Here is a 55,000-nt window from a genome sequence, read left to right as displayed (position 1 = left end):
TCGAATTTATAATTACATCTGTCTCGGCTCTCATTGTAACCGGGGGCTTTGGTTTAGATGCAACAGTAAACATTCGATTTTGACTACTCTGTTTTGAGAGAGTTGGGCAATGGTAAGAAAACTAAGCTTTCAGCTGTGAACACAGGCCCTATTAATCGCATAGTCAGTGGGGTTTTGATATATATGGATGATATATATATATATATATATATATATATATATATATATATATATATATATATATATATATATATACATAATATATGTATGTATATAGATACACACACACACACATATATATATATATATATATATATATATATATATATATATATATATATATATATGAATGTTAAAGTAAATTATTATTGAGTGAGATAATTAACTGATATTATTTATGACATCAATTGCAAGACATAATGATTCAGCCTCTCAGCCAACCTCCATAAGAACAAAAGTACTATTTATTTACCTTCACAATACAGAGACTGGGAGGCTTTTCCTCACAGGTTTTATGTATTAACGTCACAGCTTCGATGACGAAAAGCTAAGAGTAAAAAATCCTTTTTACTAGTGATTAAATGATGAGAAATATAGAAATACTGTAATGCATTATAAGGTCACCGACCTGTAAAATGATTCACCAGTGTATTAAGGTGGTCTGGACATGCGTCGAGAATGGAAGAATCTGGAAGAAGAAAGCAAAGAATCTATTTGAAGGTAATTGGTTATTGGTTATGTTCGCCAAAGAATTATACACGTGGGTTGGATCAAGGTGGCAGGGTAAACCTAGTTCAGTTAAGGTCTTTTCTGCTTATGTGGAGACATATAGCCAGTGTTCTTCAATCTTTGGTCATGAAATGGTCTCCAGCAGTCTGTGGTTAAATATCCTTTGCCCCCGTAGGGGGATAGTGCCGTCAGTGCGCCTCATGCTGTGCACTGTAGGCATTACTTAAGGTTCTTTTCAGCGTCCCCTGGGAACCTAGCTGCAGCCCATTTCATTCCTTTTACTGTACCTACGTTCATATTCTCTTTCTTCCATCTTACTTTCCACCCTCTCCTAACAATTGATCCATAGTGCAACTGCGAGGTTTTCCTCCTATTACACCTCTTACACTTTTTACTGTCAATATCCGTTTCAGCGCTGAATGACCTCATAGATCTCAGTGCTTGGCCTTTGGCCTAAATTCTATATTTTATTCTCAATACCCTTTGCTTCATGGTATGATGAAAGGTACTTAATTGCCCTTATTTTGGCTTTTCAGTTTTGCTTGCTCTTTGTCCATTTGATGTTTGCTATTATTTGTATTCTCTTTTGCTTGTTTGTTATTTCCACTGGTTTAGTGGTTGCAGAATACTAAGGAAATTAAAATATAAAGAAGTTGGGCAGACCCATTTTATGATGTCTGTCATCAATGAGGTTCCCTTTTCAAGCTGAGGATTATTATTATTATTATTATTATTATTGTTATTATTATTATTATTATTATTTTATTATTATTATTATTATGAGGTTTCCTTTTCCAGCTTAGATAGGATTGGTCTCTGAAGATCATTATAATTATCACTATAATTGGTATGGAAAATTTACTGAGGCATTTATTTCTCGCAAAAACGAATCTGTTCTTAAATGCCATATAGTTAAAGAGGTTGGACAGCTAACTGACGGCCAGAAGGACATTGCAAAGACTTAGGTAATGTCTACAGTGAACTGTAAAAGGATCACTGTAGGCTTGTCTGGCAGTGTCCTTGAAGAATTAACTAAAACTTCCTTTTTACAGTCAGTTTTTCTTTCTTTGATTTTGTTTGTTTGTATATTTGCAATAAAAGCTGTGTGTGGCTTAGCAAACAAATAACCAAGAGGTGTTTATGTTTTGGGATGGGTAGGAATACAACTTTTTGTGAAGCTAGAATGTTCAATCGTCCTTGACTTAAGATACCGTAATCGTACGCATTGTGACCGTAGATTTTAGCCACCAAATCTGACAGTTTCTGCAAGGGAATTCGTAACTTTTAAGATTTCGTTTGGATCTTGACAGTTTTTCTTTTCCTCTCTCTCTCTCTCTCTCTCTCTCTCTCTCTCTCTCTCTCTCTCTCTCTCTCTCTCTCTTTAAAAAAACCCTTTTCAGTCACTTTTACCTACAACTTTTCCAGCCAACGTTATAGCTGCATTGTTTACCTATGAGCGACGTAAATCAGATCCTTTGTCTATGATACGTATCTGTTTCACTTATACTTAGTTATAAAACCCTTCTAATTACAAAATATTGAGAACATTTTGACACTATTAATCTCGCATAATATTTCGGAACGCCGATAAAGGAGTGGGAGGAGCAACGTTAGATGATGAAAGGAAGGGGGTAGCGGAGGTGGGGGAGCCGGTATAAGGAAGGGGCGTTACCATGGCAACCATCCTTCCTAAGTGTTTTCTTTCCTCCTGTGTTTTTCCTATTTGCTCGTGTTGATTGAATCCATTGTTCTGGAAAGTAATATTTCGATGCTTTTTTTTTTTGCCCTTAAGTGTTTGTGTTTACTTGTTATGTGTGTTTTCGCGCGCAAAGGGAGTAAATGCGTGCGTGTCTTTTCTTCCTCTTCTTTTTCTTTTTTTTTGGCGGGAGTGCATCATTCTTGCATTAAGCTCGAGCAACGACATGCTGATGAAATTTGGACTTGGGAGGCGAAAGAGAGAAGCTAAAAAGAGAGAGAGAGAGAGAGAGAGAGAGAGAGAGAGAGAGAGAGAGAGAGAGAGAGAGGCATCGACCATGGCTGCGCTGCACCAAATATATACTAACTCGCACCTCAGTTTGGCTCCTGCCGTTGGGGGAAGAAGAGTCGGTTCGCTCGTTGCTAGACCTATCTCCGTAGTTGAGCCGTGACTGCATCCGCTCGTTCCGGAAAACTCGTGTGTGTTTTTTTTAATGGAAAAACTCACGGTTGCTCTCCCGTAATCTCCGCCGCTTAGGAAAATCCCCCTCCGTCATTCCATCCATCTTTACCGCCCACTTTAAAGGTATAAATACCCGGCTGAGTTGAATTTAGCTTTAGTCTCACTGACTTGTATCTTCATTTGCGACCTTCTTTCGCGAATGTTTATTATTATTAAGGCTATTTTTGTATGACCTATTTAGCCTAATGTCCCGTGATAGGTGACTGACCTTCATATCTCCTCGTAAATTTTACGACCATCTGAGTGGGCCAGGTTCGTGTCCCGGGTGCATGACATAGGTTAATTATGATGTAACTGACGTTTTCCGTTAATTCAGTCTCTCATCCGCTTTTATTCGTTGTGGTGCTAATGTTTTAATGCATGTTATATATATATATAATATATAAATATATATATATATATATATATATATATATATATATATATATATATATGTGTGTGTGTATATATATATATATATATATATATATATATATATATATATATATATATATATATATATATATATAATATTGTTTTTATAATTTTAGATATTCATCTGTAAATGGAATTTTCATAGTTCACGCTGATGAGAGATAAATTGTTAAAACTTTGCACTAAAGTTTATAGTATGGCAGCCCAATGTCCCTAGATAGCCCAAGCTTGAAGGAAAGTAATAGACCCGCCTCTTGAAAAAAGTGAGACTATGACAGTTATTGAAAACTGAAGCGGAGAGAAAATTCCAAATTTAAGATTAAAAGATCTATTTTATTTTTCTTTCTTTTGTCTGTATACTTATGTAAACTCTCTCTCTCTCTCTCTCTCTCTCTCTCTCTCCATGCAGAGAAAGAGAGAGAGAGAGTGTTGACCATCAGATATTTTCCTTATTTGTGAACTTATTTACAGTATATTAGTTTTGTTAATTATTTTTGTTTATGTTTTAATATGTATCTAAAAAGTAAAGGGAAGCAAATATCTCTCTATATATTGACAGCATGTATAAGTGTATAATGTAAGGTTTGCTATAACACATACACGCACAGACACACACACAACACCCTCACACACACACAGACACACACACACACACACATATATATATATATAGATATGATGATAATTTTTCCACCTTTGATGTGTTTTTCCACCTTTATATACTATATATATATATATATATATATATATATATATATATATATATATAATATATATATATACTGTATATATATATATATGTATATACATACATACATACATACACACATAATTATATAAACATATGTATTTATATACATATACATATACAAACACTCATACATACATGCATAGAAGTAAAACGCTAAATCACTAGGCAGTATAACGGAGATTTGTTCCAGGAACGTTTGATTTGTATCTAAAACATAAACAAGGTCCGAGATTTATGAAGTCGGAAGTTTAGAAGATAAGTGGTATCGCGTGTCAACTGCTGGGAGTAAAATCTTGAATTATGATTCTCTCTCTCTCTCTCTCTCTCTCTCTCTCTCTCTCTCTCTCTCTCTCCGGATAACTTAACTGCGGTTGTTATTAGCATCTTGGGTGACAAATATCCCTTCGGATTCAAACCATAAGTTGCCATTTAGCACTTTTTTCCTGACTTAACGGCTTCATAGTTGCCGGTTAGCGTATTTGTTTTTTTAAATGTGGGTTTCGTTAGTCAATTTGACCGATTGATTTATTCGATATACTGGCGTTGCAGAGATGTTCGAATAACATTTTATGATTTTATATAAATACGAGTTTTGTTTATTATGATTACCATTATGATTATAATAAGTTGAATTTATTTTGAATATAATGAATTATAGAAAGTGTCAGATATGATTAGACACCAAGCTTCACTGATATCTGCCGTTGGCAAATCATCTCATTTGTTTTTTTTCTGTTTAGCTATCCAACTTCTTTAACTTTTTCTTTACTCCAATTTTCTCTTATTATTATTATTATTATTATTATTATTATTATTATTATTATTATTATTATTATTATTATTATTTGTGATGTTATGGAACAAATGTTCTTTTTGCTTGTCTGGGATATTGAAAATGTTCTTATATGCATTCAGTGTATTTTTTCATATAAAATACTAAGTTTCGTACAGAATTTTTTTTGCATGATGTACAGTAGTTTTATGATATTTATGTAAAGTCTACAGCATTCTATTTTGTATACAGTTTAGTATTCAAACCCTTCAACCCTTCGTATAAAGGAGGCCCTCGTAGCGGGGTAATGCCATCAGAGCCCCTTACAGGTGCACTGTAGGCATTACTAAAGGTTCTTTGCAGCGTGCCTTCGGCCCCTAGCTGTATCCCCTTCATTCCTTTTACTGTACCTCCGTTTATTTCCTCTTTCTTCCATCTTACTTTCCACCCTCTCCTAACAACTGTTTCATGGTGCAACTGCGAGGCTTTCCTCCTGTTACGCCTTTCAAACCTTTTACTCTCAATTTCCTTCCCAGCGCTGAATGACCTCATAGGTCCCAGCGCTTGGCCTTGGCCTTAAATCATATATTCTGTTCTATTCTGTTCTATAAAGGAGGCTGATTGACTGGCTTAAATCAATCTGCCAATCACCCCCTCTGTACCATAACGTAGTATATCAGCGCTGAATGACCTCATAGGTCCCAGCGGTTGGCCTTTGACCTAAATTTTGTATTCCAGTTATAAATCAGTCTCTTGTCGGCTTTTATTCGTTGTGGTGCTAATGTTTTAATGCATGTTTTCTACACACACACACACACACACACACACACACACACACACACACACACACACACACACACATATATATATATATGTGCATATATATTATTGTTTTTATAATTTTAGATATTCATCTGTATATAGAATTTTCACACACACCCACGTACACACACACATATATGTATATATATACACTGTATATATATATATATATATATATATATATATATATATATATATATATATATATATATATCACCAGTAATATAATATCACCAGTCTTTGGGTAATTGATAATTCATGAAGATTTTGACTGAGGTGCAATTAAATTGGTCTCCTCTCAGTAGGGATATGGTTCATGTCGCACGTTAATCAGAAGGCATATAAACGGCTCATGAATTTAGTTCTGATTGGTTATTCAGAAAGAGTGTTAGTGAAAAGAACTGACGACTTGAAATTCCAACGGATATTTCTTTTTCTTTTTTTATCGAATATTCTTTATTGGAAACGAGATATTTAAATTGAGAATACTGTACTCTTTACGAAGAGATGTTTAAATCACGATTCGAGGTGCTTACTCCAAAGACTGCGTAATTTGCTGATTCCTATATTTAATATTCATGAATCATGATCCGAAAGGACTTTCACTGAAAATACACTTAATGTAGTTCGATTTTTTTTTTTAATAATTTTCCACGAATCATGATTTGTAATGGCTGTTACAAAATATTCACTCCACGCAGTCATTGTTATTCGAGGAATACTCGCAAATCATGATTCAGTTTGGCTACTGCCGAATAATACACAGCATGTAGTCCCATTTATGCTATAAATACTAGCGAATCGTGATTTGTAATGGCTGTTACCAAAAATACACTAAATGTACTCCGATTCATTAGCGGGTCCAGGGGTGGGGGGCCGGTGGCACCTGGGCACGTTCCCCCCCATGAAAAATAATGTCAAAATAATAACATTGAAGATTTTTAGATAATAATAATATAAATGAGAAACATAATAATGGAAAAAAAATCTATTATATATATACATATATATACATATATATATATATATATATATATATATATATATATATATATATATATATATATATATGTATGTATGTATGTATGTGTAATTTGAAAATTGGTGCCCCCATGAAATTTTCTGATCCGCTAGTGCTCCGATTTATTCAGTAAATACTCACGAATCATGATTCGAAACGTCTATTACAAAAAAAAAAAAAAATACGTATCTGGAAGCCCCATTCATTTAAGAAATATTCACGAAATATAAATATGAAACGACTTTTTGGAGAGACGAAAAAAAAAAACACTAACATGCAACTTTTATGTAGATAAATCATTCCCCAATCACGACTCGAAATGCTCATGACGTCATCGCCCCCAGTAACCGGGAGCGATTTTGGGAGGAAAAGGTTGCAGAGTCCGCTGCGTTAGTGTTTAAAAATAAATTCCGAAAGAGAGAGAGAGAGAGAGATGAAAGGTCATTTGAATGTTTTATTGGGTCATCCTGAGGCAATACCGGCTTGCCATCTGTGAACTTGCGGCACTATATATGTATCTAACATTGAACAGAAGATCTTTTATTATTATTATTATTTTTATTATTATTATTATTATTATTATTATTATTATTATATTATTACTATAGAAGTTCATTGTCAGGAGGAACAAGCCAAAAATAGCCACGAAATAAAACAACCTCTTATAAACCTGAAAAAAAGGGAATATTTAAAAAGGAGACTCGGAAAAGACGAGCGCATATAAATTAGCATAAATTCACAGCAGTTAATTAAGACTTTATTCAAATGGAGAAATGGGGATGGAACTGTTGCCCCTGAGACTCCTAAGATTTGGGTTCATTAGGGTTCATGATTTGTGAAAATTTAAATTATTATATATATAATATATATATAATATGTATATAAATATATTTTATATATATATATATATAATATATTATATATATATATATATATATATATATATATATATATATATATATATATATATATATATATATAGATACAAATAGGGTGAGTCTCAATTCAGGATACAATCTCGAAGGGAAAGGGCACCATTGTTACAATTAGTTTACTATGCCGACGTTTCACGACAATTGCTATAGTCGCATTTTCAAGGCTGCAATGATTAAAAAACCTTCTTACAAAAAGTCCCATTAAAACATCGATATATACATATAAATTATAAGACAAATAAAAACGGCGGGAAGAGGCACAGGACGTACATAAACCGTAGTAGTAACAAGACTAAAACATAAGTTTTCTCAAAAACACAGGAAGAGCAAGAAAGGACGAGAGAAGAAAAACATAAACAAAAGGTTAAGCAATGAACAATTGTACAGAGCTTGTTTGAGTATTTAGTGTTGGGGCCGTCTTCTTTGTGATAATAGATTCTAATATATTGAGGTCATTTTCATTTTGGGCTTGCCCTATTATAGAAAAATCTTTATAATTAATATCAGTTTTGCACATCTTTACATGATTTCTTATTGTGAGTGGTCTGGATTAGACAGTTTACATCCAGTTCTGTAGCTTACACCTTTATGGGAATCTATGCGAATCTGTAGTAGCCTCCTTGTGCATCCGACCTAAGTCCCACAATCGCATCCTGGGCAAACATATTTATAAACATATTTGTAACAATGGTGCCCTTTCCTTCGCCTTCGAGATTATATATATATATATATATATATATATATATATATATATATATATATATATATATATATATATATATATATATATATATATATATATGTGTGTGTGTGTGTGTGTGTGTGTGTGTATACATATATGTACATATATATAGTTCCACACGTGATTGTGTGTTGATTATTTCTATCTTTTATATATATGTATGTATATGTATATATGTATATATATATATATATATATATATATATATATATATATATATATATATATATATATATATATATATATATATATATATATATATATATACAGGAATCCCACAGAAAATGACAGGCAGAAGTTCAGTACTTTGTAACCTTTATATCTGTGTCTCATTCGTTCCCTGACGATGCGTTGATAAACGTGAAAGCGCTTGGTACTGAACTTCTGCCTGTCATTTTCCTGTGGATTCGCTTATACACCGAAATCACGTGCATCTACTGTGATTTTTTAAGGATATATATATATATATATATATATATATATATATATATATATATATATATATATATATATATAGATAGATAGATAGATAGATAGATAGATAGATATATATATTTCGACCCCACCCACACAAACACTGTATGTTATATAGTATCATGTCACTTCCCCTTATTGGGACGACTCTGGAGCTTTACTCCCTCTTTCTGATGCCCCATTGTCGACTAACCACCAGGTACATCATTCGCTGCTTAAGTCAATCGAGGAATTTTTCGGGCAATAGACCTAGAGATGGATATGTGTGTGTGTGCTTATAAACGGGCCATATAACTTGAGATAATAGGCTTCGCAACCCTCAAATATATGGTGATTTGCTTCTGTGAGACCTCAGTTGTCAAGTCAGTGCCTTGAAGTAATTAGCAAACCCTGTAATGCAACTAATCGCTTCTTTTTAATATTTCAAAACTCCGATTTCCACCAGAAGGCTTCGTTCATTAACCATGGGTAGCGACAACGACCTGGCCTGGGACTACAACTTGACCGACGCAGACGTAGTGAACGGCACCGAAGACGACATAGAACCTCTGTCCCTCAACAACTCGACCTTTTTAGGTGAGTGGTGGACGTTTTTGTTACGTACATTCATCTCATTTGCGACAGAAGTTAGGTCTTTATATTCATAGTTTTTATTTGACTTGAAATAGAACCTGACATGGCTGAACAAGGAGCTAAAGTTAGATCTTTATATTTAGAGTTTTGACCAGATTCGAAATCTTGAAATGGCTGAACAAGGAGAATGAAGTTCAGTGCATGGCCATGGAGTTTATGTCAGTTAAGGCATCGTATTTTTCAGAGTCCTTGTTTTCTTGACTGATATTATGTATTTACTTCCATGAATTTATTTTGTAATGGAGATAGATGATGAGATGGCAGATAATGAGATGGCTGAACAAGGAGAATGCAGTTCAGAGCATGTATAGACCAAGGTCATGCCAGATCTTAAAGAGTCCTAGATATCTGAATCTTTACTTTATCAGAGCTCTTGTTTTAGAGTGTTAATTTTCATGTACTATTTATAATGAGAATTATGTTTGCTCTTTTTATTTTCTTTTGTAATCGCAAGATATGCATAGTTTTTACCAGGTCGAATAAGCAAACTATAAATTCATTTTCCCATGGGCTTTGTTTAAAACCCCGGATGATTTGATTTCATTTACTTCATCATTTCAAAAATCAAATGTTTGTTGGACTGAATTATTTAAAATCTAACAAAAATATATATTACTTTATTTAAAGGGAAGTAAATTTTGATTTATTTATTTCTACTGAACAATTAATTGATAAGTTGATGACTTAAAGAATATTATAGGCAAGAAAAAAATAGACTTGAGTAATTTGATCACATGTATTATACTTTATTTTAAAATGCAAAGATTAAAGGAATTGAGGGTAATGTTGAATAGGGGAAATGAATTAGGCCTTTAACAAACTGTCAAAGTCCATCAGGGTGGCCGAGTGGGGAATCCTGTGGAATATTGGGGAATCCTGGGGTATCTAGGGGAATCTTGTGGAATCCTGGGGAATCTTGGGGGAATCCTAGGGTATCTCAGGGAATCTTGTGGAATCCTGGGGAATCTTGGGGGAATCCTAGGGTATCTCAGGGAATCTTGTGGAATCCTGGGGGATCCTGGTGAATCTTGTGGAATCCTGGGGAATCTTGGGGGATCCTGGGGAATCTTGTGGAATCCTGGGGGATCCTGGGGTATCTCGGGGAATCTTGGGGGATCCTGGGGGATCCTTGGGAATCTTGGGGAATCCTGGGGTATCTCGGGGAGTCTTGTGGAATCTTGGGAAATCTTGTGGAGTCCTGGGAAATCTTGTCGAAACCTTGGGAATACTGGGGATCTTGGGAAATCCTGGGGATCCTGGAGAATGTTGGGGAATCCTTGGAAATCTTGGGAAATCCTCGGGATCCTGGGGAATTCTGAGGGAATCTTGGAGAATCCTGGGGATCATGGGGAATCCTTTGTAATCTTGGGAAATCATGGGAATTCTGAGGGAATCTTGGAGAATCCTGGGAATCTTGGAGAATCCTGGGGAATCCTTGGGAATCTTGGGGAATCCACGAAAGCCACCTTGATGGGACGTGGTCTGGATTCCACGCCAGCCGACAGGAACCGAATGACATATAAAGCATTAAAACACAGATGTCTCTCTTGTTTTCTTTGGCGAGCACCTCTTATGTATCCCGGGTAAGAGACTCAGGTGTGATGTGTCTTTTGCATTTCGTGAGATAATTCATTATATTATACATATATATATCTAGTTATGTTGACGTAACTCCTGCATTCCGTGAAACATTTAGTCGTGTTGACTTGATCAGTTTTGAATTCCCACCTCCCCCTACTTTTGCAACCCGCCCAGTAAGACTTTTTCCTTTTTTTTTTATTCTCTCTTTTTCTTTTTCTCTTAGACATCCTTGAGTACTGTAGCATGTTGAAGTTGGGGTGGGTTCAAAGTGAATTTGTTTTAGTAAATACTTATTATTTTTTTTAAGTGCCCGATCCACTTTGGGTGTCGGTGCAAGTAGATTTTGAAGGTTACGCTGTGTGCTAGTTTTTGGCTAATTTTAGTGTAAGTTTTTCTTGCCTAAAGAAAATAATAGGCGTTATAGGAAGTTCGTGGACCTTACCAGAAACAGTTGCAATGAATACGAATACAGTTCAGATGCTAGATACCCCACAAAGAAGCAAAGTCAAGAGTTCTTACAAAATTCGTCAGTTTCCTCTGTAATTTCTTTCTGTAAGTCAGGGTCAAACCTGTGGACAAGAAACATTCAAGTTAGTGAGTATTCAGTGAACACATACATGAATAACTTTTGTATGATACGAAACCTCGAGAGCCACCAACGTTCTTTTTTATGATGAAGTGGCGGTATGCCAGCACGGGCTCTTGTTCACAGAGCAGCCCGTAACCACCTACCAAAGTTGTCTTACAGGAAACGTCAGAAATATAAGCGCATTAATTTTGACATGAAAACACGAAAACATCCTGTTGAAAGCTTAGCGTGCAGCTCACAGACACGAATATCCATAAAAAGTCTTGAAGAAGAAGAAGCAGCCTGTTTACTATTCATTTAGTTTTTCGTGTTTCTTATTTAAACGTGATTGCTTACATGCAAGTAGAGTTCTTGACATGGAGGACTGCCCCGCAATAAAATAGCTGGTGTTTCCCCCCTCCCATTCACTTTTGCATAGAGTTGCTTTTTAACAAAAGGACTTGCCTTTATATCTTTTTCATAGAAGAGTCATGAACCCAATTTTTTTTTAAAGTTTAGTGTATGTTTTATAGTTGAGCATATATAGATGACTATTGTTGACCATGATGATTTAGTAATGTTGATGAATTAGTTTGATTGCTTTATAGATCCCCTTTGGGGAGTATGATTGATATAACTGTATTGGCAAGGAAGTACTGTTTTTTCATTCTGACCTTTAATTTATTCATATCTGTAAATACTATATTTATTTATCAATGACTCATACTGCTTCAGAGAGCTATTTGATGAAAAGTATCTTTTCTATGTAAGAGTATCACAAACGTTCTTGACTTCGGTGAGAGTTTATTTCAGTCTTAAACTCACTATTCTTAAAATTTCCATTTTTTTCACCAAAGAACGCAGCCAGACTCCGCGTTCATTTCCATCTTTATTTACTTCTGCCTTATGTTTCATCTCCCACCTGCCAGGAACGCTGCTGTCGTGTGAGAAGTGGTCTTTGCCGCAGCATCTTCTCTTCCAGCTGGCCAATGGCCTCTTCTTCGTCAGTTACCTTGCCCCTTCACAGATGAAGGGCCTGCTGTTCATGCATTCGATCCTCATACTTGGTGAGTTTCAGATTCATTACAAGCTGAGTCACAAGCCACGCCCATTCTCTGCTTTGGTTGCCATGTAGCACTTTTATCTTAAACTGAGCCATAAACTTGCTCCTTTCATGCATGTAAACACAGGCCACACCCCTTTCATGGCATGGCTGCAAGTCATTTCCAGACAGCTGGATTAGTAGCTTTATTTTTAGTTGGAGCCACGTCCTTGTCTTTACATTGCTCCCAAATGATTCCAGATTACTGCTGATTAATTTCAGTCAATGTTTAGGCAAAGGCCACACCCCTTCTTGGCATGGTTGCCAACTAGTTTCAGAATGCTGTGCATTAATTGAATTTGATGCTAAAGCTCAATCCACGCCCATTTAATGATATTGTAGCTTAATATTTCCGGACTGTTGATAGCATTTTAAAGGTTATATAACAGGAATGAATTTTATGCTGCCTAGGTTTTGTGTGTTCTTTATACAGCAGTAACTCAAATCAGAGCTTCTGTGTCGTGATGGGTAAAAAGTTTAGATGTTTCAGATGTTGTAATGTCTGCTATGTAATGTGTGTTAAATAAAAGACTAAATAACATTAATGATTGTATTTTTGTTACTTTGCTTATGTATTTATCAAAAAGCCACTGCATTTATGTAAAACTCATTTTATATGTCTGCAAAAAGTTTCCAAATTTTGAGCTGCTAATCAAGATATTGTTACCTATATTTCCTTACTTGCTAACATGAGAAGCGCTTGACTGACACCCAGTTTATGGCTGCTAAGTGGAAAGTGAATCTGAGTAAGTAATTGGAAAGGCGAACGCAAGTGACTGTCAAACGGCACTGAGACAAACTCGTAACCACTTTGGAGGACAAAGTGTGGAACTCTCAAAAATCAGTTATCAGGAACTTGCAACAAGAGAAGCTGAAATAATCAGTATTTCTAGATTAAAAATTCATCTCTACCTTTACCCTTCCTCCTCTTCCTTTCCCACTTAACCTGGGACTCATCCATACCCTCGTTCTGTTTCCAGGATTCCTTCTGTACTCAACGTGGGCCTGGAACATCATCTGTGCGCCGGACGTCTTTTCCTGGAACTTCACCTTCATGCTTCTCAATATGGGCCAGACGCTGTACATCATCTATCAGATGAGACCCGTTAAAGTCAACAAGGAACTGGAAGCCATGTACGAAGCTCTGTTCCAGCCTCTAAATGTGAGTCCCTTTCCCAGTATTATTATTATTATTATTATTATTATTATTATTATTATTATTATTATTATTATTATTATTATTATTATTATTATTTAATGGAAGTTAGTGTATTATTATTATTATTATTATTATTATTATTATTATTATTATTATTATTATTATTATTATTATTATTATTTAATGGTAGTCAGTATCTAGGTCGCTGTGTAAAGGTAAACAGTGATTGAAAACACATTGGTATCTAACCTAAACTCGCCTTATGTGACGGAGGATAGGAGGAAGGGGATTGGGTTGGGAGTGGGAGAAGGTACCTCATGAGCATAATTATCAACTTCAGTCAATCATTGCAACAAGTGAATTGACGAACTATCATTTCAATAATTATCAACTTCAATCAGTCATTGCCACAAAGGAATTGATGAACCATCATTTCAGTGCAGAAAATATTTCCAAAGTTTCGCTCCGTTAGAGGTATGTTTCAAGTACGACCTTGTAGAATACAAGTCTGTTTCACATATGACCTCTGAGAGTGAAATCGCCGCTATATAGGTCACTGGTGCGTGACCTTGATTGCGGCGCGTCACGGAGGGCCATTCCTCACCGGGTCTTCCTGGCCTTGAGGAAGGAAGACTTCGCCCTCGAGGGACTTCGCAACGAGTATGACCTTGAGCTTATAACAAAGGGATAAAGAGGATTAGCGTAGAAATGAGAATCAAAGGGTAATTGTGATGGAATGGTACAGCTCTAGAATTAGAGGTGTTTTAGATTTTATGATTAATGTCAGTCAGTCATGCATAGAGTTATATATATATATATATATATATATATATATATATATAATATATATATATATATATATATATATATATATATATATATATATATATATATATATATATATATATATATATATATATATATAAATATAATGCATGTATAATATAACACACTCATACACACCTACGTATGTACCACAAGGATAAAGGTAACAAATCAGAAACCAATACTCGTAGCTGGCCCCAGTCTAACACGACCTCATCTTCTTGGATTCCAGGTTCCCAGGCTTCTGTTCAAGAGGCTGGTGTCCCTGGAGTACGCCCAGGTGATGTCATTACACGCCGGCGAGGCCTACGCTATGCAGAACCTCACCAGGACGGATCGCTTGGGGTTGCTCCTGTCGGGGAAGGTAAGGAAAGAGAGAGAGAGAGAGAGAGAGAGAGAGAGAGAGAGAGAGAGAGAGAGAGAGTAAACGTATCCAGCACAAAAACAGAGGCGTGAATTGTATTGGTCGCTGTTCTCAAGCAGAGAGAGAGAGAGAGAGAGAGAGAGAGAGAGAGAGAGAGAGAGAGAGAGAGAGAGAGAGAGAGAGAAGGTGGGTTTCAATAATTCGTTATTATCAAGAAAGAAAGAAATGAAACAGATAGAGACAGAGAGAAAGAATGAGGAGAAGAAGAGCGGGGGAAAGGTTGCATTATGTTACTATTTTCAAGAAAGTTGGGGAGCGAACGATAGAGCGACCTCGAAGTTGTATTCTTTTGGGAGAGCAAAAAGTACGAGAATCAGACAGATGTGACGACGTTCTGTATCTGTTTGTCATCCTGAAGAAAACTGGAGAGACAGAGAAGACAGACAAACTGTCTGCTAATTCCTCACAAGACATTATAAATATACCACGAGAAGAAGAAAAAGTCCCACTTTCGTGAGCGGGCAAAATAGCATCATGCAATTCTTCATAACATACTGTGGCCACGCATGCTAACACGCTGGGATTACGTTTGAGCACGGCACGAGAGAGAGAGAGAGAGAGAGAGAGAGAGAGAGAGAGAGAGAGAGAGAGAGAGAGAGAGAGAGAGAGAGTGTGGAAACCTCCCCCGCGTGATCTATTGGTTGCATGACTCCTTTGCATTCTTACGGTCAGCGAGTTAAGGATTGAAGGTCCGTGTTGAAATCTCTCCCAAACCTCTTTCATTCCTTTCACTGTACCTCTGTTCATATTCTCTTTCTTCCATCTTGCCTTCCACCCTCTCCTAACATTTGTTTCATAGTGGAGCTGCGAGGTGTTCCTCCTGTTACACATTTTAAGACTCCTTTACTCTAAATTTTCCTTTCACCGCTGAATGACCTCATAGGTCCCAGTGCTCGGCCTTTGGCCTTAACCTTGTATTCAAAGTTCTTAGTCCAGGATTACTGGATTCTGGAATCTCGTTGGGAGCTTAGTTGGTTTTGTGGGCGTTAGTACAGAATATTCTTTATATATATTATATATATATATATATATATATATATATATATATATATATATATATATATATATATATATATATATATATGTGTGTGTGTGTGTGTGTGTATTTATATATATGTACGTATGTATGTATATTTGTATTGTGGAGTGAAGGGACATAGAGTGGTATACACGACAACCATATATACATTAACTCATTTATGTGTATGACTAGAAAAGATACCAACATGTATAAGTATAGGCATACAGTCCGTATGTGTATATGCATATATATATGTATGAATGTGTATATATATATATATATATATATATATATATATATATATATATATATATATATATATATATATATATATATATATATATATATATATATATATATATATATATATATATATATATATATATATATATATATATATATATATGAAATGAATGTAATGGTTAATGATTGAATGAGAGGAGAGCCGATGTGAGTCACAGAATAAGCAGAGGAAGAAAGTCAGCGGGACGTGTACAAAAGATTGCAAAGAGGTCTGAATTGTCTATAGAAGCCAGATTGGGAATTTATGAAGGCACTGTTGAGCCAACTCTCCTTCATGGAAGAGAAGTGTGGATGATAAATGCAGATGAAAGAAAAATGCTGGAGCTGTTGAGATGAAATGTTTGGGTAATATATTCAGCCCAAGAAAAATTAAGAGGTTTAGAAGATATGTACAAGTGGTCAAAAAAAGGTTAGCATAGGTGAAAGGAGGCGTTATAGTATTTTCAGAATGTTCAGTCATGTGGAAAGAATGGACGATGCTCGGTTGGTGTGAGGGAGGGCCTTACTATCCAGAATTCGTGAATATCTTTGCATAATATGGGTAACTGGTGCATTATGTGTCTGGTGGTTCGATGCATAGCTTTTGAGCCTTCTGCACAGGGAGGAAGCGGCTAATATTATAGAAGTTTTCACTTGTGTGCGTATATTTTAATTATCTAATGAACAAGGACGCGTACGTTTTAATTATCTAATGAACAAGGACGCGGGATTACGTGAAGAGTTTACATTTTTAATAGAATTTGATAAATGCACAAAGTGCGTGTGTGCGTGTTGCATTCGCGTGGTAGTTGACAGATTTATCCAAATCTGGGAACTATTACCATGTGGCTTGTATTCCAGTAACACTGTTGTATATGTCAAGGCAAAATGGTCTGTTTTGAAGGGTGCCATAAGGTATATTCTCCCGTTCATTAGTTTGTAGGATAGAGAGGGGGAAAAATTATACTGTTTAATATGTTTATCTTCTGGGTGCTGTGTGTTTGTGTGTGTGTTTTTATTGAATCTTCAAAAAATATATAACTCCACTTGACCTTGAGAGCCATATAAATTATCGTCTTGTGGCAACAGGTGACACGTTATTGGGCGCTGATTTATTGCCGTTTCTCCTGCTTCTTATTTTCGTGCTCTTTCTTGTCTCAATATTTTTTAAAAAGTTTTTGTTCTTATTAACTATTCCTTCCACCTGCTTTATTTTATCTTTCTTGTTACGTATTGTTTTTATTCTCTCGTTTACCTCGTCGTTTTCTTCTTCTTTTTGTTCTTGTTTTTTTTTTAATGTTGTTTCTTGAGTTGAAGTACATTCATTGTCATTTTCTGATCCTTCCTTATACTGATATTACTGATAAGAATACTAATATAATTCTTCTGTAATATTCTGGCAGTATTAGTAGTAGTATTATTAGTAGGTTATAAAACTATCTATAAGACACTAACTACTATTATCTCCATTATCATCATTAATCCTCATTGTCATCAGTTAATCAATATTAATATTTTTAGATGCCAAACTTGTAAATCATCAAGGCTTCTTATTCAAAGCCATCATCATTTTGATAATATTATTTATTTTCATGTGACGAAGCTATCACCAAATCATCACATTTATCGTCATTTGCTTTTCTTTTCATTATTATTATTATGATTATTATTATTATTACGAAAGGAACTGCGCATGCGCACAGTACAGACACGGAAGCTTTGGTTATTTATACGTCATAATGTCGCTGTGACGCAGGAGAGATAATTTAGCTCACGCAATGGTGTCTTTTGTTTGGCCCTTTTTTTGTTCTTTGGACTTTTGTTCTTTTGCTCTTTGGACTTTTCTTTTGTTCTTTGGACTTTTTTTTATGTTTTTTGGACTTTTTCCTTTAGTCCTTTGGATTTTTTCTGTTGTTCTTTGGATTTTTTCCTTTTGTTCTTTGGACTTTTTCTTATGGGTTTTGGACTTTTTCCTTTTGTCCTTTAGATTTTTTCTTTTGTTCTTTGGACTTTGTTCTTATGTTTTTTGGACTTTTTCCTTTTGTCCTTTGGATTTTCTCTTTTGTTCTTTGGACTTTTTTCTTTTGTTCTTTGGATTTTTTCTTATGTTTTTTGGGCTTTTTCCTTTAGTCCTTTGGATTTTTCTTATGTTCTATGGACTTTTTCTTATTTTTTTTGGACTTTTTCCTTTTGTCCTTTGGATTTTTCCTTTTCTTCTTTGGAATTTTTTCTTTTGTTCTCTGGACGCTTTCATTTTATTCTTTGGACGTTTTTCTGTTGTTTTTTGGATCTTTTTTCTTTTGTTCTTTGGACTTTTTTCCTTTGTTCTTTGGACTTTTTGTTCTTTGGACTTTTTCATTATGTTCTTTGGACTTTTTCCTTTGTTCTTTGGACTTTTTGTTTTTTACTTTTTTTTGTTCTTTGGATGCTCTTTTTTTATTTTGTTCTTTGAATCTTTTTCTTTTGTTCTTTTGACTTTTCTTTTGTTCTTTGAACTTTTTGTTCTTTTGGATTTTTATTTGTTCTTTGGGTTTTTTATTTTGTTCTTTGGACGTTTTTTCTTTTGTTCTTTGGATCTTTTTACTTTTGTTCTTTGAACTTTTTTCTTTTGCTCTTTGAACTTTTGTTCTTTGGACTTTTATTTGTTCTATGGACTTTTTTTTATTTTGTTCTTTGGATCTTTTTCTTTTGCTCTTTGAACTTTTTCTTTTGTTCTTTGGATTTTTTCTTTTGTATGGTATATGCATTAAACCCTTTTACGCACATTATCCATACGTCTGTGAACTTGTATGAGACTGTGAATGCGGTATGTAATGGTATGAGTATTGTGTGTGTATATATAGATATATATATATATATATATATATATATATATATATATATATATATATATATATATATATATATATATATATATATATATATATGTATATATATATGTGTTTGTGTGTGTGTGTGTATGTGTGCGTGTGTGCATGTGTATTCTTTAACTACTCGTAAAAATGTCATTTACTAAAGTATCCTTTGTGTTTCTCAATTTCTAGGTCAACGTCATGGCAGACAACCAGTTTCTCCACTCCATCACCAGCATGCAATTCCTGGACTCGCCCGAGTTCGAATCCTCGAGGGCATCTCTCGACGATAAGTTTAAGGTAAGATATCAAACTCTCTCTCTCTCTCTCTCTCTCTCTCTCTCTCTCTCTCTCTCTCTCTCTCTCTCTCTCTCTCTCTCTCTCTCAGTTTATATTTTTCTTAGGAGAGATTGAAAACAAAACAAAAAGGCAATTTTTAAAAATTATAGTCATTACTACGTTGTAAACGTTACATGTCAGATGTGTGTATATATATATATATATATATATATATATATATATATATATATATATATATATATATATATATATATATATATATATATATATATATATATATATATATATATATATATATATATATATATATATATATACAGTATGTATGTATGTATAATAGTGTCTCTTGAGCTTGAGTGTAGTAATAATTACTTTTTGTTTTTAAATCTTCATCCTAATTTAGAGATAATTATTTGATAAGATAGTGGTAATTATCTCAGTGATAGTTAATGATATAAAATGATAATAATAGAAGTAACAAATTTGTGATTATAATGACAAACTGCTTATCAAAAATTAACCATTCTAGTTTTCTGTAAAAGAAAACTATTGTGTCGGCTTTGTCTGTTCGTCGGCACTTTCTTCTGTCCGCCCTCAGATCTTAAAAACTACTGAGGCTAGAGGGCTGCAAATTGGTATGTTGATCATCCACCCTCCAGTCATCAAACATACCAAATTGCAGCCCTCTAGCCTCAGTAGTTTTTTTTTATTTTATTTAAGGTTAAAGTTAGCCATAATCGTGCTTCTGGCAACGATATAGGATACGCCAACACCGGGCCGTGGTTGAAGTTTCGTTGGCGGTGGCTCACACAGCATTACGCCGAGACCACCGAAAGATAGATCTATTTTCGGTGGTTTTGATTGTACGCTGTAGCGTACTCGATTGCTGCATTTTCTACTTGTTTAACTAAATAATTGATATCAATCGGAGCAATTATATCAGTCATAATTGAAAATATGTTGTATAAATGTGGCCTTGTGTGCAACAAAAAAGGACCACTTTAAAAAAAAAAATCAGTATCAATCACCACAATTCATAAATCTGGTCATTAACAAGCACAAAGAAAATCAGCTACGTTTATGACTTAGTTACGTGTTTGTTCGTGTGACGAGGTATCGTGGAGGATCTGAGAAAGAAGTTTAGTATCATTTATTGCGTCATTCATAATATATAGATCGATTGGTGCGCTGGTACATGACATCTTCAGTTTTTTTTTTTTTGGAGGGGATCATTTTGGGCTGGGGCAGGTTGTGGTGGGGGGGAGGGTAGGGGGAGTTAAGTGGGGGATGGCAGGCTAAAGAATGGGTGTTATTTATGTCTTGGTGATTTGGGGAAAGGTCTATGGTTTGAGGTATGTGTTCTCTCTCTCTCTCTCTCTCTCTCTCTCTCTCTCTCTCTCTCTCTCTCTCTCTTGTGTAGGCCTATAAAAGTAAAGATTCTTGTAATTCCTTTACTTTGTATTTTTCAGTAACACTGTGTAGGGAAGTCTCTCTCTCTCTCTCTCTCTCTCTCTCTCTCTCTCTCTCTCTCTCTCTCTCTTCTTCAAATTATATTTAGAAGTGTATTCCTTTCTTAATGTGACCAATTTCTTTCTGCATGTAAAACCTAAGGATAAATAGTAAGTATTTGAAATGAAAACGAGAGAGCAAGACCGAGAAATACCGGAATATGAATCTAGAAAGACTATAAGGTTATAAGTGACTGATTATAAGTCACTTTATTCATGCATAGAGTATATACCAGCCATTTTATGGAAGTACTTTTCTTCTCACGCATAAAGGCACCCACACACACTTACACACACATATATATGCGTGAATATATATATATATATATATATATATATATATATATATATAATATTATATATATATATATATATATATTTGTATATACTGTATATATGCATATATATACAGATATATACATATATGTGTATGTAGAAACTACTGGTCATTTTTTACCAGATACATATGTAATTGTAATAGCCACAATGCTCTCTTAACTTCTCGAATTCTTCGCGCTTTTGTTGAATACCTTGTCACTACAAAGTCTCAAGATCCCAGTGCAAGAAATATGGAGAAATTATGATGTCCGGTAGCGGGAAACGAACCCGCGCTACCATAATCACGACGAGGGTTCGTTTCCCTCTACCGGACACCATAATTTCTTCATATTTCTTGCACTTGGATCTTAAGGCTTTGTAGTGACAAGCGTATCAAAAAAAAAACGCGAAGAATTCGAGAAGAGGGTATTGTGGCTATTACAATTACATATATATATATATATATATATATATATATATATATATATATATATATATATATATATATATATATGTGTGTGTGTGTGCGTGTTTTTGTGTGTGCTTATATATTTGTTTTTTCCGTTCCTATTCTTTATATTTTATGATTACTTTGACACACCTAGAGGATATTTCCATGAAAAAGGAGAAACTGATTATTTCTTTCCATGGGACATGCCCCTTGTCTCACAACCTTCACGTTGGTATATTATTGAATTTCTGAAACTTTTTGATAAACTGATTTTTTGATTTTTGCAAATATCTTTAGAAATACTATTATTATCAACAAGATATAAGTTTTATGAGTCCATAAGTACACACACACACACACACACACACACAAACAGAGGGAACAGAGATTCAGTCTTCCTTGAACAGGACAGTTTAAAGATTCCGATTCCTTCTATCATTTCAGTTATGATGATGGAAATTTCCCTTATTAGATACTTAAGTACATTTTATTACAAACAGAAATGCAGAGATCCCTGTTTTCTGCTTTCCCTTTTGTTCAGACAGAACAGACAGAGATTCCTCCTTTCTGTCATTTTTACTGTCTGTTGGCACAGAACATGTTCTGCTTTTTCCTTCATTTCATAGAGACAGAGCAACAGACATCTGTCTGTATGTGTTTTTACCCTCAAACAGAGCAGTCCTGTCCTTTTTCTGTCTGTCTACGGACAGGCGAGACTTTAACTCGTATGTTTCTTTATAATGTACCAAACGAAAAAATGTATACTTCAATACATATAAAAAAACATGAATAAGACTTGAATACACATCCTCTCACGCTTTCGGACACATTGTTTACACAGTCTTATGATTCAACAACAACATAGAGTTTCGGCTCCTAAATTCCCCTTTGACTCTCATTGTTTACATCTTCACTCGTTCGGATAACGGACGTGACGTCGACTTCCTATTCTTGTTGTTGATGGCGTTTTGTGTTTATTGTGGCCTGACATTGTAGCTGTTTTCGGACTTGGGTACAAGAGGTTTCCTTACATATTTTATGTTTTATGTAAATGAGTCTGAAAGAATAAGGATGTGTATCTCTTAAGAATGTGACGTATATTTTTGGTAATACGCTATTTTGTTTTTCAAACATGCGCAAGTATGCACATTTTTTCATTTTTTTATTATATATACGCAAGGCTGTCTGACTGGATTGAGATTTATATTTCTTAATGGTTGTAGAGTATATTTTCCAAAGTTTGAATATTTGTAATAAACGAGAGGATTCAAGTTTCTCTTTCGTTTGTAATGATACTTTGTTTACTTATGTTTGATAATCAATTGATATGTTAATTAATTCTCAAATTAAATTATACATTTCTTTATTGACGTGCATACATACACGCTCTCTCTCTCTCTCTCTCGCGCGGAACTGACAGAAATAAATACAATACTCTTCCAGTGAAGGTATTACAAGAGATTCACTTAGAGCCTCCCCCCTCTCTCTCTCTCTCTCTCTCTCTCTCTCTCTCTCTCTCTCTCTCTCTCTCTCTCTCTCTCTCTCTCTCTCTCTCTCGCGGAACTGACAGAAATAAATACAATACTCTTCCAGTGAAGGTATTACAAGAGATTCACTTAGGAGCCTCCCCCCTCTCTCTCTCTCTCTCTCTCTCTCTCTCTCTCTCTCTCTCTCTCAAGGTGCCACCGCAGTGCGGCCTCTTTTTATGAATATTTTCCCTACTTGGAAAGCAGGACAAATTCAAGAAAACACTATTTTTTTCCCCTGGAATTCCATAACCTCTGAGGCACTGACCTAATAATCTGAGTGGTAGTAAAGGAGCCGTGGGAATATTGTCCTATTATTATTTTTTAAAGTTTATTTTACTTTTTGTTGCTTTTGTTATGGCTGCTTTTATTACTTATGTTGCTGTCGTGTTTATGTATTGCGGTTGGTTTTAACAGTTATTATTATTATTATTATTATTATTATTATTATTATTATTATTATTATTATTATTATTATTATTATTATTATTATTATTATTATTACTATATTTTAGTTTATTATTATTAGTATTATTTTTATTATATTTTAATTTATCATTATTATTATTATTAATTTTGCTTTTGTTATAATTAACCATGTGTTTGTATCTCTTTACTGTTATCATTTCTAATTACTCACATTGTACTATCATCACAATCATCATCATTATTAATATCATCATCTTCCTTGCCTCTCCCAAGGTGTCCATCATTGCTGCCACACCCTGCCGCTACGTCTTCTGGCAACGCAGTGGCCTGGAATACCTGTTCGTGAAGGAGTCGTATCTGGCAACGGTGCTCTCCACCATCATTGCCAGAGACATCACCACGAAGCTCTACAACATGAACCAAAAGGTGCGTGGATGGTTGGTTTTACGTGACGATTCTGTCATTCAGTAGTTGTAAGATGACCTGGAGAAAGTAGATGAAAGGTCGGCTAGATGGCAGATGCCGTTTTAACTTAGAGAAGTGCTAAGTCATTCCCGTAGGTGGTAGAAACATGTGAATGGCAAGTATGGGTTACTTTAGCAAGGCGGTAAAAAGTTGGCATCAAGAGCGTGATCTAAGGTTCATTAGTAGTGATATACAGCCTTCTAAACGATGTATGGATATTGAAATGAGAGCCCAGAAAATTCAAAGATACATTAAATTGCGATATGGAAGAGAAGACAATAATCTCAGATACTGCGCTGTTTGCACCCCACGTCGTAGAGAATGCAGCCCAGGATGCCATCCCAGAGTAAGAACAAAGAAAGATTAGAAGCTGTGCAAGCAAGAACAACCAGACTAATACCATCAGTCAGACACCTTGGGTATCTACGGGGGCTAGAACCCCCCAATTTGTGCACTTAGAAAAAGTTAAAGAGGTCAGTTGACAGAAACATCCAAGATACTCAGATTAACTACAGACCTCTATTAACCTTAGGTAGCAAAAAACTAGATCTAACTAGTGGAAAATGGAACTAAAACGTTTAACACCTGCCACTGTGAGAAATTATTCACAGTTCTTCTCATAACAGACAGCCTCATTTCAGAACAGGCTACCAGCTAAGATTGTGAACAGTACCATTACTTACCAGTTCAGGAATAGACTATAAAAGGTGATTTGTTCTTATTATTTTCAAGGTGTCACCACTGATGGACTATTATGTCCTTTAGTCCCCTGTATATGTATTACTTTATGTAGCTTCCCATGGTGCTCGCACAACTAGGCCACCTCAGGAGGAGCGATTGGTTGTTATTGTTCTTCTTTCAAATCAACGGCCACCACTCTGAAGTCTTTGGGATTTTCACTGGTTGTAAAACTTTGCTCAAGGGTGACCTGGAGGTAACTGCTGTCAAGGTAGTGTGATTCTATCCTTTAGATTAAGCTTTGCAACAGAAATAGATTAGTCTCATGTCCGGGATTGCAAGTGAACTGGTTTTAGAAGAAATGATTATATATCTGATTCTCAAGATTCCCAATAGTTTTTTTTAGATGAGATACTTAATCCACTGCATATTTATAGGTAAGTATACATTCATGTAATTTTCCAATGTATGTAAGTTCTTCTTAAGGTACGGTGAACTGGCAGTGGGGAGGTTATTTGTGGTTTAATGTGGGAAAGCAAAAAAAAAAAATGGCATAAATAAAAATAGTGGCAAGTATATATCTTTTAATGTTTACGTCATCACCCTGTAGGTTGTCTGAAAATAATACTAATGAGTAATATTTTCAGGCCAGGATACAGAAAGCTTTGACATTTCTTTATCCATGTAATGATAAGTGTATGAATAATCTTAGTTATTGTCCCACAGATCGTGACAGAGAAAGGTTCCCACCTGGACATCCGCCTTCCCTCGCTGACGTCATCGCTGTCGTCATCTGTGGGCGGAGATGGATCACTGAAATCTCCCGCCAGGTGCTCTGTTCGGTAATCTCCGCATGCAGACAATTATTGCTTTTTGCTTTCGTTTTCTCACGAGTTCGCTGGTGTATTTTCCGTCTTTTATTTATTAGATATCATAGCTAGTTGGGTTTGATTATACTCATCACTCTCAAGATAGTACTAGTATAACGGTTATTTTTTTTTATTATTTTTTATCACATTGGTTAGCTCGGTTTTCTAGTCAGCAGACCCTGGTTCCAGAAATGGTCTTTGTCTTTACGAATTAAATGAAAGCTTCTGTGGTTCGGGTCCCTCGTTGATCAGTATGTCACGGAACTGTTGATCAGTGGCTTATTTTGACTAGAGCAATTAAACATTTAAATTCCAGAGTGATCTTGATCGGCCGGTTAGTTACCATGTCTTTGCTGTGATTAGAAGTTTCATTATTTAGTCCTATTTTAGATAATTTTATACATTAGCGATTAGAAAGAACATTATTTTTTATACTAACGTTAAAAACTTTTTTTTTTAATCATTCTATTAAGCTTCAGTATGGCTTGACTAGTACCACGTAGATGATGCAAGCAAGCTTCTCAAGAAGTTCCCCCACCAATTTCAAACTGTTATAGGCCTAACCCTGTTCCTTGTAAACGAAAAAAATTCTGGCAAGGCGAATGTGCTTGAAAAATCACGTAATTTTTCTATCTTCTTGCACCTAATGGTCAGGTCTGGGGGTGGAATTGGAGGAGTAGGCCTAGGGGGGCTCCATGGCGGCAGCGGGAGCAGTGCGGGTGGTGTAGGGTGCACCGGAGGCTTGGCCTCCTCCCTGGCTGGCGTGGCGGGACTCGGTATGGGAGCCAAACATGCCCGGCTTGGGTATACTATCTTGCCCACTTCTGCTCCTGGTAAGTTTAGGCTATACCGAAGGGTATTTGCAAGCTCCTGTTGTACATGCAGTCGCAGATACACTTGCATGTGTACATGTCTACACTCAAACATATAAAAGTAAAAGCTGTTATTGTCTTACAAGGACCTAAACAATTGACTGAGATGGTGTAGAAGGTAATGCATACCAGATTTTATGATAATAGCGCAGCATAGCTAAGAATAAGGGAAGAAATGAGAGATTGGTTGACGTGAAAGGGGGCTTAGGTAATAACATGTTGTGTCTGTGGCATTTCAATATTTAGGATAAAAATGGAGTGGTGAATGGGTGATGTTCGCAAATGATGCTGTGTCATTTGGAAATAGTGAACATGAACTGCAAAATCTAGTTTAAAAAATAAAGGCTTGAAACTCTTTGTAAGAGGTAAAGGTTTATGGCGGTAAAGGGAAGCACCGGAGATGGAGCAGTGATTGTAAGTTTAGATGGAGGACAGATTCAAATGGTTGGTTCCAATAGATGCTTTGGAGTACATCAACAGAGTATGACAGGATGGAAGTATAGGTGAAGCAAGGGAGGAAGAAGGATGTATGAAGAAGATGGAAGAGACGAGGAATGTCTAGAAACCAAAGTTGAAATGTATGAATGGATTGCTGAGCCAACCCTCGTGGTGTGGGTTTTTCTGTAAAAGTAAGAAAAAATGAAGATTTTTGTGTTTCATATTGAGAGGGTCTGAAAGGGTGAGATATGTAAAACTTAAAGGTAGCATAGGTGAATAAATGGATTACTGTTTTTCACGATATTATCATGTAGAGAGCGTGGATGGTAGGAAGCAAGACTTTAAGTAAGATAGAAGTGAAGTATGCGGTTTATGGTGGGGGTTTGTCATGCTGCTGATGAGCTCCATGTGTAGGTATATGTATTGGTTCGTTTTGAAGTTTCCTGCACGAGGCTCATCTCCGATTCTGCTGTTAAGATATGAGTGAGGCAGTGACAAATGTCTTTTATTCCCCTGAAGTCATCATATATATATATATATATATATATATATATATATATATATATATATATATATATATATATATATATATATATATATATATAAGGCACTATCTTCTCGAATGTATAACATGTGTACAGTAGATTTACCATTATGGCAGTGGGTAATTGTTTTTTACAGTCTCTCTCTCTCTCTCTCTCTCTCTCTCTCTCTCTCTCTCTCTCTCTCTCTCTCTCTCTCTATATATATATATATATATATATATATATATATATATATATGTGTGTGTGTGTGTGTGTGTGTGTGTGTGTACTAGCTTAAGAGCAGAGCTTTTATTAATTACAATAAAAACATCCATTTCACATAACTTTAGCCTCTAGGCATGTCCTCTGTAGCAATGCCATTGCCCCACTCCAAATTGTTAAACACTCATCGCTCTTATCTCTCCTCTCCTAGGCTATGAAGGACGCGAGCGGCTTGACCTCAGCTACCGCGAGTGCCGTGGCGCCTACAGGGACCAGCTGGGACAGAGAGAAAACGGCTACGTTCCAAACGGACGGCCCGAAATGACTCCGCTGACTGAACTGCCTTCTAGCGATTCTCTGACGGACACCAGTCACGACATTCAGACGTGGCTGGAAGATTCGTCGAGATACACCAGTTAATAAAACTAGAAATATAAAAAAAGCGTTCTCTCTGTGGATGATGGCCCTATGTGCTTGAAGGAGCCATAGGCCTAATGCGTCGGTGTTGATACGATACGAATTAAGAGTAAATTTAGTTAAAGACATGATTTGAAATCGAGACTCTCATGGCTGTGCGTAAATCTTATCGTGCTGTCACGAGGGTTGTGAAGGAGAGGGAACAGAATTCTGTCCCTTCTCTCCGACTGAATAACTTTGCGTAATGACGTACGTTTAAAGTTTGAATGTATTGGTGATGGTGATGGTGGTCAGTGCTGAGTAGTAAATCACTAAAGTAAATCACGACTTTTTACGGGAATGATATGAATTCGTGTAATAGCACCTTTTGTACCTAGCGTAAATAGGCTATTCTTTTTGCCCTTTCTTGGAACATCACCATGTCATCAGTACTGTTGTTGCCAAATATGTATAAAGAAATTTAAATATTCGCCGGTCATATATATATGCTAAGAATCTTGATAGAACAGTTATCAGCCGTTTTTTATGCGTTTTGTTTATCTAAACTTCTTTTTTGATAAGTTGAAATTTTAATGTTTTTTCCATCTAAACGTGAACTGCTGAATTATTCGAAGTAAACCGGTATTTTCCCAATTACAGTTTGAAAGTACTGTATATGTGGCATTTCTGTCAAAATACGAGTGCTCAATTGACAGTGGACGGGAGCTCATTTGACACTTCCACGGCTTTGTTAAATTTTGTTTACATTTTTCATTTGTATTAACTCATGACGTACAAAGACTCCTTCCCATATAAGTGTCATTTTCTTTGTTTTGTGGTGCGTTTTGAATTACGAACAGCATACGAAAAATATATTAAGCGTAAGTTTCATCTTTAATTTATTTTATTTATTTATTTGTTTTGATATATAATAGCGTTTCTCGAGCAGTTTATATTACGGTATACTGCAGCAATTTCATACCTTGCAATCGTGTGTCCAGGCTGATAGGCCGAACTTAATATTTTCAAGACACGTAATCTCCTATAACAACTTGTATTTTCAAGACACGTAATCTCCTGTAATAACTTGTTGTCTATAGGATATTATTACATGCAGCCGTTTTTTTTAAACGGAATTGTCATCGTATTTTGTCATTAACTTTGTTTATTGTTCCCCGAAGTAGATAATATAATATCCAAGGATTAGGCTATTTACAACATCTGCCCCACCCGTAGCTTAGATACTGATTCATGGTGACCGTGTTCTCCGGAGAGGTCCCTATAGCGCTTATAAATAAACTGGATTAATAAAGGTTTACGGTCACACATAACGAAGGGTTCCAATAGGTTGCCGTGGTGTTGACAATATTGCATGATATCTAAGGCCTAACGCACGGTACCAGGTCAAAGGTTTGTTAGGCCTATGTGCAGCTTAGGTTAGGTATACTAAAGATAGGCTAGGGCAAGTTTATTAAGGTTAGGCCTATCTTTTTCGTGAACTGGCCGGAATTCATAATCACTGAAAGGACATATACTAAAGCGCAATTGTACCAAAGCATAGTAAATGCAATTGGAACAAGAAACTAATTTTCCCTGTAGGATAATTAGGCTAGTTAAATATGTAAATGTTTCCCCGATTTGATGGTTCCTATCACACAATAATACCATCCGCACTCCTTTAAAAACCACAGGTTTATAAATGATATTTTTCTACGTGCGATTCGCTTTATATAGACGTATTTGGTACTTGAATAATCATTGTAGTGGACCGTTGGGTCTGTTGTTTACTAAGTTTGCACAACCTTAATATATATATATATATATATATATATATATATATATATATATATATATATATATATATATTCTATGTAAATATCAGTCATTTGTTTGGTGTAAAAGCATTAGTTAGATGCCTACGGTTCATATCTTATAATGTTTAATGTTTTGTAAGAAATGTGATACTAAAATTAAGGAAGGAAGTAGCACGATACCAGTCGTTAAAAAGGGTATTACCGTAAAATGGGGATTATTATTATTACTGATGGTAGTAAATTCAATAAAAATTATAGAATTACGTTGTTATATTTATTGATTTTAGCACTGTATGATTTTTTTAAGGAATAATTTAACAGCTAGTTATTGATTATGATACCTTGTTATACATTTGTATTGTGTTAACTATTATCAGAATTCTTTACTTAAGTAAAAGAATTACATGTAAAATATATGTTTGTAAATTTTTCACCCTAGACTTTCATTGTCCAGAGAAGTTACAGATTTGTATAGATTGGCGCATACGTGATATGACTGGAAACTTACATATAGCTGTACCTACTTGTTAATTGGAAAGAGGCTGTATGCCTAATAACTTTAGTAGGTGAAACCCTTGATGTTGCGGAATAAACGCCTAATAAGTTAGGGCTATACAAGTGTTAAGCCTAATTGTTGTTTCCGAACTGTAATTGACCGGAAAGCCTCAAAGCATACTTGTTACTCCCGTAGGAATGCGTAGAATGTTACTGATAGATTCTAGTCTTAATTCCATGTCTTGGGTTCCCGTGACAAGTCAGTTAAATATTCTGTGGGAGTGGATAGCTTATGTTTATGGGTTCTTAAATCTCTCTCTCTCTCTCTCTCTCTCTCTCTCTCTCTCTCTCTCTCTCTCTCTCTCTCTCTCTCTCTCTCTCTGCCCACAGTCAGTAACCCTCACCACGTAGGCTTATTACTCTTCATTAATAGAGCTCTCTGGGAGAACTGACTACTAGGCCTATAGGTAAATTAATGTGCCAGGTTCACGTTGAGTAAAGCGACTTTCGTGATGAAGTTTCGTCACGTCTACCGAAGGCTGTAGGCCTGAAGCAGTTTTTGATAGATTTAGCTTTAGCTCTGAGTACATGTGGGTAAATATTCTGGTACGTGCTTTGATGCTTGAACGGTTTGTAAATTGTATTTATACATAATATATATTTTGTATTCCTACATACATACTAACATACATGCAAGGTGTTACTCCAAATGGTGTTAAGGTTCCAGTTCTTAGCAAGCCTTTTGGGATGACGGTGCTTGCCCCATGACCTTATCCATTCTATCTGTGAAACTTATAGTTGACTAGCTACCAAGAACATGCCCTCCCGCCGAGATCGATATCCGTTTCTTATTGTTGAGAGGAGGTTTGTAAACCACTATATATATATATATATATATATATATATATATATATATATATATATATATATATATATATATATATTATATATATATATATATATATATATATATATATATATATATACTGTATGCATATACACACGTACATACACACGCATACACACACACACATACTCAGAAATGTCTGGGTTGTGAATGTTCGTGGATGTAATGCAGAGGAGAAGAAATGTATGAGTAACTGGATGTTTTTGGCCACGAGTGAGACAAAGGTGAAAGGGCAACATGAGCCAGAATGGGAAAGACAAAGGCTCGTCGTGTCTGGCGTAGCAAAAAGGCGAAGAGCTAGAGGAGTCGCAGCTCTTGCTGTATCGAGGAGACTCTAGGGAATGGTGAAAGAGTACTAATGCATCACAGTAGCTGGACAGTCGTTTGGGCAAGATTAAGCATAGTTGGAGCAATCACTGTCATAGTTTGTTTGGGCCAGAATTAGTAAATAATGAGCATGATTAGAGCTTGAAAATTTTGAATTTGTGCATAACTGAATTTGGAAAATATGAAAGGGTGGTTGTGCTATGCAACATAAATGCAAAAGTAGGTGACGGATCAAGAGACAGTAGCCAGATACGGAGTTCCTGGAGCAAATATGACTGGAGAGGGTATTTTGAATAGAAGTACCAAAACACAAGAAAGAATTGTGTCAGACCATACATAAGATCAAAGGGTAAATAAAGCCTCTGATTCTCCCATAGAAAAATATCTTACCTAATGAACTTTTTTGTAACCAGCGGTCCACGTCAGGCCTCGTATTCACTTATGGGTGTTTTATCTTCACGAATGGTCCGCTGTGATGAGCAGGATCACTTTAGGTATATAACCAGTTAAATTTACATCAAGAACATTCCTGAAATGACAGGCCATAACTCTAAAGGGAGCGGTAGACCACCCTTCAAAAGATAGAAGCTTATTGGAAGCCAAAGGGATCTGCTGGTTTTCACTGAGATAATGTGGAACGCGATGGGCGTTACCTTTTGTCAGATATGTAACAGTTTTTTTTTTTTATTTTACACTTTCGTGAACACGAGGGATATCTTTGGCCAAACTTTCGGCGATTTTTAGGAACCCGAAGCAGGGGCGTCATTTAGAGGGGGCTGGGGGGACGACTGCCCCCCAGGACTCAAGATTCCCCCCCAAGCCTCAACTTGCCCCCCCTCACCCCACCAAGCCTCAAGGAGTAACAGCAGATGGTTTTCCATTATTCCTACCGAAATTCAAATGTGTCATCACATTAAGTTATATCTTTCTATCTATTTTATGTGCTTCAAAGAGCACATAAAATAGCTCAAAATAAAAAAAACCCCAGGTGATTAGGCTCGCTTCGCTCGCCAAACCCCCTCTGCCCCCCACCATCAAAAATCTGAAATGACGCCCCTGACCCGAAGAGAAATTGACTTGATACTTGGCATCACAAACATGGTGTCCCTAGGTAGACTGTGTTTTCGTTCAACAAATAATGTTTTCGCCAGGCAGTTTGCAGGAATGTAAATTAAAGTGTTTGAAAAAGCCAAAATTTTCTATTCCACTTCCCTTCCTCAGTTTAAATGGAATAAACAACTTACTTACTGGAAGTAGAAACATTTTATTAATGGATCAAATACCGTTAGATTTAAGCAATTTACTATAACATTCCCTTTCCTGCTTTACCCATCTTTAAAATAACACGTTTCAGAGTGACCATTACTAATTACGCAATATTTTTTTTATAACCGAAGCCAAACACTAAATGATATTTTCTTACATGAACCCTCTTTCCTGTACTCCGGCCATAGGATAAAAATAAAATAATAAGATTGAAAAATGTGTCGGTTATTTTTTTTTTATCATTTAGTATATGACGGATATTTCTCTTCAAGAAACACATTGAAGGAAGACTAATTGATTAATTGCTCAGTGGTCTTAAATCTGGCGGATATTTCTCTTACAGGATTACTGATTGAGTCACTGAGGCCAAAAGTAAGGAAAAAGATCAACTACATCCCCCTTTATAAGACTCATGGTTTTTTTGTAATTTGCTTTTGGTAAACAGACAAATTCTAAAAGTAAAGAAAACGGAAATGTTTTTACCCATTTCCTGAACCTTATTTTCAAAGATATGACGAGATCCCCCCCCATCCTGCCCGTGGGGGGTGGTGCTATCAATGCACCTCACGCAGTGCATTGTAGGCATGACTCAAGGTTCTTTGCAGCGTCCCTTCGGCCCCTGGCTGCAACCCCTTTCACTCCTTTTACTGTACCTCCATTCATATTCTCTTTCTTCCATCTTGCTATTCAGTCTCTCCTAACTATTGCTTCATATTGCAATTGTAAGGTTTTCCTCCTGTCACGCCTTCCAAACCTTTCTACTGTCAATTTCCTTTCCAGCGCTGAATGACCTCATAGGTCCCAAGGCTTGGCTTTTAGTCCAAATTCTATATTCCTTCCTACCCCTCCCCTCCCCTCCCCACCCCTTAAAGGAGCACGTTACGAAAACGATAAAGCTACACATTCATATTTGGGAGTTGGTGTTAATTGGGGTCGTCAGTGGTTGTTTCACAAAAGAAAGTTAGACTATTTACATATCAAAGACGATGGAGTGTGTTGTGTGTAGAAAGGAGAGGGAGGGGGTGGGGCGCGGGGAGGGATAGTGGTGGGGGGACTCTCTCTCTCTCTCTATCATTCTCTGGGTGTTAAGGACCGTTGTTGATGTGACACCGGTTCATTCTTCATCGATGACCACTGCCGTGATGCCACTTTCTCTCTCTCTCTCTCTCTCTCTCTCTCTCTCTCTCTCTCTCTCTCTCTCTCTCTCTCTCTCTCTCAAACGCCAGTTTACTCTAGTTAATTTTTTTTTTGTTCTCACCCGTCTCGATATATCATACATACATATATATATATATATATATATATATATATATATATATATATATATATATATATATATATATATATATATATATATAACCTTGAGAGTGTTCCAGGTTCATATTGTTCAACATTCTCTCTCTCTCTCTCTCTCTCTCTCTCTCTCTCTCTCTCTCTCTCTCTCTCTCTCTCTCTGCAGTAATCATTCATCATACGAATACAGATTTGGGGATAAACCCACGGATCTCTACATGATGTAGATCGGCCATATATTCACATACAGTCTTTTGCGGACTTGGCGCCTTACTTAGCCTAGATCTCTTTATTGATGGGGCTATAACCTCACTTTTGGTGTTATTTTTCGAGTAACGTAAGAAATAGGGTACAAATTTTTTAGAGAGAGAGAGAGAGAGCAGCAGCTCTTTGAAAACTATTCTGATAAGGGGCTTAATCCAGAGGAGAACTGGACTAGAGAGAGAGAGAGAGAGAGAAGCGGAAGGGAACCGAACTGCAGAGAAAGAGAGTGAGAGAGCAAAAGGGAACTGGACTAGAGAGAGAGAGAGAGAGAGAGAGAGAAGCTGAAGGTAACGGGACCAGAGAGAAAGAGGTAGAGAGAGAGAGAGAGCTGAAAGGAACTGGACTAGAGAGAGATAGAGAGACCCTGGAACTGGACTAGAGAAAAAGAGAGGGAGACCTGAAGAGAACTGCATCAGAGAGAGAGAGAGAGGGCTGAAGGGAACTGGACCAGAGAGAAAAGGAGAGAGAGAGAGCGAGCTGAAAGGAACTGAACTAGAGAGAGATAGAGAAACCCGGAAGCTGGATAAGAGAAAAAAAGAGAGAGAGAGAGAGACCTGAAGGGAACTGATGGAGTGAGAAGCTGAAGGGAAATGGACCAGAGAGAAAGAAAAAGAGAGAGAGAGGTTTCAAAAACAAACTGTACTCGTTTCAGATATGTCAGAGGTAAATTCATGAAAATTTTGCATGAAGTCTCAAACCCTGAATATAAGCAAAATAAGCTGCAGATACATTGCGCGCGATTTTTAAAAGCCGATGCACATTTAAAATAATTTTTTTTTTCGTTTGGTTATGTGTTGATTTTTATGAAAGTTTTACCGCAGGCGATTGGTTAGAGCTTGGGAGAGATAAGACTGGTCTTTGGGGGAGAGGGGACCTTATGGGGAGGGGCTTGCCCAGCCTTGTTGGAGGTTTGTGGTCTGCAAACCGTCTTCTTCTTCTTCTTCTTCTTCTTCTTCTTCTTCTTCTTCTTCTTCTTCTTATTATTATTATTATTATTATTATTATTATTATTATTATTATTATTATTATTATTATTATTAAAAGATTCAAACGCAACAGCACTGTCAAGATGCTCGAGAATAAAATTCTACCCACACTGTAGGAAAAAGGCAACGCTTTAAAGTTTGAATAATCTCTCTCTCTCTCTCTCTCTCTCTCTCTCTCTCTCTCTCTCTCTCTCTCTCTCTCTCTCTCTCTCTCTCTCTCGATTTATATGCAAGCGAGTATGCGGTCATGCTCTGACGCTTGCATAGATAAGTGAACCTAAATTGTACTTGTCTTGGTTGGCTGTACAGCCTTTTAATGTATATATATATATATATATATATATATATATATATATATATATGTGTGTATATATATGTGTGTGTATATATATATATATATATATATATATATATATATATATATATATATATATATATATATATATATATATATATATGAGAGAAAGATATTCACAACAGAAATGACTTAAAAGCCCTAATATGTAAGCGATTTCATTAACAGTAAAGCCGCAGGAAATGCTTAAGAAAAGACATAGTGCCAAGTACCTTCGTGCATTTTACACATCTTGGGGGGAGTAAGACACACGAAAGTACTTGGCACTCAGCCGTTGCCTTTTAAACATTTCCTGTGGCTTTAGCTGACAACGGAGATTTTTTTTTCCCCGAAATATCTTCGTGTGCCTTCATCTTCCAGTCACGCACGTCGACGGGGGTGGGGTTGGGGGAGTTGGGGGGGGACTGCGGAGGGGAGTACAGGGATACTGTGGGAAAGGGGGGTTGGGCTTTGAGATTTATGTTTACCTTGGCGAGTAAAAAGGGCCATCAGGAGAATAGTAAACTGCGGAAAAGGAGGAGAGGAGAGTTGGGGGGAGGAGGGGAAGGCCTTAGTCCTCGTGAGAGAGAGAGAGAGAGAGAGAGAACTGCATCTCTTAACGACCCAACGTCCCTGCCGTGTGATACTCGTACGAGTTTTAGTTTCGGGTTTTTAAGAGGTCGTTGCAGGGCCCACGTATCAAACGTGACCTCGAGTGTTATGGCTTTAGTTTTTGGGAATGAGGGAGAGGGAGGGGCGAGGAGGAGGAGGAAGAGAGCGAGAGAGGAAAAAGAGAGATGAGGAAAATTACAGGATTATTTTTGCTTTGGAATTGATAGAAGGATGTAAGAGGAATTGGAGGAAAATTCTTTTCAATGACAGAAGAAAGGTGGGCTATAGTTGATAGCAGGATAGATAAGGAATATAAATGAGAGCAAAAAAATAAAGATAGTTGAGGAAACTAAGGACAGGTGAAGAGAGAAAAGTGAGCCAGGTAGGCCAGAGATTTGAGGAACATTTATTTTTTGGGGGTAAGAATGAGGAATGAGAATAAGGAGAGTCGAGGGGAATTCAGTTTCTGGAATGAGGGAGAATGTAGAAGAAAAGAGAAGGGAGAGAGAGAGAGATTTAGTTTGTGGGAAAAGTATGGAAGAAGAAGTAGAACTATTTTATGAATGAGGGAAAGAAGGAGAGGAGCAATTGATAATGAAGAGAAATGAAATCGCAAAAAGAGATTTTAAAGATGCCGAGGATGTGCAGAAAAGTGGAAAGAATAAATAAAGTACAAACGATAAAAGACAAAAAAAAAAAAAAAGGATTAGAACGAAGAAGCAAAACGCACGCGAGTTGCATACTTTGGCCAGAATTTATGGCCATAGTTTAGGTATGAAATGTCCAAATGCTGCTTTTATTTCGTATTTCTATCCTTGCCGCAGTTCAAAAGAGGCCAAGTTGTGACGTGCGTCTTTTTAAAACGTCGGAAGACCCAGTGGGAATTTATTATCTTTACGAGCTTGATGCGCGCGCTACGCTGCGCTGGAACCCGGCGCTGCCTGTCATTTCTCCCCTACTCCGCCCCCACCCAGGGCGGACAAACAGGTTTGCAGGAGGAGGGTGAATGTGTCATGTCTCCCCTACCTTCCTGATCCCCTAGCTACCCCACCCCACCTAGGGTGGACAAACAGGTTTGCAGGGGAAGGTGGCTGTGTCATGGCTCCCTTACCTTCCCAATCCCCTACCTACCCCGCCCCAGGTAGGTCTGCAGGAGGAGGGTGGATGTGTCATGTCTCTCCTACCTTCCTGATCCCCTGCCTACCCCACCCCACCTAGGGTGGACAAAACAGGTTTGCAGGAGAAGGGTGGATGTGTCATGTCTCCCCTACCCTCCTGATTTCCTACCTATCCCGCCCTCACCCGGGGCGGACAGACAGGAAAGATCCACTCGGATTTAATTGTTATAGATAAATAGATTAAATGTCACGGTCTTCGTCTTCGTTGTTGGTGATTTTTGTTACTGCTGTGAGTTGTGGGTCAGTAGTGGTAAGAAATTAATATTGTTATTGTTACATTTTTACAGAGGTTATTGAATGTCTTGGTCCTTGTTATTGGTGATTTTGTTATTGTTATTAGAATAATATAATTTATTATGTTGCTATATCTGGAGTGGATATCGTTCAGATTATGTAGCGCTGTCGAAGCTGCGAAAAGTTGTTGTTTTGTGACTGTTATTAGTTGGGTTATTAGAGTTATTGTTGTTAGTTATAATGAAAGTCAGGAGGAGACTGTGTTGCTATAACGGGAGCAGATGTTTTTCGGAGATTATATACTTTCATACAGATGTTGTGATTGTTATTGTGGTTGGCTCTGATTTTAGTTTTCTGTAAAGAAAACTATTGAGATGGCTTTGTCTGTCCGTCTGCACTTTTTCTATATTCCCTCAGATCTTAAAAACTCCTGAGGCTAGAGGGCTGCAAATTGATATGGTGATCAGCCACCTTCCAGTCGTCAAACAGCAAATTGCAGGCCTCTAGCCTTAGTATTTTGATTTTATTTAAGGTTAAAGTTGGCTATGATTGTGCGTCTGGCAACGGTATAGGATAGGCCACCACCGGGCAGTGGTTAAGGTTTCATGACCCGCGATTGAGAGTTTCATGGGCCGTGGCTGAGAGTTTCATACAGCTTTATACGCTGTACAGATTGCACCGAAGAAACTTGGGCGCATTTTTTACTTGTTTATTATTATAACTTGGCAAGAATTTTAAGACTACGTGTTTGGTTGTTATTGTTGAATGTTTTGTTGGTTTTTATGTAATTGTTATTTAAATATTAGGAAGATCTATAATCCCAATACGGCAAAAAATTCCCGAGGTAACTGATTTGGTAAACTGATGAAGAACATTATCAACAGTCTTTTTATTGTGGAATTTAAATGTTAATATTTAAAATTATTATATCATACTACATAAAGAGGTTTCAAATTATTATCACTGTTGCTTATTTTATTAATACAGTCATGATATTAATTATTTTTATTTTTTTCTCAGTCATCCTATTCGACCGGGTGGTGCTTTTAGTGTGGGGTTCCGGGTTGCATCCTGCCTCCTTAGGAGTCCATCTTTTTTCCTGGATTATTATTATTATTATTATTATTATTATTATTATTATTATTATTATTATTATTATTATTATTATTAAAGGGCTTATATGCCAGCAGCGTTTAGCATTCAGTGTTGGTCACCCATTAGAGAAAAGCATTTTGATCTTCCTGTTATCAGCAATTTTCTTTTGGGCTGGGTTGGGGATGAGGTTGCTTACGTCTTGTCCTTCTCTACCCTGGTTGCTGCGACCCACCGCAGTTGAACTGACCAACGGGTGTCTGATTTTATGCTGAGGCTAGCAAGGCATCATGGAAATGGAGCCAGTGAATCTCCGACCACCCTTTACCCCGTCTCTGGGATCGATTCCGGGTATTATTTGTGAGACGAGGTCGTTAGCCATTAAGCTACGGGAATAATAATAATAATAATAATAATAATAATAATAATAATAATAATATTATTATTATTATTATTATTACTATAATAATATTATTATAATAATAATAATAATAATATTATAATAATAATAATAATAATAATAAGTAATATTATTATTATTATTATTATTATTATTATTATTATTATTATTATTATTATTATTATTGTAGCAGTAAACCACTCCACTCACACTGGCAAAAGACAGGCAGAACATCACGCAACATGCAGATCTGTATGCTAATTCCGGAGGATAAAAGGGCTTCAGCTTTCTTGGCATTTGAATGCTTTTTTTTTTTTTTCCCCGTAAAAGTTTCTCCTTTCGAGGGCAGATGACGGACGCGCCTGTCCCCATTTTTGACGGATCTCCGGCGACTCCTTTAGAAATTCAGCTTTTGCAAATCTCTTATTATGAATGTCAGCACTGCAGCAGCAGCGGCGGCAGCAGGATTTTGCAGTTTCCCGGCGCTTTGCGGTCGGAGTTACTGTACTTACTTGGTGTATGTCGGCTCTCCGCACTGAAATGTATCTAGTTTGATTCTGCGGGTGTTGGGTTGGCGAGAGTGACTCGGTATTGCTACGCCTTGTGATTTTTTTGATTGGGTAAAATTGCGTGAAATGAATTGGTAAGTGGGGGATAGATTACTATTATTATTATTCAGATGATGAGCCTTATTTTTTTGTTGTGAAAATTGCGAGAAATGAATTGGTGATTTAGGACAGATTATTATTATTATTATTATTATTATTATTATTATTATTATTATTATTATTATTATTATTATTATTATTATTATTCAGATGATGAGTCTTATTTTTTGATTGTGAAAATTGCGTGAAATGAACAGGTAGTCTAGGCCCACAGGGGCCATTGACTCAAAATTCAAGCTCTCAAAGAATATGGTGTTCATTAGAAAGAAGTAGCAGAAGGTAATGAGAAATACAGAACGAAGAGATCACTTGTTAAAAAGAAAAAAAAATAAATGAACAAATTAATAAAAGCTTAGACCAAAATGTAAGTTATTAAAATACAAGAACTGTATTAGGGTTGTAACGCATTGCAGCTTCGCTTGAACTTCTGAAGGTCCAGCTGCACGACATCCGCAGCAGGGAGGCTGTTCCACAGTCCAGTGGTGTGGGGAATAAAGGACCTCTGGATTATTATGGATTGATTAATTTTGGCGCTGAAGTGGTGGAAATGGTACGAAATTACAAGTTCAGTTGTGAAAGATCGTCAAGAATGTGTTGATTTTGATGGTGTGAGTATTGCGTAATTTTAAAAATTACTGGGTAATTAACCAGAGCCTACCATTAATGTATCAAATTTGAATCTTAATTGGTGGAAGATATATATATATATATATATATATATATATATATATATATATATATATATATATATTATTTATTTATTTATTTATTTATTTATATATATATGGGCGTATATAGACTGTACATGTATATATATATATATATATATATATATATATATATATATATATATATATATATATATATATATATATATATATATATATATATATATAAATATATATATTGTGGCTTTACAATTACATCTATATATATATATATATATATATATATATATATATATATATATATATATATATATACTATATATATACACATACATATGTATATATAAGCCGTTTACTCTTACAGACGGTGGCTCCAAGGAAGAACAGCTCAGCAGCCACCGCTAAAATTCACCCCAAAACCGCTGCATCCAGGAGGAATTTTTTTGCGCGAGCACACTATACACACAGCTGCATCTCAGAGTATCTCGCTAAAGAAACAACAAAAGAAGCCACATTCTGTTGCTGACGGCGACAGGTGCCTGGGGCTCTATCCTGTTAGCATCTAAATACCCCAAGACATTTGAGATTTGCTGGGGTATTCAAGAGGGCCCAGTTTTTACTTGCCATTTTCTCTCTCCGTTTCCTTTTCTGTGCCGGGCTGCAGTCTTTAATGGGGTCCTTGGGATTGTAGCATTCTGCTTTGCTGTCTAAGGTTGCAGCTTAGCTTGTAATACTAGTACTACTAGTAGTAGTAAGTTGTAGTAGAGTTCTAACAAGAATTTGTTTAATTTTGCGTTTGTTATTGTGCGTTTTTTTAAAGATTTTTGTTTAATTTTTTTTTTATCGCTTCCTGTGTTATAGGGGCTTTGTCAAATATTTCATTTCATAACTGTTTCTGTGAATTTCTTTGTATCTTGGTCGTTTTTCGTCGACATATTTCTGGTTAGATGCGAAACAGAATTGTAGTTTTGATACAGTTCATTTAACTTTGCTGTTCTGAACCTCAACTTTTTTCATTGCATAGTTTAGTCTTATTTTAATTATGATTTCGGTAACTGCTTACTTCTTTCATTGTTTACATGGCGTTTAGTCATTTGAGTTGATTGATTGATTGAATTATTGAATTTTTTTTTATTTAATTTATTTATTTTATTTTATTTATTTTATTTATGTAGTTTTTGCGGTCGTTGTCTTCAAGAAGAGGAATAAGTTTGACTACTGGATATATTTGTACATTTATTCAGTTTTTTTTGTTCATATGCTTGCGCCGTATAACTCTTGCGGGTCGAGCCGCTTAAATTTGCCGCATCCTTAACCACACGTCCCTTGTACTCCCGCGTCCTCTTTGCCCTTGAAGATTCCACATGAGAATGTCTGTGGTCAGCACTCTCATATTTTCATTTTTAGCATCCATTTTTCTCTCTCGTTTCTGCAGTGTTTCTGTGATTATTATCCATTTTCATGCGTTATTATTATTATATTTCGGAAGAAGTCTCTCACTATATAATAATAATAATAATAATAATAATAATAATAATAATTAATAATATTAATAATAATAATATATGTAAAATAATAATAATTTAGTTTTATTATTATTATTAATTATTATTATTATTATTATTATTATTATTAAATTATACGTTGAGGTTGTATTGTAGTTTCTGTCTCTCGAATGAGTTTCTTTGTAGCAGCAGTCAAATTATACAACAGCTGTCCAAAGTTCATCTACTCTTATTATTATTATATATTGAAAATATTGGCTGTTTCTACGGTATTCAATTTATATAGTCTTTCCTATTCTTCTTACAGTCATCTTTTCATCAGCGTGGAGCTGGTGTATCAAGTTTCCTAAGGACGTAAAGTTTTCTTATTGCATTTCAGTCAATTCCCTCTTTGTAAATGACTGCCAGAGCACGTTGTCGAAACGTCAGAGGTAATGAAACTAAGACAATAAGAAAATTTTATGTACTTAGAAAACTTGATACACCAGCTTGTGGTCTGGTAAAACTAAGATATAATTAATTTTATTTTTTTACACGCTAATGAAAAGAAAATTGTAGGAATAGAGAAGACTTTATATAAATTGAATGCCGTAGAAATAGCCATTATTTTCAATGCATCTGTCCTCAGAGAAGAGCTCTTCCCTTGTTATTATTATTATGAGGTTGTTGGCGCGCGCTACGCATAGAACCCGGCACTGCTGTCTCCCCTACCCTCCCAATCCCCTACCTACCTTGCCCCCACCCGGGGATGTCTCCCCTACCCTCCCGTTCCCCTACCTACCCTACCCCCACCAGGAGCGGACAAACCGGTTTGCAGGGGGTGGGTGGCTGTGTCATGTCTCCCCTACTGTCACCCGGGGGAGGACCAGCAAGATCTACTCGGATCTTACTATTATAGTTGTGTGTGAATATATAAAGTGAAATATGGGGTGTAGTTTCCGCAGAGTTTATCAGTCCGTGCAACTGATCGCAAAGGGTAAAGCTGAAAAAGGTGGTATATATGCTTCCATAGATCAATCATTTTACTATTATTATTATTTTTTTTATTATTATTTTACTCTTGAAAAATTTAACGAACATTCCGAGCGAGGTAATTGGATTGGCCTCCTTAAATAAATTCACGCAAACGGGTTACCTCTCAATCTCGTTTGCATATCATTTCCAGTCTTGATCGCCGTGTGTAATTTAATGAAGGTGAGATTTTCCGTTATAGATTGACTTTAACCTTTTCCACCAATTTCTTATTTTCTTTTTAAACTTTATAAGCTTTACCATTTTTTATGTTCGTTTCTATATCTTGTCGGGGATATAATTTTTTCTGTTCATATTGTTTACCCAATTATTTAAATATGTTATCTCTATGTTTTCTCTTCATTTCAACTTAATTTCCAGGCTTTACATCTTTATATTTGTTTCAGTGTTTCTTACATCACACCGTGTTTATTCGTTTTAAGTATCTTCCATTCGTCGTTGTTGGTTCTTTATATTATCGCAAAATAATAATTAAATTGCTTCGCTTTATCTGACCCTGACGGTCCCGTGTTCGGATGAATGAGAGTGTTTAAGTTTAGGTTTAACGTTTGTGCTTATTATTATTATTATTATTATTATTATTATTATTATTATTATTATTATTATTATTATTATTATTATTATTATTATTATTATTATTTAGTAAATGAAACCTATTCATATGGAACAAGCCCACTAAAGGGGCCACTGACTTGAAATTCAAGCTTCCAAAGAGTATGGTGTTCATTAGGATGAAACAAGACGAAGTAAAGGGAAATACAGAAAGGAGAGATACCATTTATCAAAAAAGAAAAAAAAATAAATTAATAAGTAGATAAATAGATAAAAATGTATTAAAATGCAAGAGGAACAGTATTAGGGTAATTTTTCAACAGATAAACTTGAGCAGGTTAATTTACGGATATATTTAATGCACTAATATTGGAATGGAACCGTTTTTTTTATAGATTTAAAGCATTTAAATGGAAGTAACAGGTTAATGAAAGCAGTGTAACCGCACACCTGTAAGAGGGTGATTTTTGGACACCTGTACCCATAGTATTAATATACATTAAGACAATTCGAATAGATTATTATTATTATTATTATTATTATTATTATTATTATTATTATTATTATTATTATTATTATTAATAATAATAGTAGTAATAGTAAATATTCATATAGAACAAGTCAATCATCTTGCCAAGCAAGCTTCGACACTGAGATGCAAAATGTCAAAAAAATAAAAATTGAAAAAATAAATGTAATGAAATAAAAGGAAATAAAAATATATAAATCTGCAAACATAAACATGCGCAAGTATAAAGTAGCACATAATCGAGAAGTCAGATTGGGAAGTTGAAAAGTGAAGTTATTCATCTTGTAAATCATATTGCGATTTGAAATGGGGCGTAGAGTACATGTAGTCTGTTTAATGATTACTGACCCAACGCAGGCAATTTCTTAAATGCTCATGCAGATTAATTAACTAATGCTTATGACATTTCAATTTGCATGAGGCGGTAGCTTCATGCTTCAGTCAAATGAATTAATATGACACTGGGCGTTGTCTTCCTATGTAAACAGCTTGTTTCTCTTCTCTCTCTCTCTCTCTCTCTCTCTCTATACATGACATTTCAGTTTGCATGAGGGGGTATTTGCATGCTTCAGTCAAATGAATTAATGACACTGGGCGTGTTGTTCCTATGTAAACAGTTTCTCTCTCTCTCTCTCTCTCTCTCTCTCTCTCTCTCTCTCTCTCTCTCTCTCTCTCTCTCTCTCTCTCTCTCTCTCTTTGTGCCAGCAAGGAAATGATTTAAAAGTTTTTATTCGTCTTTTGTAATGGTTGTCTAGATCAGGAAATATCGTCACAAATTATGGTTTCTTTTAATTGTTTTTGGCTGTTACATCGATCTCATTAGCGTGATTATATACATATATATATATATATATATTATATATATATATATATATGTGTATATAAATATGTATGTATACATATATTTATGTATATATATAAATATACATAGAAGTACATTATATATATATATATATATATATATATATATATATATATATATATATATATATATATATATATACTTATATATATGTATGTATATATATCTCACATATATCCCATTACTTGGTTAAGAGACCTTGTTACTTTTCGGTAGATTTTATTTCTATTTTAATTTTGTCTGATTCTAATGACGAAAAGCAACAGAAAAAAAACTATAAAAAAGTAACAAACCTAATGCAAGCAAATAAACCTGTTGATATCAACTGCCACTGAAATTACCGAACGCGAGAAGCGGCGTCTCGAAGCTTCTTCCTCTTCGAACGCTTTGCTTAAAGGTATTGCGTCAGTAACCTCACGCTGCGACGCCAGGTAACACCCCCCGGTCACTCACGGACGCGCGTCCTGACGTCATCAGATGCGGGAGGAGAAGGAGGAGGAGCGTGAGTGATGTTTCGAGAAGGAGAGAGAGAGAGAGAGAGAGAGATTTGCTCTTTGTGAGCGGTCCCTTATATAGATTGGAAATGATGATGCCTTTCACTGGCTTATTGTCATACGTCTCTCTCTCTCTCTCTCTCTCTCTCTCTCTCTCTCTCTCTCTCTCTCTCTCTCTCTCTCCCCGTCCCCGTTTATGACAACATAACTGCTTATAGTTAAATAATAAGATATCTCTCTTTATCTCTTCTTCTGTTTTTATTGTATGATGGAAGAGCAACATTCAGATTGTTACTTCTTATATATAGTTTGTGTTAAATAACAGATATGAAAGGATAAACATTCTCTCTCTCTCTCTCTCTCTCTCTCTCTCTCTCTCTCTCTCTCTCTCTCTCTCTCTCTCTCTCTCTCTCTCTCTCTCTCTCTCACACACACACGTCTTTGGCATTTGATCAAATGGAAAATAGCTTACGTGGTATAAGGAGGAATTTACTTTTCAAAGGGAGGTGGAAAGCGAATATTAGGTGAGATAAGATTACAAGGCATAAGGTATAAGGAGAAATACATGAAATATCCCAGGGGTCAAGCATAGGGGCAGTGGCGGGCACTATGAGGAAAATAAATTAACAGTTAATTATAAAGCAATCATAAGGCAGTAATCATGAGGAAAAAGCAAGATGGAGTTTTAGAGAAGTTACTGAACTGAAATGTGAAAGTAAGGGAAAGTATGAAGCGGAAGGAAAGGTGGGAATAAGAGAAAGTATTGATGAACCCCCAGGAAGCAAGTGAAAGGGACATTGTTATGAGAGTATAAGGCGTTATAGGGACAGTATAAGGCATAGATAAGGCAAGAATAAGAGAATTTCATGGAAATTATCTGAATAAAATAATGAAAAAGGTATAAAACTTTAAAAGTAAGGAAAAGTATTACGTGCAAGTGGGAAGTATAAGACTAACGTAAGGGAAAGCGTAAGATGATACCAAAAGAAAGTATGAGACGAAAGGAAAGAAAAGGACAAAGTGAAATCAAGTCAAATATAAGTTTAGATAGTGGGGGAAAGTATAAGGGAAAATCAGAGGAAAGTACAGGGGAGAGGTCAGAAAATGGTGCTGCTTACTGAAGTGAAGTGTATTGGTACAGCAAGGGAAGAACGTGGTGAAAGTAAGAGAAAGTCTGATGTGAAAGTGATACATGAGGTACGGAGACTAATGAACAGGGAACGGAAGACAATGGAGTGAAATTTTAAGCCTGACGTAAGAATAGTTATAAGTTAAAAGTCATGGAAACCAGAAGGCGAAAGTAAGTAAAAATATAAGGTAAAAGTAAGTGGAAGTATAAGTATAAGGTGAAAGTGGGATGAGAATGTAAGGTACAATACGTAGATAAATATCTGAGAGAGAGAGAGAGAGAGAGAGAGAGAGAGAGAGAGAGAGAGAGAGAGAGAGAGAGAGCTGGAATCGTTTCTCCTGGAATGAAAGCGAACGAGATTTAGAATCCCCCCTTCCAGCCTCTCTGTCTCTCTCTCTCTCTCTCTCTCTCTCTCCAGGTGACTCAGAAGACACCGGAAAAGCGATGAGTGAGTCATTCTTGAGACAATGGAGTATTCAGAAATAAGAACACAATGGAGAGAGATACAGAGAGAGAGAGAGAGAGAGCGTGTGTGTGTTTACTTAAAGATATTTCACAGTTTTCGAGAGGTGTATGAGAGAAAAAGTGTCGGATTGCCAGAAGAGAATGATGCAAAAGAGAGATAGAGTGAGAAACTCCTCCAAAGTTCGATTTACATATTGCCCATTGTCGCTTGTCCCTAACTAAATCATCTCTCTCTCTCTCTCTCTCTCTCTCTCTCTCTCTCTCTCTCTCTCTCTCTCTCTCTTTCGTGATGTATGTGAGGTGAAATCAGGTGAGAGAAAAGGGTTGGGTCAGGTAAGGAGGAAGAAAGAAAGAAAAAAAAAAGGGGTCCCTACAGGCTGCGTCACACGACGCAGTAAACCTCTCTGCGACAGGTCTGCATCAGAGAGAGAGAGAGAGAGAGAGAGAGAGAGAGAGAGGGTGAGAGGAGAGAGAGAGAGAGAGAGAGAGTGAGATTGCAAATGATGCCTCGAGATGCTCATCTCCTCGCATAAGAGAGACAGACAAAGAGAGAGAGAGAGGAGAAGCTGATGTCAGAGAGACAGGAGAGAGAGACGATACGAAGCATTAACCGAGAAGGGAAAAAAAGAGGGGAGAATGGCGCACGCGCCTTACCACGAGCACTTCTCCCTCTACCTCTTTCCCCCCTTCCCCTCTCTCTCTTTCTCTCTTTCCCCTCCCCTCCCCTTCCCCACCCCTGGAAAAGGTTCTGGAAGGTAGGTGGTCAAAGCATGCTGCCTGGACATGACAGCCTATCTCCCTCTCTTACCCCCGCCCCCTCTCCTTCCTCCCCCCCCCCCCTCCCCGGCAGAGGAAACACGCGGTTTGCCTGTGGTAGTGAAGGAGGAGGTTCATGAAGCCTCCACTTTCCTCCCTCTCCTTTCCCTCTCAGTTCCCCCCAACCCTTTCAATATCCTTGTTCCCCTCTACCATGGTTTTCCCCCCCTCTCCCACTTCTTTCCAAAGTACTCCGGATGTCATCCTTTTTTCAAGAAGCTGATTTTTTCTTGGATTATCTCACTCTGAGGTAGAATTATCTTTTCCTCTTTTTTTTTTATTCGTAAGACCATCATGCATCCACAGACGTGGAGATAACCCAGAGAATTCTGTGAAAACAGACAGAAATATACAAACGTCCGGAAACACATTGGCAAATAGTGGCCTGGCTCAGAAACAGACGAGAACAAATAAGAATAAAAAAGAGAAAAATCTACCTAAAACCTGGAAATAATTCAGTGAACGAAACAGACAAGTTTCGGGAAATAGCTGTCGAACGCACAGACACACTGACAGGTTGCGAGAACCCAGGGGCGCCTTCCCCACCCCCATCCTCCCTCGCCCCCCTCCCCCAACCCTTCTGCCTCTCCTGCTGTGCCGACATTCCCCGAGCGTGCTCTGCCCTTACCATATTGATCACTCCCAGCTTCGTATACGAGGTTTCTGGACTCTGCAGATGATTGCCGTGGTTACAGCCGATCTAAAGGGACCCATTTTTTATTTCCTCTGATTTCCCTCCGTCGAGATCAACCGTCTTTTATTTCTTGCCTTGAATAAATTTGAATCCCAGACACGTAATCAGTGCCATTTTGCGCCACTGAAATTCAGTTTCGGCGACTTCATCCACGTCGAAAGATCGAGGAGAGCTTCGCTGAAGTTCATTTTTATTTTTTGCAAAAAATGATGAAAGCAGGTAACCGGGTCCAATATTTTATTGTTGATGCTTTTGTAGGAAGCCACTGCGTGTGGGTCATTTTATCGTGATGTGTGTGTGTGTGTGTCAGCCTGGTATAATATCTTTCTCGTCATGCAGGCTAAATGGTTATCGTTATTATTTCACTTTTTTCAGTGTGTGCAGGTGAGAGGGGAGGAGCCCTTGCTGTAGGAGTAAGGGATCGTTTGGCTGGGTCGGGGTAATGGGAGGGGGAGGGAGGAGGTCATGCGCCGTACGACAGTTTGGACGGAGTTTGGTGGCAGCAAGAGAACCTAGAAACTGCTATCAAGCCCCAGTCCACCGCGCCCTCAGTCAGACTATTTTTGACGGCCGTGTCGTGTTGTCAATCTCGGAAAAAGATCCACCATAACTTCTTCCCAACCCCAGCGGATTTTAGGCCTATTCGCAAGCTTCGATTCGCATCAGTTTAGTCGCCGGCACACTCTTGCGCTTACCTTAGCCTTCAAGTACAAGATCCCACAGGGCGAGACAACAGCCAGACGGCGGTTTTAGTCGTATATGCCAAAGACGACCTTGCTTTGTCGTTGGTGGGTTACGACCTGGCTTATTTTTTTTGCGACCATCGTAGCGATGAGCAGTTCGTCACCAAAGGGTCGTCATGTGTGAGCTTGACTGACCTGTTGCTATTAGTGTGGGTGTCACTTTAAGGAAAGACTTATTTTTTTTATAGCACGCTTGGGTACGGCGGCGTACTGACAGAAAGGGTACGGCTCCCTTAATACAAGGTGCATCATGCGGCGTGCGTTTCTATGTACTGCAAGGCACGGCCTGTCATTTTCTTTATCTTATTATTTAAATTGATCTCACGCCGTGAGATCCGCTAAACTAGCTGCGTTAGAGGAGACGCAGCCCATGGGCCGTCTGTTGTGAAATATTCGAAAAAACAAAAAAAAGTCTTTGTCCCTGTTGCCTTAAAGATGGATGTGCTTGCAGCTGGTGGATGTTGTGCAACAGAAACGCATAAGATGGAAGGGTCGTTGAATAGTGTAGTTTAGCAGTAAAATTAACCAAAAGAACACTGAAGAATCCTCCGCTAATATGAAGACACTGAGGCCAAACAGAGTGCACAAGCCTAGGGTGAGTTTTTGAAGCTTAGTACTATTGCACAGTAGTCACACGTTGATTAGTCTTAGGGTAGCATTTCCCTACCTTTATTATTTCCTATTTAAGACATTTTCTTTTCAACCTAGAGCAATTTTAATACATAAAATGTATGTGTATTGGATAAGATCCGTCTTTAGTCATGCATATTGTTTATCATTGTAGTCGTACTGCGGTGTGAGCTCCTTGTAATTTCCCATAGGCCTAGTTGCAATATTTTTGCTGTAATGGTAGAAAGCTGTATGTAGTCCATCTTCGGTTAATTGCTCTGCTGTACTTAAACGTACGGTGCATTTCTGTACATCTTAGAAACACCTATACTAGTAGTGATAAATAACACTGAATACTGTTTAACCACAGTAAATCCTTCATGGCAGTACGGTAAAGTCGGCAGCTGTAAGAAGCTGTAGGCCTAATAGCTTTCTGTACAATCCATGTGACATTCTACGGTGTAGTACTGTACTGGTTTTGTAATTGTCTGTAAATTGATCGTTTATTATCGTTGCTGGAATCTGCGTCCTATACTGAGTTTATTTGAATTAGCCTATACTAATTACATTATAATGTCTTATGTGAAATGAGCTGTATTAAGTACGGTATACTCTGTCTCTCTCCAGAGTGAGGAAAGCTTTCATGAGAAATTATATACATATATGCAGTTTATATATATGCATGTATATAATATAATTCAACGTTATGAGTCTCTCTCTTTCTCCCTCTCTCTCTCTCAAGTCTTGTTTTTTGCTTCGATACTCATACTCTATACATACATACATACATACATACATTATATATATATATATATATATATATATATAATATATATATATATATATATATATATATATATATATATATATATATATATATATATATATATATATATATATATATATATATATATATATATAGTGTGTGTGTATCAAAGCAAAAACAGGAATACTCATATATATATAAATTTTATATATATATATATATATATATATATATATATATATATATATATATATATATATGAATGAATGAATGAAATACACATACATATCCATCGCACAAACCAATCGTTCATGCAAGTGTGAGCTCACATTAGATCATGTTTGCTGTCGGGTAAGTTTCATGTACTACAGCTGGCAGTAAATCGAGAGAAGCTTTATCGGACCATAACAAAGGATTCTCCATCTGTAGGGTTCTAGGGAGCTCTTGATTGGTGAGCATTTATATCATGCTTCGGCCGTAGATGTTGTTTTGTTTGTTTGCTTTGGAATTGGCTTTTGGTTTTATTTTTACGTTGTGTACTTATTGGTTTTATTTCGTTTATTTTTAAGGGTTTTAAACGGATTTAATGACAAATTTACATTTGAAATCTTTTTAATCGAATCATGTAGGGTACTCGTTTGTACGTTTATGTAAGTATGTATCTATGTATGCACTGGTATTTATATTGTATATGCCGGTAATATAGATGTATATAAGTACAATCATAATTTATATATGTATGTTATTATATATATATATATACGTGTGTGTATCAGCTTGGGAATACAATATGGTAATATAAGTACTTTATTCCTTTAGTTTATTTTCATGCCGGGAGTCCATGAAGTGAACTTGCCATTTATACGTCCACTTATTTTCGAAGTTGCTGAATAATTCATTGCGTATGAGCGTAAACAGTAGAATCTAATCCCCGACGGAAGTGGAATTCACGCCTGACAATTTCCAAAAGGAAGATTTATGGGAACCCGGAAAAACGGAAATCATTATTCACTGTCATGAGGAGTAATTCAGAACTCGTTGTTGGAGTGTTATGGTTTCGAAATAGTTGGATAGTTATGTAACGGGGAGATGGATCTTTGTGAGAAGCTTCGTACAAATTTATTGATGTTGGGCGGTGTACAGTACTTTGGTTTTTCTATGCCGTTTCCTGTTTACCATGGCTACCATGGCTGTGAATAGTCTAGGGCAGTGGTTCTCAATCTTTTTTTAGTGATGGCACTCTAACTAATGTAATCATTACCGCGGCACCCCTTCTTCACCATCCCACCAAATCGCATGAATTAATATATATATATAATCATACATACATATATATAAATATATATATATATATATATATATATATATATATATATATATATATATATATATATATATATTTGAGTAGACAAAATTATAATAATTATATGAAGTCTTCTGGTAACTTTATTTATTTTTACAAATGTTCATTGAGATGATCAAGCCAAGACAAAATTCACGACAATCTTGCGGCACCCTTAGGCACTGTCTATGGCACCCCAAGGTGCCACGGCACCCAGTTTGAGAACCACTGGTCTAGGGTTTGCGTTTCGAGCTTGAAGGTACACTCGGCACACTTCACATCTTTTGTATAAGCTTTGATTCATTTTTTTCTTTCATTTTCATCTGCTACCCATGTGTTAATTATATATGTTAATAGTTTCTGACATTCTTTAGCTTTTTATCTACTCTTCCTGGTTTGTTATGGATTCTCTCCGGGAACAATCAAAGAGTTTTGGGAAGCAGCAGCTTCCCGCTGTTTGTGAAAGAAAACAAATGATGAAATATTTCATTAACTTATGATTTGATTGATTCCAGTATGTAACATAACTTAGCAGAGGATCTATTCAGTTACATAAAACTTACATTTGTTCTCTGTGAGACCTCATCCGGTCTGTCATAGAGAAATTAAAAATTTCTGGAGCTTTCATTTTGACCTAAGAAACGCCCAGTCTAACTTTACATAGGCTCACTAAAACATCCTTACACTTTTAATTCTACTTTGATTTCCCCATAACGACCTGAACACGGCATCCAAGATGCCCTAATTTTCGTAGGCTTGTTTTAGCTCGGTAGTATTGCTGGCGACAAGGCATTGTAGTCTTAAGGTAAAATCCTACTCAGTGTTTTGATATTTTCACTGGCGTAGGACCTTACCTCCCTGTAAGCAAGCGATGGGGGGTTTTGGGGGAGGGCATAGCTCTAGCTCCTGAATCATCAGTGGCCAATACTTTGGTTACGTGGACCTCACGTGGGTGCATGGAGAAGAGTTCTGGTCGTGTATCATATGCTTGTTTTATGATTCGTCTCTAGGTGCATTATGCACCAATGCAATAACTTGCCCTTTGCCTCTAGTGCACTTTGGTGACCTTAAATTAGGAAACCCAAAATGTCCTGGGTTATTTTGGCTACAAGGTATCACCTCCTAATCTAATATGGCACATCCAGAACATCTCAAAAATGCTATTTTTAACACATGGTATACAAAAACTCCTACGATTTTTAATTCCGCCAAAAGACCCAGCCTATTCTAGTCTAATTTAACTAAGGGTTTCCAGATATATCTAAGACTTGGAATTTCCCTTAAAGACCCAACCTAACCTAACAAAACCAATTCTTTGTGATCATTCATCCAAGTACTGACCAGACCTTAAGTTGCTTCTTTTTGTTTTGTCAAGCATTTGATCTGGGAAAGATAGTCTTTTATCTTTGCATTAGTCTCTGTGTGTTTTTATTTGGCTACTTGCGTGCGTCCTGACGTCAGACTATTGTTTATTTTAAGTTACTATTTATTTATTCTACTTCTTCTTCTTCTTGGTTCAGTCCCTAGTTGGGGTTGCTGTTTTTAATGAGCCTCCTTCAGCTGTTTTTATTTTGAACTCCTCGTTTAATTATAGTTTTTGGCAGATATTTTATGGATGGAGGCCTTCCTGACTCCACCCACCCAGTTTATCCGGGCTTTGTACTGGCACTGAGTTGGGATGCCGCCCCCCGTCCCTGCTGACGTGGCTAAGTTTAATGTGGCATTTACCGATTTTTATATATTGTTTTGTTTATTAATATGTCATTTATTTATACATTCGTCTATTGATCAGTTAGTTTTTATACATGCATTTAGCACTACAAAATCATCCGTTTTGGTACATGTACGCGTCGCCTCGTCTTTGTAGCGCTGAGTCAGCTTTTTATCTCTCGTGTCATTTTTCCCTTCTCGGTTCTCTGTGTATGAAAATATCCTTTGTTGACGACAATACCTGTTTCAACATCCTTTAATATCCGAGTCGGGAAGTTTGTCGCTGAAATACTGTGCGATCAGAACAGCAACGTCAGATTTCAGAGAAATCGTCAGGGGGAGGATTCCTCGCCAGATCGCGAGTAGATCTTGCGAGCTACGAGAAATCTTGTCAGATCACGAGTAGATTTTTTCGAACTACGAGGAAATCTTGGCATATCGCGAGTAGATCTTGCCAGCTACGAGAAAATCTTGACAGATCACGGGTAGATTTTTTCGAACTACGAGGAAATCTTGTCAGATCGCGAGTAGATCTTGCCAGCTACGAGAAAATCTTGTTAGATCACGAGTAGATTTTTTCGAACTACGAGGAAATCTTGTCAGATCGCGAGTAGATCTTAACAGCTACGAGAAAATCTTGCCAGATCACGAGTAGATTTTTTCGAACTACGAGGAAATCTTGTCAGATCGCGAGTAGATCTTGTCAGCTACGAGAAAATCTTGCCAGATCACGGGTAAATTTTTTAGTACTACGAGGAAATCTTGGCAGATCGCTAGTAGATTCTGCGAGTTACGAGGATATCTCTTGGCAGATCGCGAGTAGATCTTGCAAGCTATGAGGAAACCCTGTCAGATCGTAAGCAGTAAGTAGATCCTGGGAGCTACTAGGAAAT

The 55,000-nt window shown here is 36.5% G+C and overlaps 2 protein-coding genes across 24 annotated transcripts in view; both read left to right on the top strand.

The window, feature by feature from the left end:
* Positions 1-2,793: 2,793 nt before the first annotated feature.
* LOC136853071 (popeye domain-containing protein 3-like) lies at positions 2,794-30,568 on the top strand. Of its 4 annotated transcripts, none has more exons than XM_067128331.1 (10): positions 2,794-3,010; positions 9,327-9,454; positions 12,590-12,727; positions 13,743-13,924; positions 14,979-15,110; positions 19,518-19,625; positions 24,131-24,283; positions 25,727-25,842; positions 26,524-26,702; positions 28,137-30,568. In XM_067128331.1, the coding sequence occupies exons 2-10, from the start codon at positions 9,343-9,345 to the stop codon at positions 28,343-28,345; spliced, it is 1,329 nt and encodes a 442-aa protein (XP_066984432.1). In that variant the 5' UTR covers positions 2,794-3,010; positions 9,327-9,342; the 3' UTR covers positions 28,346-30,568. The 4 variants fall into 4 exon arrangements, with proteins under 4 accessions (XP_066984432.1, XP_066984433.1, XP_066984431.1 ...); XM_067128332.1 differs by having other exon boundaries at positions 9,324-9,454; positions 25,727-25,830; XM_067128330.1 differs by having other exon boundaries at positions 9,324-9,454.
* An 18,277-nt stretch (positions 30,569-48,845) lies between these two features.
* The window catches only part of LOC136853070 (blood vessel epicardial substance-like), a 194,612-nt gene continuing 188,457 nt past the window's right edge, over positions 48,846-55,000 (top strand). For 9 of the 20 annotated variants that reach the window (XR_010857315.1, XR_010857314.1, XR_010857317.1 and 6 more), the window contains exon 1: positions 48,846-50,275. The gene's annotated coding sequence lies outside the window, so the exon portion shown is untranslated. The remainder of the gene's footprint in view (positions 50,276-55,000) is intronic. The other 11 variants (XR_010857329.1, XR_010857322.1, XR_010857328.1 and 8 more) reach the window with 3 other exon arrangements.

The sequence above is a fragment of the Macrobrachium rosenbergii genome, chromosome 26, assembly GCF_040412425.1.
Source record: "Macrobrachium rosenbergii isolate ZJJX-2024 chromosome 26, ASM4041242v1, whole genome shotgun sequence".
NCBI classification, from domain to species: Eukaryota; Metazoa; Arthropoda; class Malacostraca; order Decapoda; family Palaemonidae; genus Macrobrachium; species Macrobrachium rosenbergii.
This window is presented reverse-complemented; position numbering and strand designations above follow the sequence as displayed.

What these genes read in the sequence shown, in the direction of transcription:
- LOC136853071 (XM_067128331.1), top strand. Translation starts at nt 9,343, where the DNA reads ATGGGTAGCGACAACGACCTGGCCTGGGACTACAACTTGACCGACGCA. An exon ending in TCTACAACATGAACCAAAAG is followed by an intron (nt 24,284 to 25,726) that starts GTGCGTGGATGG and finishes ATTGTCCCACAG; the next exon opens with ATCGTGACAGAGAAAGGTTC. An exon ending in CCCGCCAGGTGCTCTGTTCG is followed by an intron (nt 25,843 to 26,523) that starts GTAATCTCCGCA and finishes CCTAATGGTCAG; the next exon opens with GTCTGGGGGTGGAATTGGAG.